This window comes from Sceloporus occidentalis, unplaced genomic scaffold (assembly GCF_023333645.1).
Source record: "Sceloporus occidentalis isolate IW3139 unplaced genomic scaffold, rSceOcc1.0.p SCAF_131, whole genome shotgun sequence".
Taxonomy (NCBI): Eukaryota; Metazoa; Chordata; class Lepidosauria; order Squamata; family Phrynosomatidae; genus Sceloporus; species Sceloporus occidentalis.
In genome coordinates this window covers 2430499-2502587 of record NW_028317111.1, presented here as the reverse complement: position 1 = coordinate 2502587, position 72089 = coordinate 2430499, and the positions used below count along the sequence as shown (strand labels likewise).

Below are 72089 nucleotides of genomic sequence, written 5' to 3'. Positions count from 1 at the left end.
GCAATATGTATGATATTTAACGTGTGGAAGACGCACAGTTAACGGGACAAAAGTCTACTTTACAGAACAGGTAGTAGACACGTGGAATAGACTTCCAGTGAAAATGGTACACGAAAACAAGTAATACAAAGGGGGCAGACGAGGTGGGCCGAAAAAGCTCAGAATGTTTCACCTATACATTTCTCAGCAAATTGGTTATTGCAATGTATAGATCAAATTTCTTGCTCTACAATGAGGAACCAGTTTACACCCCCCCCCATACATTTGCAAGGGGGCAGCTATCGTATGCAGTAAAGTGTATATGATGGCTGGAGTGTCCCTTTAAGTGCGATTGAGTTATGATTCGGGACTGGGTGTGACGGGACGGGACATTCCTGAAAAGCTTTCGTCATACAATAACCGCTAGGACCGTGTAGGCAACAAAGGGTTAAATACCTTTAAGACACCGTTTCCTGCCACAAACCTGCTTTGATGCCGTTTAATAAAATGTATAGAATACATTACTGATAATTTTTAATAATAATACAAAATAGTAATAATAATAAATATTAACAATATTATTTAATAAAAATAAATATTACAATAATATTTAATAATAATACATTATCATAAATAATAAATATTGATTATAATAATAGTACACAAATATTATTAGTAATAAATATTAACAATAATAATAATTTAACATTCTAATTTATTGAAGGGAAGTGGAACAAGAATCATAGATATTATAATAACAATAAATGTTACTAAATATTAATAATACATATTAATAATACAAAAATATTATTAATAATACATTTTAACAATAATACATAATAATAATAATTTAGAGTGCTAATGAATTGAAGGGAAGTGGAACAAGAATCATAGATATTATAATCTTTTCTAGCACTTCCGGACGCCCTGATCCCGTAACGCAGCATCACGCCAACAGATACGCCGTACTCGGCTTAGGGCGAAGCTATTTTATTTCTCATTATTTTGCTATTTTGTTATCGCATATTTCCCAAAAGGCAAATACCGCACCTCGTCATAATAGGTTGCCAGGAGTTGCTTTATTTACATATATTTTCCATAGCGAAGTGTGGTGCCATCTAAAGCTTTTAGGCATGAATGTGGACTACAATTCCTATCATCAGCCTCTGGGTTGTGCCAGACATTAAAGGGACACTCTGCCATCATATGTGTCTTTGTGCTTTAAATGTCTTTGTGCTTCCCCCTTGTAAACGCATGGACCCCCTGTATGCATCTGCCCTCCTCCCCTCCCCCACCTATTACCTGTGCAGATGTTTTCGGCACGTAATATACGAAAGTTGCAGGGTGGGCGAGGCCTCGTCTGGAACATTAAACTGGCCCTTTAAAGGATGGACAGTTTATTATAGTTATTATAATATTATTATTATTATTATAGAACACATGGTAGATCCACTTGGATTTGGGAACAAACTCAAAAGAAGCGTGGGTCAGGCAATGCGGTTACACGATTACCTTAAGGAGAAGCTGCAGTGCCAGAGTGTCATGTTACGTTTAACCCTTTGAGTACCATGATGCTTTTTACATATAAAGCATATAAAACAGAGGGTATCGGCGGCTATATGCTCCCTTTGCTTAAACTTGTACTTTTTTTGTCATTTTTTATATCGTTTTACAAGCCCCTATACTGTTATTAAGGGTCCAGGCAATGGGTTTAACCAGGACTTGGTACATTTGCCATCGCTCAGTCCCTCTGTGCCGTTGCTGTGTGCCGAGCGACAGATCAATGCAGTGAGCCCACGGGATCTGAATTTTTTTAGGACATAGTGAATCAAATGTGAATCTTCTGTAGAGATTCAATGAGAGAAATCTCCTCCCTTTCACAGTATTATTATTTTATTATTTTTATTATTATTTTATTATGTATTGCTTTGTATAGCGCCATCACATTCCGTAGCGCTGAAGATCCTTCTCTTGAGAAAGGCGCGTAGAACCCTGAAATGTTGGGGGTTTCCAAGGTTATCGGCCGTTAGCACCTGACTACTATGTGTTTACGCGCTCCTGTGTATGGATACATATGACAATATGCGTGTTAACTCTTATACTTAGATGTGCCGGCTCTTTCTTTCCTTGCACCTATTGTGGAGAACTGTTTGTTGAGGGTTTCTTGTATTCTAGAAGCATCCGAGCCGTGACGTGCCGCTTGGATACCCTTGGCTATGCATTTACCCAAGAATACCCAAGACCTGCTTTCTCATCATGTGTCATTGGCTACAGAGCGAGAAGAAACGAAAACAAAGTTTTATTTTTGGACAGCTTCTTAACTTTAGAGAAATTCTAAGCAAAATTGAAAAAAAAAAACACTTTTTTTTTTTCAAAATGTTATTTTTTGTCCAGTTTTTTTAGTGTATTAGTAAATAAATCGGGTCAGATAGAGACAGTTTTGGGAATATTTACGCCGGGTTCCATAGTTTCCATCAAAAGGAAGGAAATATATTTTCAGAAGACACAACAAACACACCCTTCCTCTCCGAGCAAATATAAATTGTGTATATTTTAAACACAAACACAAGGGTTTTCTTTTAGCAGACTGTGTGTCTGCCTGTTTCTGTTAATTTAACTTGACATTAGAATTCTATCCGCATTCTGGATTCTAAAGAGCCAATCAGAGCATGGCGGTAAAAACGTAGTTTTGATTGTCTCCAGTGGTGATAAAGGGTTAAAAAAAAGACGATATTCAGCAGATTTAAAGAAAATAAATCGTTTATGTCCCCCTCTCTTCTCCACCGACCGCGTCCGTGTCCCCGTTTCCTCTTTTGCAGCTCCTCTTCTTGTCTTGCCTCTTCTTGTCTCGTTTCTTCATCCGCTTCTCCCTGGTATCAGCCCCGTTAACCGGGCCTCCTGGAGCTCTTCCTCAAAACATTGGAGCCTCCGCGCAAACCCTCTCCCCCGATTGGAAGAGTGAGATGCGGTGCGCCTCACGGGGACAGCCTCTCCCAATCGGGGAGTGGGTGTGCGCAGAGGCTCCGCCCTTTTGCAGAAGCACTCCGGGAGGCCTGGATAACTGAGCTGATACCAGGGAGAACAAGATGATGACAATGGTTTGGGGACTTGTGATTCCTCGTTTCAGGTCTATGATTTCACAGCGAGCGTCTGTGCATCAGGGATGTTATTATTATTATTTGTTTTATATAGCGCCATCATATTCTGTAGCACAGGAGAAACAACTGCATTTCCAGAGAGCCTTGAGACCTCTGTTCATTACAAAATAAGCCCATGAAAAATCCAGTGTTTCAACAGCATGTGCCTTCATCAGAATGCCGTTACCAAGATCCATCCTAAATAAAGGGTTCTTCAGATTAACATAGTTACGTAGTACATACGGTTGAAAAAAGACCTAAGTCCATCAAGTTCAACCCTTCTACCTAACTCCCTAATTAAGGTACTTTGAATTCTGCCATCAGGGGAAAAAATTCCTTGTTGGCAATCTGATTTCTCGTTGGATCAGGAAACTCTAAAATATTAATTCCATTTATAGCCCTGTATGTCATGCTTTTCCAAAAAAATATCCAGACCCCTTTTGAAGGCATCTAACGTTAATGCATATGATAGCTGAGAGACCCCTTCAACTTTCCGTTGTGTTGCTTTTGCCCACTCACATCTCGTGCAGAGTTTGGACAAAAACATCTTGTGTCTATTCCATTTCTGCTGCAGCTTCTACCTCAAGTCATAAAGAGTTTTAATGTACCTTTTTTCTTTAGTGGGAGTATCAGGGGCAGTAAACTGTCTCTTAAAGGGTCCAAAGCTTTTGATTTTTCATGGCTTTATTTTATAATAAAATATTTATTTTCTTTTTTTTAATGTGTTGGATATCGCAGATTATTTGACTTTTTCCACATTCCTCTATACCGGATTATTTTTTTGAACCGTGTCCACAACTCTAGCCACCCTTTTCTGCTAAAGGGTTAAGTCATCTCCACCGGTGGCTGTCTGGGGATGGCAGCCGCTGCGCTTACAGCAGGTGCCCCCGGAGGACGTCTGTCCCCAAAGCTCCTCTAATACAGAATGTTTACTGTGAACTTAAACAGGCTGAGCTGCTCTCTGGTTAACTGGGGGGTTATAACGGTATACAGAGTTGGGGGTTAAGGATCATTTTTTCCCCCACATGACTTCCCCTGTAAAGTTTACATATTTTTAGTTATTTCACGCACATTATTGTATCTGTGACAAAGCTCTCTGCTCTACCTTTAGCGTCTCTTTCACTGTCACTAGGAAGTCTCTTCTACCTCCCTCTGCTCTCACAGGGCTCTGCCCCGGGGCCTCTGCTCTTCTCCATCTATTATTTCTTGATAAAACTAATCTCTTTATTTGGATTCCAGTCCCATCTCTATGCTGATGACATGCTAATCCACCTTTCCTCGCCCGACCTCTTGCCCTCTCTTATAACTAGTCAGTCTCTCTGAAGCTGCATCCCGGCCGTCTTCCTTTTACCTGAAGCTCGGCATCTCAAAGACTAAGCTATCGGACATTTATCTGTCTCCAGTTCTAGATATCCTCCTCACAGATGAGAAATCCACCCAACAGCCCAAGTTTACGCAATTGGAGGAATGAGGGAGAGGGTGCGCAGGGAAGCGCCGCCATTTTGCAGACGTTCTCCAGGAGGTCATGTCCCTGTCCCGTTGTCCACACAAAAGCGGACGAAGAAGAACAAAGACTTTTTGGAACAGCAGAAGAAGACAGAAGAACAAGAAAATGCAAGTTTTGTAGGGACTCCCTTCTCGTTTCCAGGGATTGGTACGAATCGCTGAAATTGCCAAATTCCGTAGGAGTCTGAATGCACAAGTCTACAAGACACGGCTAAAGTACTAATTCATTCTTTTGTGATGTCCATACCTGGGAACTTTTGGGCTCTGGCTACCGGAGTCCACCCTTGCAGGACGCAGCTAGGAATGTTGTTGTCTTTATATATATATTTATGCATAATATTATAACTTACATTATGTCTACCCAAAGGAACCCAACTTTAGAAGAATTTCTGGGTCATGATATGTTCCACCTTGATTCCGCTGTAGAATCTAGACTTAACAGGAAATTGAGAGGAACACAGTGTGATGTCATGCCGCTGCCCTCATATTATGGGCTATGACATCACAACACTGCAGAGGATAACAAGTGGGCCCATGTGACATCTGATGTCCTCAGTAATGGAACCTAAATGTTGGTAGGCATGCATACCTGATGGGACATTCTATGGGTAGGATGTTCTTTGATGTCATACGGACACCCACAGATCTGCATATGACATCATGTTCTGTTAGGTGTCCTGTCCCACAAATCAAAACATTTTGGCATTCGGTGTAAGAAGTTGGGAGTATCAGGAACAATAAAAGTACTCTGATACATACCTATACGGCTGATCAGACATATATCGGAAATAATTATCCATGTGAGTAAATTTTGGCTCCTCGCCCTATCTTATTAAAATTTTCTCCATATAATTAACTCTCCTCTGTAGACAAGGAAACAGAAAATGTCATCTCATTAAGATCTGGACGCTATTGCAGTATCTTGTTGTAATTCATTTTTTTTGCTACAAATTTCATGTGGAGATGCAAGTATAGAAACTCATTGGGAGCAGCCATCTTAACTTCCTTCCTCAGGATCTGCATGGTTACTCCTCCCCATTCATTTTTCCCTCCCCTGTTGTTAGGTTGCTGATCCTCTGATCTCCACCGACCGGCCCAGGGAGGTGAAGAATCAACGGAGGCCTGCGCGGTTGCAAGTGAAACAATGGCGGGTATGCTATCGGCCCATTATTTGTTTGTTAACCCCCACTTTGCTGAGCAATATGAAGAATTTCAGGACGTTGAGTCACCTGAAATGACAAACTTCCCGTTTTTGGGGATTTCGCAAAACAAAAATTAAGATTTCATTTTTCTTTCAACTTCCTGGGCACTGAGGGCAGGAAATCTGCCCCCCCCCGGTAACTATTTCAATTATAATGATTATTACCCTTTATCACAGATTTAATTTAATTCTGGCTCTATATCCCATGAAGTTCTTTGTCAATATAAAGATTTCACAAATAGGTGCTTTCTTCATATGGTGTGGAAAGAGTTTCAAACGGTATTTACATAAAAACAAATGGCTGAGCTCTGTGACCAGAAAAAAAATAAAATAAAAAAACACAATTGTACATATGCTGTGAGACCAAAAGACCTTTCCTAATTATTGAGTTTAGGGGTTTTATCCATCTCCATAGGCAGTAGAGCGGGTCGTACTTAAGAGCTCAGTGACATTAAAGAGGGAACCGTCTTAGGATGCCATTTTTGCCCCAAGTCAGTTTGTGAAATTTCTGCCCTGCTAGATCTGCCCCGGTCCACTGTAAATGCTATTATTGTGAATTGCAAGCATCTAGGAGTGACAACAGCTCAGCCACAAAGTGGTAGACCTCTAGTGGTGGAGGGATAATAGTCCGAGGCTGTTTTTTAGCGTTTGGCCCCCTTAGTTCCAGAGAAGGGTAATGTTAACGCTTCAGCATACCAAGACAGGTTGGACAATGCTCTTCTTCCAACTTTGTGGGAACAGTTTGGGGAAGACCGTTTCCTAATCCAGCATCACTGGGCCCCAGCGCACAAAGCAAGGTCCATAAAGGAACGGTTAGATGAGTTGGGCGCGGAAGAACGCAGAGCCCTGACCTCAACCCCATTGAACACCTCTGGGATGAACTGGAACAGAATTGCGAGCCAAGCCTTCTCGTCCAACATCAGTGCCTGACCTGAGAGGGGGGCCGTATTAAAGCCATGGTTTTGGAATGGGATGTTCATATAGGTGTGATGGTCAGGTGTCCACATATGTTTGGCCATATAGTGTGCTTATATACATATGTATTACATATGTAGTATACACTCAGTGGCCACTTTTTTAGGTACACCTGTTAACACAAATATCTAATCAGCCAATCACATGGCAGCAAGTCAATGCATTTAGGCATGTAGACGCGGTCAAGACAACTTTCTAAAGTTTTAACCGAGCATCAGAATTTGGAAGAAAAAGGATTTCAGTGACTTTGGATGTGGCATGGTGGTTGTTGCTGCCAGACTGCTGGTCTGAGTATTTCAGAAACTGCTGATCTGCTGGGATTTTCACCCAAACCATCTCTAGGGTTTACAGAGAACGGTCCGAAAAAGAGAAAATATCCAGTGAGCGGCAGTTGTGTGGACGGAAATTCCTTGTTGGTGTCAGAGGTCAGAGGAGAATAGGCAGACTGGTTGGAGATGACAGAAAGGTAACTCAAATAACCACTCGTTACAACAAAGGTATGCAGAATAGCATCTCTGATGGGCTACAGCAGCAGAAGACCCCACCGGGGGCCGCTCCTGTCAGCTAAGAACAGGAACCTGAGGCTACTATTCGCACAGACTCACCAAAATTGGACAATGGAAGATGGGAAGAACGTTGCCTGGTCAGATGATTCTCAATTCCAGTTGCGACATTCAGATGGCAGGGTCAGACTTTGGCGTAAAGCATAGATTCACCCTGCCTTGTATTAATGTTTCAGGGTGCTGGTGTAATGATGTGGGGGGACATTTTCTTGGCACACTTTGAGCCCCTTAGTACCAATTGAGCATCGTTTAAACATGACAGCCTACCCGAGTATTGTTGCTGACCATGTCCATCCCTTTCTGACCACAGTGTTTCCATCTTCTGATGGTCTGATGGCTACTTCCACCACGATAATGCACCGTGTCCCAAAGCTGATCTCAAACCGGTTTCTTGAACATGACGATGAGGTCACGGAACTCCAACGGCCTCCACAGTCACCAGATCTCAATCCAATAGAGCACCTTTGGGATGGGGTGGAATTTCACATCATGGACGTGCAGACGACAAATCTGCAGCAACTGCGTGATGCCATCATGTCCATATGGACCGAAATCTCTGAGGAATGTTTCCAGAACCTCGTAGAAAGTCTGCCACAAAGAATGAAGGCAAAAAGGGATCCAACCCGGTACTAGCAAGGTGTACCTAATAAAGTGGGCAGTGAGTGTATATTGTCACAGAATTTTCAGCACTACAAAGGTTTATTTATTGCGTTAAGTTGTAAGTTTGAAAAAGGGTCAGATCCTCTTAATGGTTTTATCCCAGCCAATTGTAATAAGTGCAAACAGAATTATTGGTCTAGTTTGTTCTGGAGCCCCGATTACAGGAAATACATTTAAGAGGGAAATTTACATTTTTCTATTATATATACAAGGGCTTCCGTGACTTTCCTATTAACATTTTCACTGTCTACCCTATGAAGTGAAGTAAGAAGAGAAGTGAGGATAAAGTTAATGTGAGAATGCGGTAGGTAAATTGGACAGGGTGTGGGAGAGGTAAATTAAGGAGAGGAAGTAAAGGGTTGTGGTGCAGGGGGCTGCTAATTGATGTTGGGGTTGAGGTTCGGGGACTGCCGGTCCATGTTGTATGCAGGGTGGGTTGTAGATGCTGCCAAAAAGTAAAAGAAAAGAGAGAAGAAAAAGAAAGATGGAAAGAAAAAAACAGGGGGAATGAAGGAAAGAGAAGAGAAAGAGTTGGGTGGAGAAAAAAGGAGTGAGAGAAGAGAGATGGGGAAGAGAGAGGGCACCCAAAAAGAGTACTGTAGCAAACAGCTGTCTACTATCAGAGACTCTAGAATCTAACGCGCAGGGTTCAGAACATGAGACTGCAGTTACTGTCTAAAATATACGACAGTTATGGTGTTAAGTAAATATTATTTATTGTTTTATATAGCACCATCATATTCTGTAGCGCTGTACAACGGGTAGACAGGACATAACATAACCATTTGACTAACAGAAACAGCAGATGAGGAGGGCCCTGGTCAAATGAGCTTACAATCTAAAGTTAAATTCTCTCTTCTCTCCGAGGTTTATTTCATGTCGAGTGATTTCCGCGACACGGCTGCTTCACTAGAACGTGCGAATGATCGGGTTTCACTATTTCTATGCCATTCGTTCCACCTCCTATAAATCCACCGTCTCTCTAATGCCCCACCCAAAACCCCCATACCCCATACATTGTATACGGGGAGACTGGGACGAGTCAAAGGGCAGCAAGTATGAAATATCAGTTACACAAAAATATTATATCAAATAGTATTATTTCCACTTTTAGACATTTTAAGCTTATTAAAACATCTTGCAGTAAATAATGATCATTTTTTTTCTGGCACTCGCAGGGTTAACCCCCCTCTTTGCCTTTGTAAATCTGCCTCATTTACTGGAATTACCACTTGCAGAATCAGACAATACTTTTTTTGTTCTAGCAAAACAGTATTGTGTTCATTGGATTGAAAAATCCCTATAATTTATGCTGGTCACAAAGGGTCCTGTTCCTGCTCTTTCTGGAGTTTAATTCTTTTCACCCCAAAATGAAGAAGGTTCGATAAATGATGCGGGATTCTAGTGGAACGCTGTGTTCTGGAGCAACATTCTAATCCTAGGGGCCTGACATTATTGGGGGTTTTCTCTGGGTATTGTGCTGACTGATGTCACTTCGCTTTCTATTCCTGGATCTATTTGTATTTCATGAAAACCAAAATTAAAATGTAATAAAAAATATAAAGTGCCAGGACCTCCCCGTTCTCGGCAGCCCGGCCCTGGCCCCGGCTCAGCGTGAGTTACAATGAGTTGCCCTCTAAAACAACAAAGCTTTATGTGATTGCGTTGGTACGTCCTGTCCTCTCAAATTCGAGACTATCTGTGTTTGTGGCCCAAAGACAGATGTTTGCCCGGCGCCTCATTAGAATAAAACACACGCATACACCCGTTAAAAAGTTTGGGGTCACTTAAAAATGATTTTTCATCCATTAAAATACCAGAAATCCAGCGTAGACGGGGTTAATGTTGTAAATGACTATTGTCATTGTGGAAACAGCTGATTTTTACTCCCTTCATAGGCATACAGAGACCCTTTATCACTCCCATCACTCCTGTGTTCCAATGGCCCTTTATCACTCCCATCACTCCTGTGTCCCAATGGCCCTTTATCACTCCTGTGTTCCAATGGCCCTTTATCCCTCCCATCACTGCTGTGTCCCAATGGCCCTTTATCACTCCCATCACTCCTGTGTCCCAATGGCCCTTTATCACTCCCATCACTCCTGTGTCCCAATGGCCCTTTATCACTCCCATCACTCCTGTGTCCCAATGGCCCTTTATCACTCCCATCACTCCTGTGTCCCAATGGCCCTTTATCACTCCCATCACTCCTGTGTTCCAATGGCCCTTTATCACTCCCATCACTCCTGTGTTCCAATGGCCCTTTATCCCTCCCATCACTGCTGTGTTCCAATGGCCCTTAATCACTCCCATTACTCCTGCGTTCCAATGGCCCTTTATCACTCCCATCACTCCTGCGTCCCAATGGCCCTTTATCACTCCCATCACTCCTGTGTCCCAATGGCCCTTTATCACTCCCATCACTCCTGTGTCCCAATGGCCCTTTATCACTCCCATCACTCCTGTGTTCCAACGGGACAGTTGGGAGGCATCGGTGAGTATATTGGCCGGACACTTCTCCTGTAGAACTTGTAGTTGGGGTGGTGGGGAAAGGGGGCAAATACATATGAGGGGTATTCTGTAGAACCCCCCCTTGCATTTTCAAATGGACTTCACCAATATTTAAAGGCACCACAGAGCTGTCAGATGAATTAAAGTGAATCTGATGGCAGGAGTGTCTCGTTAAAGAGACAGTTTCACGCTTTAGAAAACCATTTTTAATAACTTTACTTAGAATTATTTGCAGAATCGTCACTTTAAAGCGGCTTTACTGATCACCCCGCGATCACTTCACTTTCTCTCACCGGCAGCACAGGAAGCCGAGGTAATCAGCTGACAGGAACTCAAGAGTTCATGAAGAACGGCAGAAGAATAAGGACGTTAAAAAAAAATAATTAAATAAACAGCCTGTAATTGCAATTTCCTGCAGCTTTTGCGGTTCACTGATCGCCATGGTAATAAAATAACACGACGCATACAACCCGCGTCTGAAGTCAATGCCTGGCTGACATTCCACATAGAGTGAAACATCTATAAGTGCCCTCACGGGCGTAACTAGGAGCCACAAGGCCCGGTATGATAATTGCCCCTAGGCCCCCAACTTCACCAAGCAATATGTCCCACAATGTCACCTTTGCCCCCCCCCAACAGCTTGCCTGTGCCGTCTTTGCCCCAAACAGCTTATCTGTGCCATCATTGACCCCAAACAGCTTGTCTGTGTCTTTTTTGCCCCTTGTCCCCATCCATCCAACACACACTCTGGCACACATATCTAAAGATACTTACACAAATTTACACATGCTAGCACACATACACTTATTCATACTCAATAACACACATACACACTCATTTTAACACACACTCCCTCTTACACATCTATGCTCACACACGAACACATTCATACTTGTATATGCAAACTCTTTCACATACACATTCTTGTTTACATACACACATTCATGCACACATACATAGAAACATGCACCCTCCCTGGGTGGTAGAGGGTAATACAGTGAGGATATTAAACATGCATGGGATAGACATACGGCTCCTGAATCTAAGACGAGACCAACGACTGATTAAGGTTTGAGTCTTTACAGCAGGAGAAACGGGCGACTAGACGGGGGCCGGATGGGGTCAAGGTTTCTGTGTAACCGGACAATAAATTCAACTTGACAGGACACTCATAATGTCCAACTCAAAACCACTCAAGTCAATTTAACAGCTACTCAAGCTTTTGTGAAAATGTGCTGTTCTAGTTGGCTAATCTCCACCACTTCTGCTGGGAGGCCATTCCACTTATCAACCACCCTCTCAGTAAACATCTTTGTAATTTATCTAAAGATCTATCAACCTACCCAAAACCAGACTAAGCAGCTCTTAATTGCAGGCCGAAGCTTACAGCTAGCAATATGTTGAGTGGTTACTCCAGGAAATGTTTCCCCAGGGATACGAAAAACACTGAAATACATTATATGCTGCTCAGAAAACTCATTAGATCCAAATCCACATTACTCATCGTTAGCGCTCTACAGCGGGGTGTCCACGTGGCCAGGGCAGAAGTCACCCCATTTACTGCCGCCAAGTAAAAGATTCATTATAATGGCAATTATCTCGTAACGGAAATCATTCTCAGCCACAATCTAACAAACGGAACCGTGGGAGAAACGTAGAATCCTAGAATTTGTCGGCAGATCGGCCCCTTAGGCCCGATCTAGTCTGCCCATTTCTCCTGCGGACCTTAATCAATCCTTGGTCTCAGGAGCCAGACACCTATCCCATGCAGGTTTAAATTCCCTCACTTCTGCCGGGAGACTGTTCCACGTATCTACCCTCTCAGGTTGAGTCCCATTAACATTTCAAAGCAGATCTGCCATGAATTACATTTTTACAATTTATAACATATCAATAAGACAATGGTGAACACAGATTGTCTTTAGGTTTAAGAGGGGGGGGCAAGGGGCAATTCCAGGAGTAAAAACTGGAACATCCTGGCAGCCTTTAACGAAACCAGCCTCCCTAGGCCAGAATACGGCACTAATTGAACCCCCCACATACTCTTATTTATGATCACAATGGGAAGAATAGGAACGGAGTCTGCTCCAGACTGTATTAGCCTCTACCACTTCTGCTGGGTGTCTGTTTCACTTATCTACTACCCTCTCAGTGACACATTCTTACGTTATTATATCTAAACTTCTGACCCTCCACTATTAGATGATGTCCTCTTGTGACGCTTTGATTTGGTGGATGGTACTTCTTTTTACTTCCTAAAGCGAGTTCCTGGAAACCTCCCTCCCCCGTTAAACGTTAACTTCTCAGATACACAAACTGAATATCAATGGAAGGAGAATCCGCCGCCTGGCGAGGGCCGTTTTTGGCGTTGCTTGTTCCCCTTTGTGCTTAAATCACCCCCCCCCCAGCTGAAAACTGGAGCGAACCGATTCGTTCCATGATCTGACCACTTTCACTCCGCTTAACTCATTCATCTCTGGAAGAAATTAATCATGCCAACCCCAGGCAGAGCCAAAAGGTTAAGCTACCCAGCTGACCCTGCCACCCTAGCTAATTAGAATAATTCTAATTGTTTCAGGCCTGGACCAATCAACAACAATCAGCAACTTAATAGTGGCAGAAAGATAACATTATGGGGAGGGATAAACATGGAGATATTGAAAACAGGAATTTAGGTATATTTAGTGCACTGGACTGTAAAATGTAGGATTTAGGAGTTTGGATCCTGTATCCACCTTACTTATACTCACCAAGTTTAAAATGTCCCATGCTGGGACCTGTTATGTGGGGGGAGTCATATGACAGGAAGCTCCGTCCATTGAATGCCCCATCTCCATACCTGGGAACTTTCTAAATGACCTTGAGACTATTTGAAATATTAACCCTTTAATAATGCATCGTGAAGATTCATGCTTCGACTCACCAAATCATCATGTCATGTCAAGTCATCATGGAAACCTTGACTTGTCATTATTTAAAGATACACTTGATTAGGTCACCTGCATTCAAGCAGGGATATCGACCATAATGTATTGGGAGCAAAAGCACCAACTGGGAGTCTTATATATGATCACAGCGGGGAGAATAGGAAGGAGTCGGCTCCAGGCTGTGCGACCCCGAGATCTGCCCCTTCACCCTGAGATTTGGGCAAAAACCCTGAAAGTTCCCAGTTATGCCCATCTGCTACCCTTTACCAGCATGCACATCCCCTGATTCAGGTACCGGACATACTAAGCTTTCCAGCAGTCCCAATAAAAAGTCAGTTTGCCAGGACATAAGCCCCATCATCGGGACTATCGGCAGCTATGGTTTTTTCAGGAAGCATAATAATGGCTGTCCTGTACAAAAGCGACTTTGAAAGGGAAGAGCCTCCATCGAGCCCTGGAGGGTTAAAGCAATTAATGAACGTATATATATTTATATCACAGGACTTTAACACTGACTTTCCAATCGGAGGACGCCGGCGCCTATAGTCATCCGAACCGGCCCCTGGAAACAGCATCACGACCTGTCAAAAGTAGTAGTCCAGACAGAACGCACGATACAGCGTCCCCTGTGTGCAGCTCCCCGCGGAGTCACGATTCGCACACATCCTCCCGGGGATACATCACACAACCTCAATTTTACAGCGCTCCGGTCCTTAAATAGTTAAATACGAGGGTCCTGTGTGTGCTTTTACCTTACATCTCGGAAACAGGCAGCGTCACAAGCGGCTCAATCAAAGGCAGTCTCTTGGATATGGGATAAGGCGCTTTAGGATGCAGGTTACCAGTGAAAACGCGGATGCTGGGGAGGAAAAATACAATCTCTGTCCTCATCAGATCCCTATTCTGCCAAAAAATGTCCATCTAGTACAACAAAAAGGTGGGAACAGAGACGACGCGCTCCGACACCTATTTCCCTTTGTTGATAAACGTAAAGATCTCAGCTGCTGCAAAACCTCTTGGGACCAAACGACTCCAAGATGCAGAATAATAACAGATCGGAGCTCTGCTTGGAAGATGTTTAGCAGCCTGGAGCACAATATTAAAGCCAGACAGACACCCTACGCTGCTGAAGACTCCAACTCCTATCATGCTCATCTAGACTCTAATACGATCAGCCTCTGGAAGGGCTACTGGCAGCCACTGGCTTCTGCAAACATCAACTCCCAGTATGCTGAGCCTGCTCAGAGATTGCCACCTGGCACTGAAATAGTTAACAGCCAGACTTTGATGTTAGCCTGAGATCCTTACTCCACTCCTAAGGCATTTCCCAGCCAGCGCCTGCCTCCTGCCCTCCGGCTATGGATACTGTAACAAAGAGATGTAGTCCACAGAGCTGACACTTGGATGTTGATAAACATCGTGGGGAGTTCTGCCTACGGGCAGAGGGGTCTAATGTCCCCTTCCTGGGGCTGCCACACTCCTCACACACTCTCACTCACTCTCACTCAGTCTCACAGGGGTACGGTACCTGCAGAGCGTTCCCTCCAGGGGCTGCTTTCTCTGAGTGCGGAACAGTACAAACAGGGGCCGGAGTCTCTGCCAGAGACAGCACACAAACAGGGTGTGTTTATAAGAGAGAGAGGGAGAGGCGGTGGGAGGAGAGGGCAGGCAGAGTATCACATCACCAGCAACATCCAGTGTCACGGAACAGAAGAGAACAGCTAGAACACACTGCCAGGCACCAGCATCCACACCTAGAACCCAACTGCTTTACTGTACCATATCACCAGCAACATCCAGTGTCACGGAACAGAAGAGAACAGCTAGAACACACTGCCAGGCACCAGCATCCACACCTAGAACCCAACTGCTTTACTGTACCATATCACCAGCAACATCCAGTGTCACGGAACAGAAGAGAACAGCTAGAACACACTGCCAGACACCAGCATCCACGGGTACGCACACACCTAGAACCCAACTGCTTTACTGTACTATATCACCAGCAACATCCAGTGTCACGGAACCGAAGAGAACAGCTAGAACACACTGCCAGACACCAGCATCCACGGGTACGCACACACCTAGAACCCAACTGCTTTACTGTACTATATCACCAGCAACATCCAGTGTCACAGAACCGAAGAGAACAGCTAGAACACACTGCCAGGCACCAGCATCCACACCTAGAACCCAGCTGCTTTACTGTACCATATCACCAGCAACATCCAGTGTCACGGAACAGAAGAGAACAGCTAGAACACACTGCCAGGCACCAGCATCCACACCTAGAACCCAGCTGCTTTACTGTACCATATCACCAGCAACATCCAGTGTCACAGAACAGAAGAGAACAGCTAGAACACACTGCCAGGCACCAGCATCCACACCTAGAACCCAGCTGCTTTACTGTACCATATCACCAGCAACATCCAGTGTCACGGAACAGTACAGAACAGCAAGAACACACTGCCAGGCACCAGCATCCACGGGTATGCACACACCTAGAACCCAACTGCTTTACTGTACTATATCACCAGCAACATCCAGTGCCACGGAACAGAAGAGAACAGTTTGAACACACTGCCAGGCACCAGCATCCACACCTAGAACCCAACTGCTTTACTGTACCATATCACCAGCAACATCAGGCACCAGCATCCACACCTGGAACCCAACTGCTTTACTATATTATATCACCAGCAACATCCAGTGTCACAGAAGAGAACAACTAGAACACACTGCCAGGCACCAGCATCCACACCTAGAACCCAAATGCTTTACTGTACCATATCACCAGCAACATCCAGTGTCACAGAACAGCTAGAACACACTGCCAGGCACCAGCATCCACGGGTACGCACACACCTAGAACCCAACTGCTTTACTGTACTACATTACCAGCAACATCCAGTGTCACAGAACTGCTAGAACACACTGCCAGGCACCAGCTTCCACGGCTGCACACACCTAGAACCCAACTGCTTTACTGTACTATATCACCAGCAACATCCAGTGTCACAGTACAGAACAGCAAGAACACACTGCCAGGCACCAGCATCCATGAGTGCACACATCTAGTACCCAACTGCTTTACTGTACTATATCACCAGCAACATCCAGTGGTACAGTACAGAACAGCTAGAACACACTGCCAGGCACCAGCATCCATGGGTGCAGACACCTAGAACCCAACTGTTTACTGTATCACGCTACTAGCAACATCAGGTGCCTTAATGCAGCAGAACACTGCTAACATCCCGACTGATACTAGCATTGTACACAATACCTAGAACACAACTGGTTTACTTTATGACATCAGTTGCAAAGATCCCATGTCACATTATGGTTCCACACAGCTATACCACACTTCCCAAGACACAATGAGTCTAGAACCCAACGATTTTACTGTACCACATCACCGGCAATATCCAGTTTCACCATACTACAACTGTGAACAGCTAGCACCCTATATTAAACACAAAGAGCGCTGTCTGCCACTAGCATCCTTCTGTACATACAACCCTAGAACCCTATTTTATTGTATCACTTTTTAAGGTACCACATCCAGCATCACAATACAACAGCCCACAGCTAGAACCGTGCCTGGCACTAACATTCACGAGGGCACACTCGCACCTAGAATCCAACTGTTTTACTGTATCACATCAGCCGCACAGATTGTGTCACAATACGTCAGTGAACACTTAACACACGCTTCCTGACACACAGTCCAGAACACTAGTGTAGTATCTGTAAGGACACACCTAGAACCCATCTGTTCTACTGCATCACATTAGCTGCAACATCCAGTGTGACACAAACACCTGGAACACAACAATTTTATTGTATCAGTAGCAAAGACCCAGTGTCGCATCATAACTCCAGTATTGGATGACGGGAGCAGAGAGATTACCCACTGCACAGCGCTGCGAATGAGACGGTTCTGTACTGATCCAGAAACCGATTCTTTAATGTCGTGCCGGGTAGTGCTCGCCCTCCCGGAGAGCAGAGCGGACTGTTGTCTGTTTGCAACATGGGGCCATTTTTCTTTGTAGCCGCACTGGAATTTTTTTTACTTTGGACTAGACTTGTGCACAGCAAGCAAAATTGATTTGCCGCGTTCCTTTTCAGGCAATCTTTTTTTTCCGTTCGGAGTGACATTTGGGAGGTGTTCCCAATGGAGAGGTCCCCGACACCTTCTGGACTCACCTTTCATTATAGAAATGTTTAAAACAAGGTTCCCCCAGAGTAAGGGTGGTCAAAGAGGGGCAGCAACAGCAGGGCACCGGGTCAGGGCGGACAGACACTGGCACATCGTAGGTACATGCAGCCCCGTGGAGCAGGACTGAATTTCCCCAATATTATATTTTATAATGCCTGGTTTTGCCACCAATATTTATCAATGAAGAATAATAGATGATATGATAGAAAGATAATAAAACCATTTGGCTAGTAGCCAAATCAACTAAACTCCTCTCAGGACCAGGGAAAAAATGTCTGCCGCAGTCCCTGTAATCCACTACAGCAATCACTACATCTTCTCCAATCCGCCTCACAACAGGACTGCACGAAAATCAACTATTCATTAACCTGCAGTAATGTATATGAGTAACACTGTCTCACACTCCAACTCCCATCACTCTGTAACAACTGCTACTAAAATGGCGTCAGAACACTTATATATCTAATGCTTGTCCCCGCCCCTCGTAAATGCTGATTGGCCAAAGTGAAGAAGCGTAAGGAAAAACTCCCACAGAATGTTGGACCCGTCAGTCACAGCCACTACAATCAATGAGAGCACCACCTTTTTTTTTTTGGCTCCTTCTACCTGTCAGTCATTGATATGTACCCTCCCACACACAGCCCCTCCCACTTTACCTCATGAACGAGCACCTTGTAATGGCAACTACACGTGGTGACGAATTATGACGAATTTTCAGCACTTTTGCAGTTCTTTTTGTGTCGGTTCCCTCAGTGATCGCCTTGTTGTCGCTGATTTGTACAAACGCACAAAACAGGCAATTTTCATAAAAAAATAAGGTTTGTACGAAAGCGAATCCACAAGTCTAGTTTGGGCCAATATCATTTGTATATATTATTATAAGTGATAACGATCACAGCATGCCTCCCAACTGTCCCACTCTGCGCAGGACAGTCCTGATTTTGCCACTCTATCCATGCCGTGCTTTTTGGGACAGAGGTAGAGCTCGGCAGGACGGCGGATCCCGCGGCCCTACTTTCTCTCTCCGGTGTCATATAAAACGACGGAAAGGCAATAAGAAATTCGTTTACATTTTTTTAAATATGATTTTTAATATGATTTTGCATAAAATTTACCCAAAAATGATCACGTTTTTTTGGGCACAATAAACCCATTTCATGGGGAAGCCGGAGCCCCCCCCAAGTACCCAGGTATGCCCATCATATACTTAACACCAGCCAGCTCCAGCATTGGCACGGTAGGGGAAAAATGAGACACCCCCCCATTGGAAGCACTTTACTGCAACTGATTGGCTGTTTCAAGCAGCCAATCAGTGGCACAAAATGTTGGACCATGGAGAGGGTGTTCCATTGCAGCTGTGGAGCTGCAGCTTCTCCTAAAGTATTTTTTCCCCCTCCCATTATTTGGAGAGACTTCAGCCCGGAGCACTGAAGTGTCCCTTTAATCACACGCTTCCCTTTTCTTTTCATCATCGTGCCACTGACATAACACACAGCATCTCCTTCATGTTTTATGAGAGGCCGGCCGATTTGTATTCTGAATGCAGGTTCTCTCTGAAATCTTTGCTCTCCATTAACATTTCAGTCGGCTGCTTTGTAATGATCGTTCATTTATGTTTCTATGGAAATATTTCGGAGAAAGGGGAACTTTGAACTTCCCTTTTTACTCTGCATTATAATGCAACAGAGTCATGAACCTAACAAAACCTCTCTTCATGTGATTACCCGATAACGTTATGTATGATGTCATGCAACAGTTGTCGTGGGGACAGGAAGTGATACTAATATGCATTCTATAAAGAAGAAGGAAATTGGGGATTTTATGTCCCAAGTGCGTTATTTTACATTTATCAACGTTAAACTGCAGCTGCCTCTTTTCACTCAACCACACCGTCCAAGTGTCCCAATTTTGGAGGAACAGTACCTCTCTGGGACCCGAATCCCTGTGTCCCTTTTTGGCCCCCTCATGCCCCTTTTTGTGTAGGAGGTCAGAATGTTTGCTGGGTATGAGGGTATTGCAGGGTTCTACGGCCCTAAAAGCCCCAATAATGTGTATAGAAACAGCAGTAAATGGGTTTATAAATAAAGCCGTGCATATAGATCATAGGCCTTGGGGCCAGGGAGGGAAGGAAGTGGTCATATATCCCTTCCGGTGTGTGGCCCCTGAAAATGAAGACTTGGGGGGCCCAGTGTACATTGTGGCTCTTGCTTGGGCACTTTGGAACCTCCACCATTTTTCGGTTCACAGTGATATAAACCACGGGACTGCAACAAAAAAAAGATATAACATTACATAAGCTTTTGAGAGCTCAGACGTCTCTTCTTCAGATGGAACTTAAACATTTTTTGGGGGGCCAATAGGTCGACATCCAGGTTGGTTTTCATACACAACTGTATACAGTCGATTACAGTCGGATCGGAGATCCTGGATCGACTCCAAGGGAGAAAATATGTGTTGGCTGGATAAATCTCTCACAAAGGGCTATTGATGAACTATTACGGTGCTTACTACCAGGGTGCTTTTGTTAGGACTACTACAGAAAGCTGGGGGTATTATGTTTTACCGAAGCCCCTTCTCCTCTTCCCACACTTCATTCATTTTTAACAGACTCGGGATCTGTTCCAAGGGGGCTCTGCCGGTCCGCAGGGCAAACGCCGAGACGACCAGACAGGCTTTCATTACACGGGGTACTCGAGTGCAAACTGAGAACAGCCCCCCCACCCCGACCACTTCTTTCTCCTTTCTCATTTCTTCTTAAGCAGTGAAAAGGAGCTTTTCTGAGAAGTGAGATCCGATTTGGCAAGGCGTCAAGGAATTTTCCCGGCTTTCGTTGCCCTGAAGCCCTAAGGTGGTGTGGATAACTACAAAACCCAACACCCTCAGCCAAATCCCTCAAGAGCTATCGGATTGCCTTACAGCACATGCAGAATGCATAGAGACATTCTAGAACTCATACAAAGAACTGTTCAGTCATCTCCATGTTGTTCTTCTACGACCTTAAGTGGTCATCTGGTCACACGCTCACCCGATGTGCCCCTCCAGTGGCAGATGGGGCGCTGCAGCATGCACCCTGCCGCACGCTATGTGAGCATAAAAATGCAGCCTGCGGCCGCTCATTGCCAGTTGCACTTGTGTCAACAGGCGGCCACTGGCCTTAAAGTCTAAACCTGAGATCTACTATCGTCTTCTGAAGGTTCGTCACCTAAAAACAATACAAAAAATCTTTCCATGAAAACAAGCTGTCAGTACCTGCTTTTGTGCCACATGACAATTAAATGTACCCCGAAAAAAAATATGAAAGGGGCAAAATTTTACACAATTAAATAATTAGCTTTGTGAAAAAGTTTGGGGTTACATTAGAAATGTTCTGGTTTTTTTTTAAAGAAAAGCAAATTGTGTCCATTAAAATAACATAAAATGGATTAGAAATCCAGCGCAGACAGGGTTAATGTTGTAAATGACTATTGTAGCTGGAAACGGCTGATTTTTAATGGAATCTCTTCATAGGCGTACAGAGGCCCTTTATCACTCCCATCACTCCTGTGTTCCAACGGCCCTTTATCACTCCCATCACTCCTGTGTTCCAACGGCCCTTTATCACTCCCATCACTCCTGTGTTCCAATGGCCCTTTATCACTCCTGTGTTCCAATTGCCCTTTATCACTCCCATCACTCCTGTGTTCCAACGGCCCTTTTTCACTCCCAGCACTCCTGTGTTCCAATGGCCCTTTATCACTCCCATCACTCCTGTGTTCCAATTGCCCTTTATCACTCCCATCACTCCTGTGTTCCAATGGCCCTTTATCACTCCCATCACTCCTGTGTTCTAATGGCCCTTTATCACTCCCATTACTCCTGTGTTCCAATTGCCCTTTATCACTCCCATCACTCCTGTGTTCCAATTGCCCTTTATCACTCCCATCACTCCTCTGTTCCAACGGCCCTTTTTCACTCCCAGCACTCCTGTGTTCCAATGGCCCTTTATCACTCCCATCACTCCTATGCTAAGTGACCACAAGCTTTATATATATATATATCTATCTTTTGTTTTGTATTCATAGTGAATTCTTTTCCGCAGTGTGCTGTGGGTGTATAAATAAAGGCCAAGTTGGTCACTTATGGAAACAAAGTCAGCGATAAATTAATAGGCAGCAATTTTGTCAGCGAAACAATAATTTCTTTTTGGAATGAATTCTCTGTTGGTAAATTCTGGAACAACACAACCGGTTTGTGATGCAAACATCTTATGGAAAAAGAAAGCCTGGGGGAGACTGCGATGTTCACCGGCAGCAGATACCTGAACGCGCGGCCGTGTTTACCTGCTGGGACACTCTTTTTGTTTGATATATTTTTCCTCGTGAATGGGCATAGCTTCCAACAATCCCAGGTTTGCAGAAACAGTCCCGTCAATTGGGCTAATGCTCCAGATGGTCCACGTGTTCAAGTCTACTGTTAGTAGACTTACTGGAAGCCTGAAGCTGTCAATCAGTGGCAGGAAAGCGATCCTACTGAAACCAATAGGCACAGTTTCAGTGCGTGGGGGTCTAAATAGACGCCAGCCAGCAATTTTATCTGCCTGTTGTACAGCGCTACGGAATTTGATGGCGCTATATAAAACAATAAATAACAATAATAATAAAGGGACCCCTTGGATATGAGTGCACATGATGGCTGGAGCGTCCCTTCAAATGCGGGGAGATATGAGCCAGAACTCGGAGGTCACACTCCAATGCACCAATATTAAAGCATACAGACATACCGACGGGCCCGATCCCCTCCTGATAGGTGGAAACAGCTTGTCCAATTAGCTGAGACAATACACTGCGTATCATTTTACCAGGTCCCTGCACAGATAATCAATAATACATCCCAGAGGAGGACTCATATGACAAATGCCATATTACTATTATTATTATTATTGAAGAGTGTGCACTCTACACCTAGTAATGTACAAAAATGAATGTAGTGAATATTACCCCAATGCAAAAAATGGAAAAAGATAAACCGGTAAAGTTACAGGAGCTTTCGGGACCACGGAGGTCTCTTCTTTAGATGAGATGCATCTTCAAAGAACGTAGTGTAATACGGTACCTACTACTTATGATCTGTCCCATTGTGTGACACTGAATGTGTTGTGATAACGATGACCGCATATTATCGAAGTCTTTGCTGTATTGCTTTAATAATTCAGTGTTCATTGTGCTAAAAGCAGCAGTCTATTGTACTGCGCCGCGGAATATGATGGCGCTATCTAAATCAACGAATAATAATTGCTGTTTTCGGTGATCCAGTGGGAATTGTTTATTTGGCTCTACTGCCATCTAGTGGCAATTTTTCAAAACACTGTTTCATCTAAACCAGTCTGATGGTGGAGGCCCATACCTCCCGATTGCCCTCGTTCAGTTTGCTAGTCCCTCTTTCATCCAATGTCCCCCTTTTGTAGTCACTCAGAATGTTTGTATGAGGGAATCACAGGGTTCTGTGTATAGAAACAGGAAATGGGTTTATACTTTAAATTGTGTTAATTCTTATTGTTCTCTGACAAGTACGTCATGTGCTTTTTTGTATGTTAGTCCCAAAACAACTAATACACAGGTTTTCCTTATCCAGCATAACACATTATGCTATTAAAAAAAGACTATATAATGCGAAAATGGCTAAAAATTTACTTTACAGTAAATTACATCCTTAAATTCTTCTATGCCCCAATCAAAAAATGGCGTCTATTTAACAAGTAAGGCATGACGCAATTTCCGCTTTCACTTTGCCATCGCTTTACTTAATTCCAGGCGTTCCAGCCATTGCACCGCCTGCATTTGCTATGGTCTCTTTCTATTGGTTGGCATGCGTTGGGCGCCGAACTATGGGACCAATCCAATGGCGGCTGAAGTGTTGCCAGCGCATCGGTTTGGCGGGAAAATCTTTCGCGCCACTTGCAAGGGAGAGGGAAGTAAGCGGTCAGGGCCACGCGGATAGCAGGGAATCCGGCGCCGGAAAGTCCACAACCTGAACGGCAGGTTACGGATAGATCTCCGGGTGTTGTACGGATCGTTACCGAGCTTCTTCTCTAACTTCTCCGTGTCTAAGTGACCCAGCTCGCCATGGCCGCTATAATGGAGGTGGATGACCAGGAGCTGAGGGAGGCTCAGCGCGAGTTCCTCGACTTCCTTGACGATGAGGTGAGGCGAACGGAGGCGTCCTGTGCATAAAGAGCGGTATAGCACGGGGTGAGAATACGGCAGGGCGCTGAGCAAGGAGGAGGACTAGCTGCTTTACCCCTGAAGTGCCGGATGTCTGTGAAGCCGCCTCGTAACTTTTTTAAGGCACTAGTAAAACTAAGCTCCTGGTGACTGACATGCAGCCGCTTGGTCCGGGTGCTAATAATCCAGCCCCAAGTTATTGGCTGCATATAAATCCGGTAATACGTGACCCCCCCCTCTCCCGGAACAAAATAAAGCTGTTACCCCCCCCCATCCCATACTGCCAGCCTGGGCTAAACGGAGTATGTCAGGCCTGTGGTGGCGCAAGAAGCATCCTGCAGGCCTAATTCACCGTCTAATATATATAATCCCGCAGGTGTCCATGTATCTTACTATATACACTACAGTCCAAAAGTTTGGGTTCACTTAGAAACGTCCTTGTATTTAAAAGAAAAGCATTTCCCCCCCATTAAAATAACATGAAATCCAGCGCAGACGGGGTTAATGTAAATGACTATTGTAGCTGGAAACGGCTGATTTTTTTTTTAATGGAATCTCTTCATAGGTGTACAGAGGCTCTATCACTCCCATCACTCCTGTGTTCCAATGGCCCTTTATCAATCCCATCACTCCTGTGTTCCATTGGCCCTTTATCACTCCCATCACTCCTGTGTTCCAATGGCCCTTTATCACTCCCATCACTTCTGTGTTCCAATGGCCCTTTATCACTCCCATCACTCCCATCACTCCTGTGTTCCAATGGCCCTTTATCACTCCCATCACTTCTGTGTTCCAATGGCCCTTTATCACTCCCATCACTCCCATCACTCCTGTGTTCCAATGGCCCTTTATCACTCCCATCACTCCTGTGTTCTAATGGCCCTTTATCACTCCCATTACTCCTGTGTTCCAATGGCCCTTTATCACTCCCATCACTCCTGTGTTCCAATGGCCCTTTATCAATCCCATCACTCCTGTGTTCCAATGGCCCTTTATCACTCCCATCACTCCTGTGTTCCAATGGCCCTTTATCAATCCAATCACTCCTGTGTTCCAATGGCCCTTTATCACTCCCATCACTCCTGTGTTCCAATGGCCCTTTATCAATCCAATCACTCCTGTGTTCCAATGGCCCTTTATCACTCCCATCACTCCTGTGTTCCAATGGCCCTTTATCACTCCCATCACTCCTGTGTTCCAGTGGCCCTTTATCACTCCCATCACTCCTGTGTTCCAGTGGCCCTTTATCACTCCCATCACTCCTGTGTTCCAATGGCCCTTTATCACTCCCATCACTCCTGTGTTCCAATGGCCCTTTATCACTCCCATCACGCCTGTGTTCCAATGGCCCTTTATCACTCCCATCACTCCTGTGTTTCAATGGCCCTTTATCACTCCCATCACTCCTGTGTTCCAGTGGCCCTTTATCACTCCCATCACTCCTGTGTTCCAATGGCCCTTTATCACTCCCATCACTCCTGTGTTCCAATGGCCCTTTATCACTCCCATCACTCCTGTGTTCCAATGGCCCTTTATCACTCCCATCACTCCTGTGTTCCAATGGCCCTTTATCACTCCCATCACTCCTGTGTTCCAATGGCCCTTTATCACTCCCATCACTCCTGTGTTCCAATGGCCCTTTATCACTCCCATCACTCCTGTGTTCCAATGGCCCTTTATCACTCCCATCACTCCTGTGTTCCAATGGCCCTTTATCACTCCCATCACTCCTGTGTTTCAATGGCCCTTTATCACTCCCATCACTCCTGTGTTCCAATGGCCCTTTTATCACTCCTGTGTTCCAATGGCCCATTTATCACTCCCATCACTCCTGTGTTCCAATGGCCCTTTTATCACTCCTGTGTTCCAATGGCCCTTTTATCACTCCTGTGTTCCAATGGCCCTTTTATCACTCCTGTGTTCCAATGGCCCTTTATCACTCCTGTGTTCCAATGGCCCATTTATCACTCCCATCACTCCTGTGTTCCAATGGCCCTTTATCACTCCCATCACTCCTGTGTTCCAATGGCCCTTTTATCACTCCCATCACTCCTGTGTTCCAATGGCCCTTTTATCACTCCCATCACTCCTGTGTTCCAATGGCCCTTTATCACTCCTGTGTTCCAATGGCCCTTTTATCACTCCCATCACTCCTGTGTTCCAATGGCCCTTTTATCACTCCTGTGTTCCAATGGCCCTTTTATCACTCCTGTGTTCCAATGGCCCTTTATCACTCCCATCACTCCTGTGTTCCAATGGCCCTTTATCACTCCCATCACTCCTGTGTTCCAATGGCCCTTTATCACTCCCATCACTCCTGTGTTCCAATGGCCCTTTTATCACTCCCATCACTCCTGTGTTCCAATGGCCCTTTTATCACTCCCATCACTCCTGTGTTCCAATGGCCCTTTATCACTCCTGTGTTCCAATGGCCCTTTTATCACTCCCATCACTCCTGTGTTCCAATGGCCCTTTTATCACTCCTGTGTTCCAATGGCCCTTTATCACTCCCATCACTCCTGTGTTCCAATGGCCCTTTTATCACTCCCATCACTCCTGTGTTCCAATGGCCCTTTTATCACTCCTGTGTTCCAATGGCCCTTTATCACTCCCATCACTCCTGTGTTCCAATGGCCCTTTATCACTCCCATCACTCCTGTGTTCCAATGGCCCTTTTATCACTCCCATCACTCCTGTGTTCCAATGGCCCTTTATCACTCCCATCACTCCTGTGTTCCAATTGCCCTTTATCACTCCCATCACTCCTGTGTTCCAATTGCACGTTGTGTTCGCTGATCCAAGTTTGATCGTGTCCTAAACATTGTGGGTTCCGTCTATCTTGCTGGCACCTTTTGGCCCCTGGGGGGGCAAGTAAAGCTGAATGTTAGCAAACTTGTGCACTTATCTGCCTTGTATGCCTGTCCACAGCTCCACAGGGTCACATAATGTTATGTTATTTATTTGCCCCAAAGTCATTCTTTTTACCACCCGATTCTACACTCGGCTGGCAGACTGCTTCTAAAGTCCACGGCAATTCCTCTAACCATGTCCGCCAAGCAATGCTGGGGGGGGGCGGCGGCGGCAGCGTCTATAAAACTATTGCCTGAAAAGGTTTTTCGTTATCGCAGGAAGATCAGGGAATTTACCAGAGCAAAGTCAGGGACATGATCAGCGAGAATCAATACCGCTTGATCGTAAACATCAACGACCTGCGCCGGAAGAATGAAAAGCGGGCAAACCAGTAAGTGCCTTTTACCTTACGGAACAATGTTTTACATTTTTTTTATGTTTCTGTATCTATGCAAAAATCCCGATGGATTTGGAAAACGTTCTCCACTCACTGGCCGCACGCAAACGATTTAATATCGGGGGGGGGGGGGGGTAATATCTCAAGGATTTATAACTAAATCTTTTGGTGGATAAATAATCCATACGTTGCAGGAGTATTTGTTTGGATCTTCACCTAGTGTCTTCCTTAAAACACTGGCTGGATTGTCCCGAAGTGTTTGAGGCTATCGTGTTACGGCTTGTGTGGCTCCGGAGTAAGAGTCCGATGTAACGTTTCCCTCCTTTAACAGGCTTATGAACAATGCCTTCGAGGGGCTTGCTGCTTTCCGGCGGGCGCTGAAGGAATTTGTCGCCTCGATCGACGGCACCTACGCCAAGCAGTACGAAGAGTTCCACGTCGGTCTGGAAGGCAGCTTTGGCTCGAAGCACGTCACCCCGCGCACCCTCACCGCTCAGTTCCTGAGTTGCATGGTCTGCGTGGAGGGCATTGTTACAAAATGTAAGGACGTGCCGTTGATTCCGACGCGCTGCTGTTATACGCTTATGCCGGCGTTTGTGGGTTTACCGGCTACTTCTCTGATTTTACAGGCTCTCTGGTCAGACCCAAGGTTGTCCGCAGCGTCCATTACTGCCCGGCCACAAAGAAAACCATAGAGCGGAAGTATTCAGATATGACGAGTCTGGAAGCCTATCCTTCTAGCGCCGTCTATCCCACTAAGGTGAGCGGCGGGGGGATGGAGTTAAACAGAATACAGAATCTTACAGATCGTTAGCTGTATTTATACTCATTCCTATTATGCTAAATGTCTTAGTTTTCTGTTAGCCCTTGAGGTTAACCACTCCTTGATTTCTGAACAACTTATTGTTTTTATATAGCGCCATCATATTCTATAGCACTCTGTTTAAACACACATTAACCTCTATACTGATGAATGCCTGCTTTTGGGGTTATCCAGAATAATTGCACTAACAATACCCCATGTCATAATTAGTAACGTGCTTTTACTGCCGATCCAGGATGAAGATAACAACCCGCTTGAGACAGAGTATGGTCTTTCCATCTACAAAGATCATCAGACCATCAGCATCCAGGAGATGCCGGAAAAGGCCCCCGCCGGGCAGCTGCCGCGCTCCGTCGATATCATCCTGGACGATGACCTTGTTGACGGTGTGAAGCCGGGGGACCGCGTGCAAGTCATAGGGACGTATCGCTGTCTGCCCTCCAAACAAAACGGCTACACGTCTGCCTCATTCAGGTATATATAATAATTCTTGGCTATTAATACGTCGCCTTAACTCTTCCTACAACTCGGTCAGCTGGCTACTATTTTTTATTTTGTTTTCTAAGATGTTAAAACTAAGTCTCTGAAAAATAAAATTATGTAGCAGCTTTTGATGTTGCGCTGCTTTATTTTTGGCATTTATTATTATTTAACATAACGCTAGAATTCTGTTATTTTTGTAGAACCATTCTGATAGCCTGCAACTTGATACAGATGAGTAAGGAGGTATCGCCCGTCTTCTCGGCAGATGATTTGGCCAAGATAAAGAAGTTCAGCAAAACGCACTCAAAGGTACGGCGTGAATGTATGACGTGCCGCTCCTCGCAGGCGGTACCGAAGGCGTGGCTTATCTGTGTGCCTAGTGGCTTTGTTAAAGGTTATGTGGTATCAGTCTAAGTGATTTGCGAGTAAGGCAACGAGAAGCTCGTAGAGAAGAGACCTGTGTGTTTGGCAGCGCATCGATGTGGTGGGAGTTTAATTATATTCCTCTCCTCTGCAGGATGTCTTTGAACAGCTCGCGAGGTCGCTTGCACCCAGTATACACGGCCACGACTATATCAAGAAGGCTATCCTGTGCATGCTGCTCGGAGGGGTCGAGAAGGTCCTGGAGAACGGGAGTCGCATTAGAGGGGATATCAATGTTCTCCTCATCGGTAAGGCTCTTCTGTCCGAGACGGGTCTCTGCTGCATCTCTTTAAACTGCACAGTTGCCTTGATACATGCAGATTTTGAGCTTCCAATAAATAGTATTTATTCCAGACCTTTGTTTAAACAATTTATTTTATTTCTTTTTTGGGGGGGGGAGGTTCTCAATTCAGTTAAAGTGATGATGTCTTGTATAGCCCACAACAGAGAATTCAATTTCCCACAATTTTTCTATTTGTTTTATTTTAATATATATTTGAATATATGGAGACTTTAATTTTTCTTTCTCTTTTGTAAGTTTTTGTATTCCTCTTTAAACTAGGCTATTACAGAATAGTGGCACAGGATCAATGCAGTAATTAGTCTTTGGAGATTTATTTTTTCCAGTTTCAGTCTTTATAGTTTTGTTTTATCTTCTCACAGGGGATCCTTCTGTTGCAAAGTCCCAGCTTCTCCGGTATGTGCTCTTCACGGCTCCTCGCGCTGTAACTACAACTGGCAGGGGCTCCTCGGGTGTGGGTTTAACGGCCGCAGTGACCACTGACCAAGAGACAGGTAATGAAGATGTTACATCTTCAGTATTAGCTGATATATATATATATATATATATATATATATATATATATATATATATATATATATATAAAATATTTCTTCCCCTCCCCCCCCCCCTTTTTTTTTTTTTTTACACTGAGGTTCTTGGACCATTATTGTCCAACTCTAATACTTTTATTATCCGGTCCAGGGGAGAGAAGGCTGGAAGCCGGTGCCATGGTGTTGGCAGACAGAGGCGTCGTGTGTATCGATGAGTTTGACAAGATGTCCGATATGGACCGCACAGCCATCCATGAAGTCATGGAGCAGGGACGTGTGACGATTGCCAAAGCGGGCATACATGCCAGATTAAACGCCCGCTGTAGTGTACTGGCTGCGGCTAACCCCGTCTATGGAAGGGTGAGTTGAGAGAGGGTTCCTCTATAGCCAGAGTGTCCAACCTGCGGGACTACATCTCCCATACTCCTCAGCCATCCCCTTAGCTGAAAGCATTATGGGAGATGTAGTCCTGCAGCAGCTGGAGGGCCGCAGGTTGGACACCCCTGTCCTTAGTCTTTGTTGTCTCGTAGTCTTGTTTAAAGCATGGTTTTTTTTGTTTTGTTTTTTCTCAGTCTTGTGTAGTAATCATTCAAGCCCCCTTCTCTTATGTCTGTCACCATGCATGATTAATCTGTCTCTTTTCAATTGAACATGCGCTTCCAAGTACTAAATGTTTGTCAGATGTTTTATGCCATCGTTCAAGTGTTCAGACTTTATTTTTTTATTTATTTAAATGTAACCTTTTTGGTGGCAGCTGGTTTGTGAAATTCCTAGGTTTTTGTAGTCCTTGCAGTGCTATAAAGACGGCGCTCTGGTTTCTTTCAGTATGATCAATACAAAACTCCCATGGAAAACATTGGCCTTCAAGACTCCCTGTTGTCCCGTTTTGACCTCCTCTTCATCATGCTGGATCAGATGGATCCCGAGCAGGATCGCGAGATCTCTGACCATGTATTGCGTATGCATCGGTACAGGGCGGCCGGAGAGCAGGACGGAGATGGTGAGTAGATGACCCCCCCCCCCCCCCCCCCGATCTTCAGGTTTAAAGGAGAGACGCACATAAAATTATTATAAAATGTAAAAGCATCTACTGGTTTGCCTGCTCCTGACTCTGTAACCTGTACCCCCAGCCATGCCTCTGGGCAGCACCGTGGATATTCTGGCTACAAACGATCCGAACACCACTCACGAGGAGCAGCAAGAACTGACCGTCTACGAGAAGCACGACAGTCTCCTGCATGGCGTTAAAAAGAAGCGGTAAGGATGGAGCTACTCATCTCTACTACTCCTTTAGCGTCCTTCATGTGCTTCTCGCTGCGTTAAACGGCTTGGTGAATGCATCCAAAACCTTGTGGCCTTTTGACCATCTGGGAAAGGGGTGAGTGTTGTGGATAAGGGGGGTTTAATGGCCCCTGTGTTACCAGAGCTTATAGGGCCGAGTCGTCAGCTCTAGAAGGTAAAGAAGCAAAGCTTGTTAACGTTCTAACCTTAATTGGAAAGCTGGGTGCGAGCTGTTGTGGTTCAGTGTGCCAATGAAGATATTGTCGTAAGCAAATCGCTTGTATTGGATGATGTCGGCCTCAACTACATCTGAAGACGGAACCTCCTGAGGTTTTGGAAAGTTGTTACTCTTGGGTTTTATGTTTGTCACCAAAAGATATCCACTATTTTAGTTCTCGTTAGACTTTTTGGATGTCTTTCTATTTTTTCTTTATAAAACAGGTTAATGATTATATGTAAGAAACGTGCTCTTTTCACTGCAGGGAGAAGATGGTTAGCATGGAGTTCATGCGCAAGTACATCCATGTCGCAAAAATATTTAAGCCGGTCCTGACATCGGAAGCCGCCAACTACATCGCAGAGGAATATTCTCGCCTCCGAAACCAAGATCAGACGAGCTCGGATGTGGCCAGAGTATGTATTGTGAAGAGCTACGGGGAAACTCGCTTGTCTTACTGCTTGTTTAAGTCTAGAGATTTCTGCTACTGGTTTAGTTACAACTACTGCTAGTGGATACGTGCAGCTGCCTTCCAGTAGATGAGGTAGAGGCAGATGCTGTGTGGGAGATTGAAAGCCTGCATGGGACGGTCGAAGACCTGAATGTAAAATGAGATTAAGGACCTAATAAGTTTTTAGAACTTACAGCTGGGAGAAACAGATGAGATTCAAATGCTTTTATCTGTGAATATTGTTTGTTTTTCTGCTGAACTTCTATTAAGAATAATTTTCTTTTCCAGACCTCCCCTGTCACGGCTCGTACTCTGGAGACCATGATCCGTCTGTCCACGGCCCACGCCAAAGTCCGAATGAGCAAAACTGTCCAGCTGCAGGACGCGGAGGCCGCGGTGGAGCTCGTGCAGTTCGCGTACTTCAAGAAGGTGAGGCGATGGCTGCCGTCACGGCTTAAACGGCAATCGGCGGGCAGAGGAATATTCCGTGGGCTTATATCTCTGTGAATGGCTCGTAGCTGTCTCAATAGACTAATAATGAATAGCTTTGAGGGTATGGAAAGGGTTAACTCCTATAAGGGACAGTAAACTCAAGCTTCAGTGATCTCACTCGTTCATCTGCTGTCTGCACGTTCTCCCTGCGCATGTGATTTCTATAAATTGACTCCCCCCACCGCCCCCTCCTGAATCCGGCGTTTGATCGGAGTCTTTGGGTTCGCAGGTACTGGAGAAGGAGAAGAAACGCAAGAAGCGAGACGAGGCGTCCGACGTGGAAGAGGAGGAAGTGCAGACGGCGACGGACGCGGCAGCCCGGAAGAAACGGTCAGTGTGTTACATCGTTACCGGCCGCGGGGCTTTCATTCCGGGCGATGCAAACGCGTGGCTTCTTGTATAACAAGCGGTTAATGTTTAATGTCCCTCTGGTTATTCCTGGAAACGGAGCGTTGTAAGTGGCTGCTGCGGGCAGATCTGTCTGTTCTACAAACCCAATATTTACGTTTACCAAACGTTAAACCAAAGTACTGTGCTGCTGTATGAAATCTGAGCTATTTACTTAAAGCGTCATAAAATAATTGAAAAATGGCTTTCGTTATGTATGTTTTTATTTGGCTTTAATATGGGTCGGTGCCCATTATATCTTAACTGTTTGGGGTTTATGCAGGTTCTCACCAAACCTTTGACTTGAGCCCTCGGTTGCCTCATTAATGGTGTCCAGAGATGGCTTAAATTACTCTTGTCCTTGACAAACCTTGGGGTACTGTGGGGGGGGGTGTAAGCATGTGGTGTGACGAGAGCCCCAATACTTAGGCAGGTTTTTTGGATGATATTGGCTGGGTTTGCGCCGGTTTCTTGCTCTCATTTAATACTTTGCTGCACGTAGAATGTGTTTTTTTTTTTTTGTTTTTTTTTGGGGTTATTTCTAACTTTATGAATGAACGTGTTGTACAGGAGAAGCACTCGGACCCAGGACGGTGAGCAGCCCGACCCGTACGAGTTCAGTGACTCGGAGGAGACCTCCGGTAAGCTCTGGTGTTAGATCTGTGGCCCTTAGGGTTGTACTGGTGCTCGCCGATGAATCTTGCGTGTGTTGCGTGCGTTTGTAAGAATCTCTGATGGATTTATATTTTGTTCTGGATTTGTATCTGTTGATCTAACACTTTTTTTCATAACTTACAGTCCGGGTCCACACGCCAAAGACCCCCGATGCTGGAAGTGAGCCAATGGAAACTGATTCTTCCCAAACGGGATTATCCGGAGAAAGGTGAGGCTAATGCCACGTACCTGGGTTGTCTGAAAGGCTAGATACATTATCTCTGTTGGCTTGGGACACTGTCTGGTGGCCCCAGCCACTCCTTACCCTGGTTAGGCCCTCTTGGGGACACACATACTGGATCCTATGGACTCAAGTTATAGGCACCTTTGTATGGCAATGACCTATCAGAGCCTGTTATTTCCCATGACAACCATTCCAAGAGGCAAAAAGACTGAATTTCCCTGGCTCTGCTTTTGGCATTCAGTGATAGGAATCATGCGTTTATGAAAGGGGCGCTGAGCAGAGTATGTGGGACGGCACCTTTAATAAGTTACTCAGTTGTTGGGAAATGTACAATGCCATAGGTTTATTTGCCTCATTTAAAAGCTTTCTGCCGTCTAATCCCTGCTGCTTTTCCTGTTTTTAAGGCTGAAGAGCTTTAAATCGAGTCTGCTGGACGCCTTTAAATCGGCCCATGCGCAGTCCATCGCCATGCCAACGCTGATGGAATCCATCAACAAGAACAACCCGTCCCCCTTTTCTCAGGGAGAGGTGAAGGCCGCTCTGGAACTGATGGAGGACGCCAACCACGTCATGGTCTCCGATAACATCGTTTTCTTGATCTGATCTTCGCTGTTCTACGGCTGAGACGCGCTTTCAGAACCGGCGTATCTAGCCGCTGCCGGCGGGGGAGGGAGGGGATTTCACAACCTTCCCCCGAGGAACAGACTCGTTTGACCATTTTAACTTTCAGCGGAAAGTTTTATTTTTTTTTATTGCGTTTTATGTGTTTTTATGCATGTTCTGCATAATTAAGTGTTTTTATTAATGTTTTTGTAAATATGTATGTGACAGTTGGGGAACTGAATGTAAAACGGATGCTAATCTACAACCGGTCATCGCAGTGAGCTCTTGGGTCAATTAAGTTTAAAATATATATAATTTTAGAAACGCAGAACGAGGAGAGTTTATTGTATATTCGTCCAGGCCGCCCCGTACCGTTTCAGTTGAAAACCTTTGTACATTTTAAGTGACTTTGTATCCAGGGGTGATTTCTGTATTGAAGCTGTGTGATTTTAACCCCCCCCGAGAGGTAGAAACGGCTTAGTTACATTAAGAACATTACATTCCGGTGTTCACGTCGGTAGCCGCTGCTCGTCATCCCGTTTGGTATATTTTTGCACTTTGCCAAGTTTTGCTTTGTTTATTTACAATCCATAACTCAGCGGCTGGGGGTCATCTTTGCAGTTTATAAACTAAATAGTAAATACCATCTGTTTCTGATCCAGTTTCTCTGACTTGCGTTTCTTTAACCCCTTGATGACAATTGCCGGTCCGGGCACGTCACGGAAAAACAAGTCGTTTACGGCAAATGATGTGCCAGGACCGTCATTTGTTAAAACGGGTGAAAAAAATAGATCCGTGATCGATTACGGCGTTGCTGTAATACCTCGACCTTCCCGGGGCGTCAACATCCGCCATACATTGTATGGCGGCGGATGCCCGTTTTAAAAGCGTTTAGGAGGTGATCAACGATCACCTTCTAAACTTAAATGGTGTCGCTGGAATGCCTCGTTCAGGAGGCATCCAGCGACACCAAACACTTACCTCTGGATGGACTGTGACCGCTCCGGAGAGTGGTCACAGCCGCAGCTGCCGGTGATCTTCGCCATCAGCAAGATGGCGGCGGCCCGGGAAAAAAAATAATAAAGATGAAAAGGTTTGCTAGACGGTCTCCAGACCCTCTAGAGAACTCTGGCTCCACTTGCAGGTTGAATACAGGTACTGCATTCAACCATGCAAGTCAATGGAGCTCAGCTTTCTAATCACAGTGTGATTAGAAAAAATAAATTAAAAATAAAATTAATAATTAGAAAAAAAATAGTAAAAAACCAGTAAAATGTAAAAATTTCCCTCTGATGTCACTATCAGGGGAACCTTCAAGTTGAAGAAAAATGTTTTAAAAAAGGCAAAAAAAATTAAATATATGTATTAAAAATATATTTTTGTGAGTAAGTCCTAAAATTAGCACATTAGCTTAAAACAATTCTCGCATGGAAAGAGTTAAAATACTGGCATATTAAATGCCCATGGGGTGTCTACTTCTAAAAAATGTATGATTTGACGGGGTAAATTGAATTGGCCGGGTTCAACAATGTCCCAATTAACACAGGGGGAAGGATGGCCACACATCTAATTTCCAATTAGAAAAATGCACACATACCAAATGTGGCCTTTTAGTTCCCCCAAAAAATGACAAACCCATGCGTGTGGGGTATCACTGTACTCAGATGTTGCTGAACACATATTGGGGTGTCGTGTGACAGCGGCATATACCAGGAGCTGTAAATTCATACATAACATAGGTGTGTGGGGGGAAAAATACACACACAAAATTACTACTGCAAACTTTGAAAAAATTCTGGTGGTAAAATGTGTGCATGCAAAGAGTTAAAATACCAGCATTTAAAATACCCTGGGGTGTCTAGTTTTCAAAAATATATGGCTTTATTGGGCACACTGAAATGGCCCGGCTGAAAGATGTACCAAATAGGGCATGGGCAGTGGATCCCCAAATGCCAAAGTTCAACATTGAAAAATACGCATGCCCCAAATGTGGCCCTTTTGCCCCAAACAGCCAGGCAAAATCATTCATGTGAGGTATCGCTGTACTCAGGAGATGTTGCTGAACACCTATTGGGGTGTTTTGTGACATTGACATATACCAGAAGGTTTTAATTCATACCTGAATTAAAATGTGTGTGACAAAACAAATGCAAAAAAATGACTACCACAAAGATTGACAAAGACTGGTGGTAGAATTAGTGCATGGAAAGAGTTAAAATACTAGCATTTGAAATACCCTGGGGTGTCTAGTTTTCAAAAATATATGACTTGATGGGGTAAATTGCATTGGCCGGCTTCAAAGATACCCGAAATGGCACATGGGGGAAGAATTACCAGATTTGGAAAAAATGGCTTTGAAATAGCAAAACGCTACCTGTACTTATTGCCCCATAATGGGTAGAAGAAAGCAAAAAAACATAAAAACATTGGGTATTTCTAAACTCAGGACAAATAGTAGAATCTATTTAGCAGGTTTTTTTCATTACCTTTTATGGATGAGTAAAAGATTTTTCAACTAAAAGTTAGAAACAGTCATTTTTTTCAAAATTTTTCACCATATTTTATACTTTTTTTAGTAGTAAATAATATGATACAATCAAAACAATGTCATCTAAAGAAAGCCCTTCTTGTCCTGAAAAAAACAATATCTAATGTGTGTGGGTTCAGTAAACGGGAAAGAAGAAAATTACAGCTAAACACGAGCAGCGCAGAAATGTTAAAACGGCCATTGTCACGAAGGGTACAAAAAGTAAAATCAGCCTTTGTCACGAAGGGGTTAAACTGGATTGGTTGCCTTCCTTGGTACTAAAGGGTGATTGTGAGAAATTCTATTACGGCTCTCCTCCTTTTATTAAGATGTCCGCACCCCATCGCAACTTCACGGCAGGGTTGTTGGGCTTTGGGCCGCTACACCGGGGATTACGAAGATCTAACTCAAGCGAGATCTGCTGGCCCTGCATAAAGTCTGATCGGTGAAATATGTGCTGTCTCGCATTGAGCTATGCATATTACAGGGTCGTCTCAAGCCTTCCTGCCGGTGTTGGCCCTTCATAATGAATAGTGAAGTTACAAAGTTGAAACCGCAACTCTTCTGACATCTCTCCCTTTACACCATAGATCAGCCTGATTGGCGTATGAGTGCCGTATACATGTCTCGGGCCAGGGATGAGGGTTTAGACTGGCAAACCACAATCGGCCAATAAGGAAAAGGTTCCTCTGGCCTCCCATTGGCTGCACCGTACCTTAACTAATGAAGACCAGGTGCGTGTTACATGTCTTTCTAAAGGCCAGACTGAACATAAATGTCATTTTGGCCCACGGTTCATTTCTCTTGAAGTTCACCAAATATCTTATTTATTTTAATTTTTTTGCCCTGAAAACCCTAGTAGTTGATAAGGTTTTATGTAAAAAAAACCAACCAAACAAACAAAAAAAAACCCTGCACCCTATTTACATATTGCACAGTGCTATAGATTATCCTGGCGCTATGTCAATGTAAGATTATCATGCTTAGAAAAAAAAGACAAGACATGCTTAAAAATAATTTATTGTCAAAATTAGGAATAAATAAGTATGAAACAGGATAAAAACAAATTATAACATAATGTGTATAGGCTAGGTTTATAGAGCATCTAGCTCATTATATAACAAAGAAAAAAAAAAGTCATCTTGAAATGTATAGAATTAAATATCCTCAAATATTCTATAGTAACTAGTAGTACAAAACTTAGCAAACTAATGAAATTAAAACATTTCGCAATACCAAAAGAAAATAAACTTTAAATCAGCCAGTGGTGTTTCTTGGAAATGGATTATTTAAACAGTATAAAGACTTTTCACCCCCCCCCCCCCCCCCATGGGGTAACTTACTGAAGCTCGTAGGGCTATTTAAAGCTTGGGAGCCGTCCAGGAAAAAATATGAAATGAGAAATTGCTAGTTAAAATTTTTGGTAACATTTAAAAATCTAAAAGCCAGGGAATTATTTCCTCAATTGGAAGCATTTCTGCAAAAATCGTCGGACAAATATTTTTGCTGAAAATATATAAAAAAATGTTTTTAAAAAGTATCTTTTTTTTTTATTTATTTTTTTATTTTTTATTTTTTATCCCTCTCTCTCCCTCTCCCTCTCCGACTGTCGTTCTGTTCAGATGATTGAGAACGCAGATCACGCAGTCTTTTCGTAGACCTCTGCTTTAACACAGGTGCACCCGACCGTGACGGTCAGGAACTCCATCTTGTAGACCGTGTCTTTTTCTTTCTTGAGCACCAGCATCTTTCTTTGTATTGGGACGGCGTTCAGGTGGTCCTCGTGCCCCACGCATCGCTCCGAACAGGTGATGTTAAAAACCCGCTGGGGGATAAACTGACTGTTGCTCTTGTCGCTGCGGAAACACAATGTATAAAAAACTGATTTTTGGGCAAATTCAGATATTTGCGTTCAGAAATTTGAATTCTTTCTACCTATTCTAATCTTCATTCCTGGTGGTCTTGCAGAAGCCCCGTAACAGCATAGAGCTTTCATTCTGAACAAATGTCTCATTGTTCTTCTGGTCTCCCAACAAAAAAAGGGTTAATTAAAATGTAATTAAATACTAAATAAAGTATTCCCCCCCCCCCTCTTTTTCCCTAAATGTTTTATTTAAATATATAAATATCTCACAGATCTGGTAAAGCCCCGTTCTCCAGCCATTCCTCTAGAGATTAAAGGTCCCTTTTTGGCCAGTTAAAATGTTGGGAGGTACCGTATGTTGTTATTATTTATTTGTTTTCTATAGCGCCATCATATTCTGCAGCTCTGTACAACGTTCCCTTCATACAGCCGAGAAGATACCCCAGGGCAAGTTTTTAGTCCACAGACGTGAATATGGATTATCTAATTTAAGATTCATGGTGGATCTCCTTTGGTGGTCTCTCAGACTTGTCTCCTGGTCTTTTGGGGTCTGGTGGAACATTACCGGGGGTCGGAACGGGTGACTTACTCGTACGTCCATGGGACAATGGAGCGGTTTTCCAGGTTTCTTATACTGGGCACGTTGCCGCTTCCACCCGTCTTCTTTAGCCTTACGAGGATGCAGTCGTCGCAGGCGGTATTGGCGCTTTGGCTTGAGTTTGCCGAAGGGCATCTTCTCTTCTTCTGGGAAGATGGCTTTTTGGCAGCTTGTGTCAGATGAGATATAACAGCTACAAGAACAATGATCTGGGGGGGGGGGGTACACAAGACTCTTAATGGTGCCCACTGGAACACGTTAAACACACATGCCAAATAAATTCAACATGGACCATATCACGACACACTGCGGGTCTAGGGCATACAACATATGAGGTTGCACCAATGGCATTAGCCAAGGGGAAGAATTACCAAGTAGCACCTGCTAGGTCTTTGGGTCTTGGTAGGTGAGGGAAGGACATTTGGGAATTGCATGATGAGCGTTTCTGGGGCAAATTGGTACAAATGGAGGAATCAATGGAATGTTAAGAAAGGAACATAGAATTTGATGGCAGATAGGAACCATTCGGCCCATCTCGTCATCAATCAGTCTCGCGTTGGATTCAGGGTAGCTTTACTCCTGTCCTATGTATTTTTAGGTTCCCTCGATGTATGTATTCATGCTGATTCACTAGCACTGCCCTTTTTGGAGACCGCGTATCTTCTCAGATCTTTGATTGTTCAATTGTGACCATAGTTTTTAGATGAATTAAGGTAAAGGGGTATTTTGCATTTAAATGCCCCTAACCAGGAGCACACGGTTTGTCATATGTTAAAAAACAAAGGTTTCTGCCAAATATGTGTCTATGGAAATGTCTGCAGGCTAGGCCCAGGGGTGGATCAATCCTTGGATGATGGTACCCATCAGTGCATGCGCCTCCTTAAACGGCCCAGCCCAGCCATAATAACTACACAGGGCAAATGTCCAGCTCAGGCACGAGTCCCCTCTATCCTGTAGATACCCCCCCTGGGCAAAAATGACCAGGTCCAGAATACAGAAGGTAATAAAAAGGGGCAGCATAGTGTCACCATCCTGGTGTCATCTCCATATTCTCCATAACGATGGGGTTACAAGATTACTGATTTGATTCATTATTTTAAATATAATTTTCAGTAAAAAAAAAAAATAAAAAAATACTGAGAGGGTGGTAGATAAGTAGAGCAGCCTCCCAGCAGGTTTGGTAGAGGCTAATACATTAAGGGGAATTTAAGCATGCATGGGACAGGCATACGGCTCTTGAATCTAAGATGAGACCAACGACTGATTAAGGTTTGAGTCTTTACGGCAGGAGATGGGGGCCGAATGGGGCCGACCTGCCGGCAGATTCTATGTTTCTGTATATAATTTAGTTTCTTGTCCACTTGAAAAGTTGAAAAATAAATAATTCATGAAATTCAGTGACTAGAATTTTGACATTCTAAAGAAATGCTGTAAATTGTTAAAAACAAACAAAAAAGGTCAAAATTTCATACCTGCCACAGGCGTATCTTAGTCGGCTGTTTCATCCTGGAGCGGAGTACCAGAGGTCACGGCGTGGCAAGTTTGCAATAAAAAAAAAATATTACTTTCTTATAAGACCATCTCCGGCTACTCCTACTTCTTATAGATTACCAAGTGACTTACTGATAACATCTTATGTGCAACGAAAAAAAACAATTCTTGCCTCCCCTTCCACACTTACCTCAAAAACCATCAAAGCAAAAAAAAACTGTTTCATTTTCACTGCTCTTCAGAAAAATTCAGAAAAGACAATTCAGTATTTTCCAATCCCGCGTCGAACTGCCCAATATATGTAATTATAAGGACAGACCTAGATGTGTATTGTTCAGATACAACGAGATTTTTATTAATATTTTGATATTTTCCAGTTTACCGAAAGAGTGGTAGATAAATGTAACAGCCTCCCAGCAGAAGTGGCAGAGGGTAATACAGTGAGGGTATTAAACATGCATGGGATAGGCAGAATAATTCCGGTGCTCAGCATGAAACGCCGGCACTGCGACGGAGTCACGGAGAGTGAGGGGCGCCGAGCGGTTGCTTTTTTGTTTTAACTTTATTTAACATCCTCCGTGTTAAATAAAGTAAAAAAACAACTTTATTTAAAATGGAGGATGTTAAATAAAGTTAAAAAAAAACAACCCCCCCCCGATGTTTTAATTTAAGTCCCGGGCAGGCGCCCCTGTTGCCATGGCGCCCTGTGCAGCCGCACCGGTCCCACACCCCTAAGGCCGGCCCTGAATGGGGGTATGTTTATGGACCGTTACGGCATGTGTGTGTGTGTGGCTGAGTGTGTGGGTGTGTGTGTGTCTGGTTGTGTTAGTGTCTGGGTGAGTGTGTATCTGGGTATGTTAGCGTGTGTATATGTGGTTATATTAGTGTGTGTGTATCTAGGTATGTTAGCGTGTGTATATGTGGTTATGTTAGTGTGTGTGTATCTAGGTATGTTAGCGTGTGTATATGTGGTTATGTTAGTGTGTGTGTATCTAGGTATGTTAGCGTGTGTATCTGGGTATGTTAGCGGGTGTATCTGGGTATGTTAGCGGGTGTATCTAGGTATGTTAGCGTGTGTATATGTGGGTATGTTAGTGTGTGTGTATCTAGGTATGTTAGTGTGTGTGTATCTAGGTATGTTAGCGGGTGTATCTGGGTATGTTAGCGGGTGTATCTAGGTATGTTAGCGTGTGTATCTGGGTATGTTAGCGGGTGTATCTAGGTATGTTAGCGTGTGTATATGTGGGTATGTTAGTGTGTGTGTATCTAGGTATGTTAGTGTGTGTGTATCTAGGTATGTTAGCGGGTGTATCTGGGTATGTTAGCGGGTGTATCTAGGTATGTTAGCGGGTGTATCTGGGTATGTTAGCGGGTGTATCTAGGTATGTTAGCGTGTGTATATGTGGGTATGTTAGTGTGTGTGTATCTAGGTATGTTAGTGTGTGTGTATCTAGGTATGTTAGCGGGTGTATCTGGGTATGTTAGCGGGTGTATCTAGGTATGTTAGCGTGTGTATATGTGGGTATGTTAGTGTGTGTGTATCTAGGTATGTTAGTGTGTGTGTATCTAGGTATGTTAGCGGGTGTATCTGGGTATGTTAGCGGGTGTATCTAGGTATGTTAGCGTGTGTATATGAGGTTATGTTAATGTGTGTGTATCTAGGTATGTTAGCGTGTGTATATGTGGTTATGTTAGTGTGTGTGTATCTGGGTATGTTAGCGTGTGTATCTGGGTATGTTAGCGGGTGTATCTGGGTATGTTAGCGTGTGTATCTAGGTATGTTAGCGTGTGTATATGTGGGTATGTTAGTGTGTGTGTATCTAGGTATGTTAGTGTGAGTCCACTAATATATAAACATAATATAAATGAGAGGTTTTGGTTATATGAATTGGCCAAAGCATAATTAAGCTCACCCGCCACGTAAAGGCACACTCTCAATAGGGTGAGAACCTACGCTCACCTCCTACATAGTGGGCACACAAAGCAGTTTATACGGCTACCAAAAACGTATTAATGTGTGTGGGGGGGACAGCAAGACTGATGAAGAGCCAACAACCTCATCTATGTGCAAGCAGGGAAAAGAAAAAATGTTGGTGCGCTGAGTTAGTCCCAGGCTGAAATGTTAGTGTGAGTGTCTGGGTGAGTCTGTGAGGATCTGGTTGTGTTATTGTAAGTGTCTGGGCATGTGTAGATCTGGGTATGTTAGTGTGAGTTTTTGGGGGGTATGTTAGTGTGAGTTTTTAGTGAATGTTAGTGTGTGCATGTGTGTGTCTGGGTATGTTTGTGTCTAAGTATAAACGGTGTGGCAGGGAGGGGTATGTATAGATGTATTTATATATACGTGAACATGGATGTGCAATTTGTGAGTGTGTCAGCATAGATGTGTGTGAGTATGGATCTCTAATTGTGTATGTGAACATGGATGTGTAATTGTGTGTGCATGTGTGTGTGTTTGAGCATGCATGTGTAATTGTGTGTGTGACCGATCATGTATTTATAATTTTGTGTGAGCATGTATGTGTAGGTGGGGTAAGATGGAGTGCATGTTAGAATGAATATGTATGTGTGTGTTAGGGAGTATGAGTAAGTGTGTGTAATTTGTGTAAATGTGTTTACATATGTGTGCCAGAGTGAATGTTGGAAGGGGGCGCATGGAGCAAAGTTGTTTGCGGACAATGATGGCACAGATAAGCTGTTTGGGGGCACTGACAAGCTGAGGGCAAAGATAGTGCAAACAGGCTTTTTGAGGGTTAGGATGACACTGATAAGCTGCTTGGGGCCAAGGTGGCACTCTGGATCTGGATCTGCCACTATCATATAAAGTGCACGTGATGGCTGGAGACAGTCTGCAAGCTCTCGGTGTAACTTGTGCTCATTACTAGGTACGTTATCGTTGAGATTGTCTGCTTCCACTCTAGTTTTGTCTGTAATTCCTCCTACGGATTCTCGGAATTAATATTCCTCTTTAGTGTTTATGCCACCAATAGATCATATCATTCTGCGGTTTTCAACGATACACAGTATTTCATTTGGATTAGACAATGATCTAACATAGAAACAAAAAAGGAAATAATTCAGTTATATAGTTGTGGTTAAGATTAAATTCTGTCAATGTAATGACTAAAAATGTTAAATTCCTTCGTGAAAATCCTTTTATTATTATTGTTATTATTATGTCAGAGTTATAATTGTCTGTGTGACATCATAGTTGATGACCAAGACATTTTATAAAAATCTTCCCCAAAAGGATACTCCATCCATTATATGTACAACATAACTGAGAAGTCTCAGTCCACACTTCGCTGTGCCTCGCTCATTTGTCATAACTCTTTCCCCCCATATTAAATCTGCCCCTCCCCCACATCCCACACTGTTTTCCTGCCGTAACACCCCTTATTTTTTAGCCCCTGGAACTGTTTACTGTCTTTCCTGTTGTCAGAATTACTATTACTTCTTTGTTTCACATCAATCTATGACCATATCTGGGAACTTTGAGGCTCTGGCTGCATGGAGCCCACCCTTGCGTGATGCGGCATATAGAATGCGGCATATAGAATGAGAGAGATAATGACATAATGGAATGGAAAGGATAATGATCATGGGCGGAGTCATAGAATGTGAGAGATAATGACGTAATGGAATGGAAAGGATAATGACCAGAGGCGGGGTCATAGAATGTGAAAGATAATGACGTAATGGAATGGAAAGGATAATGACCAAGGGCGGAGTCATAGAATGAGAGAGATAATGACGTAATGGAATGGAAAGGATAATGACCAAAGGGCGGAGTCATAGAATGAGAGAGATAATGACGTAATGGAATGGAAAGGATAATGACCACAGGCAGAGTCATAGAATGAGAGAGATAATGATGTAATGAAATGGAAAGGATAATGACCAGAGGCGGAGTCATAGAATGAGAGAGATAATGACGTAATGGAATGGAAAGGATAATGACCAGAAGCGGAGTCATAGAATGAGAGAGATAATGACGTAATGGAATGGAAAGGATAATGACCAGAGGCGGAGTCATAGAATGAGAGAGATAATGACGTAATGGAATGGAAAGGATAATGACCAGAGGCGGAGTCATAGAATGAGAGAGATAATGATGGAATGGAAAGGCTAATGACCAGAGGCGGAGTCATAGAATGAAAGGGTTAATGACGTGATGAAATGGAATGGATAATGACCGGTGGCGGACTCATAGATTGAGAGGGAGAATGACCAATGATGTAAGAAGATAATGAATGAACAAGAAAATTGTGATGAATATTAATGGAAATTCAATATAATTGGAGGCGCGTTCAAGTAATAGAACAAATACGTTTTCATTTCAAGGCCTGTTTAAATCTCCGAAGTTTTAGTGTGTCAGCATTGTGGTTTTGGACTGAAACCAAACCAATTTGTTGCGGATTTTGATAACCTCGACCTCTCGAGCATTAATCACACTGAAATGTCACAATGCAGAGTGGCTGACACATGAGTGGGCTGTGACATCAATAGAGGGTTCAAGTACGGGGGGGGGCAAACCATCAGGTTAACACTTTCCAGTAAAATAGGTATAAATTAATGGCGGAAGGAATAAGTCTAAAGTTTAACCTCTTATGACATTTTTTTAGTAAGAAACAAGAAAAATTACATCCGGTTTAAAATCCAGAACGGCCATCATCTAGAGGTATAAGCTGTGGTGTATACTGGCCTAGACTAATTAGACCTAGGACGGCAGGTCAGGGGGCACTATGGTCTCCCTTGTAACCTTACCAAGTTGTACTTGCCCGTCGTAAGTCTTAAGGATGACACCCAAGGAGGGAAGTCATGGTGGGATGGCTCACCCTCTGTTCCGGAGGCAGAAGTGTAGTAGGGTCAAGTACCGCAATATTATGTGGCTCCATTTAATGTAAGAATGTAAGGTGGGAGGTGGGAAGTGTGAGAGAGCGATGTGTTATAGTATGAGATGTGATGGGAGTGAGGTGTGATGGGAGTGAGGTGTGATGGGTGTGAGCTGTGATGTGTGATAAGTCTGATGGTAGTTAATTGTTATGTGCGATAGATGTGATGTGCGAATGGAGTGATGGGAATGATAAGTGATAAGTGTGATGAGAGAAGGACGCATGCGCAGATTTCCATGTAGTAAAAAGCATTGTGTGGAGCTTCAGCGGTCCTGTAAATGCATCACTTGGATTAAAGCCCTTTTCCATGAGGTCATTTATCACCTAGAACCTGTCCTCTTGAATAGATGAATTATAGTGAATAAGTGGCTGTATGGAGAAAACATTTCAAGGTTAAAAAAAAGGTCACGATGTATGTGTCTGTGTGGGAGAACCATTAGTGTCATTGGGGTCATTAGACGTCCTTCTGCCAAGGACCAACCAATATTTACAAAATATGAATGTTTTTTGGGCCATTGGATGTTGTTTGATTCCTTGTTTCTTCTTCTTTATTTATTTCTGGAATCAGTCTTTTGACTTTACCAAAAACCCTTACTTTAGATAAGATCTGAGACAACAGAAAAAATGCAAAAACAAAAAATGCACCAAGATGTGGTTAAGTAATTTGGCTATTTCCAGTTTCTATACCTCGGGGCGTCCCCATCAAAAACCTTTCTAAAGAAGCAAGTTTCAGAAGTAAGTTGTAAAAACCTTGTGATTATCAGGTAAATATGTTTTAACTATTTAGGTGAGATGACCCTATAAACAACGTTACTGGAAGCCTTATTTTACTGCTAGGTTTTGCAAAAAGTGACTATTTTTGAACAAAAGCAAAGTTTTATGGACTTCCCCCCCTTAGTTACACTGACTAATCTCTAAAACTGTGGTAGAGACAAATGTAGGTTACTGAGCGCATCACATAATAAATAAGACAAACGTCAACGTGATGGAAATTGTGTGGAATATTGAAAATATCATTTTTTTTGCGTATTATTACCTTTAAGGTAAATATGAATCAGTAACAAATCAACAAAACCTAAAGAGTTAAAAAAAGGTCTCTTTAAATTCCCGATTTATATTTCTTTGTTTCTAAAAAAAAATTGCCAAGTTTGCCTATTTCTTTATCTCGACTCTATAAGAAACTGCCCATGTTTATTATTATTTACATTCAACTCATGCCAACCTTCTACCACCATGATAAATACCCTCGTATATGAGTCTACTTTGTGTATCTTGAACGGGACTAATGTGGTGTGCGTCACAAATGAGGTGTTGCCGTATAAGACGTTGTCCACTAATCGACCTCCCTTCCGTAGAACTGCCACCATCCTTCCCCTCTTGCCCTCTTTAAGAACGCTCGTTTCTCCATGCTGCGGTTGGGAATAGACATTCTCTGGTTGTCCTCAATGTAGCCGGCTGAGCTGAAGACCTCCTCTGAAAAGATCCTTGTTGGCGAGCTGCTCTAGATAACCACAGCAGTATGTACTGTGACCTAAATGCCGTTATCGGTGGCATGGTGCGCTCTTAGTGTCCTTGGGTTCCATGGCTCTTGTTTTGGTGTTCTCCTCTTACTAATGCTGTGGTGGGCTGCTCAGTGAACGCATGCTTTGGTCATGGTTTTGGAACGGGATGTCCAAGAAACTCATGTACTGTAGGTGTGATGGTCAGGTGTCCACATACTTTTGGTCATATAGTGTATTTGCCAAAGTTTTCATCTGGCTCTAAACAACAGCATGAAAGCTTGAGTATAAGATCGGCTTAAATACCAGCATTAGGATAAAAGAAGATACAGTAGAACACATACATTCTATTTGGTCTTATTTTGCCCTGGAAATATTGAAAAAAACAATAATCACATCTGACTTTTTTCAATAAAAATGTTTTATTGTTCCTTGAACCCACGTGATGACATATAATTCTACCCGCAAAGAGCTCCAATTCTTGGCCGCGTCTACTCTTGCCAAAAATCCAGAAATGTCTTAAATTCATATCTCTGGATGACTCATCATTGTATAACATGGTTTTTAAACATAAACTTTAGACCATCAAGTTAGAGAAAGGCAACAAAAACAAGACAATATATAATACAAATCCATTAACAGATACATTTTATTTGATTCAATCAAACATTATATTTGGCCAAAAAGTGCCTGAAAATAAATACATAAATAAAATATAAAGTAATCTGTGCTCAGTATATATTGTGTAGAAGAATAAATATGAATGTATGTAGGTTACAGAAGAAATACAGGGTTCATTATTTAAATTTACCACAAGTAAAATCTGCTAAGCTCGATGCTCATTGGCTATTGGGTTCGGACACATGTACACCCCACAGCGACCGTCTGGGTCTCCATTCTGTACGTATAATCGCAGTCTCTCTCGTCTCTGCGGAGAACCAGTATATCCCGGTGGATAGGATGGGCTCCCAGATCCGGGTTCTCCTTCCCATCAGAGTCGACGCAGACTAAAGTGAGGCAGTTGGCTTCAGAGATGACTGAAGGGTATCTGTTGGGGTCCACGTTGAGGCTGTAAAAATACCCATAGAAGGATTAATTCAATATAATTACTTTCGTTGCCTCTGTTTGTCATACTTTGATGTATGGTTTGGCCTAGGCACGTAAATATATTCACACAAAGACCTGAACGGGTATCCTGCATGTATGGCTCACACTTTAGTTTATGTACTGAATGCTCTCTGCGTATTGGACTCCATCTCGACACCAGACCCCCCATACGCATATCAGGGTACAAAACCTTGGTTACCTTGGTTAGATGGAGCCATAAGAGGCAAAGTACACATGGCATTGTAATACATCCAAGTTTTCTCCGCCCTTATGGACATCGCGACCAGGTTTTATTAATTTTAAGTATGTTCCATCCATGAGGATTTTTTTTTTACACCATTTAGTTTAGCGCATAGGGCACTAAGCTCTGTTAGTATCTTGGTGTATTTGTTTGTGCAAGTGTCTGGGTGTGTTTGGGTGTGTGTATTAGTCTCTTGATGTTTGTGTTAGTGTGATTGGGTGTGTGATCATGTGATACGTGTTAGTGTGAGTCTCTGTATTAATGTGATTGACAGTATGTCTTATTATGTGTGTCTGTGTTAGTGTCTTGGTGTATGTGTTAGTGTGAGTGTCTGGATGTGTTAGAGGTGTGTCTATGTGTGTTAGTATTTGAGTGTGTATATGTTAGTGTCCATATTTCTTAATATGACTTTCTGTGTGTGTTCATTTGATTGGCTGTGTGTGTTAGATGTTGATGGTTCTTCATTTCTTTGATTTGCTTCTTCTGAAGCTGAAACCTGAAGACTTACCTGTAGTCCCAAGGTGCGAGGAAGCTGCTCTGAACGTCCTCCTGCAGGAAGCTCAGATAATCGTTGTCGATATCGCTGATATTAACGCTCATCCTACGAGGGAAGCGTCTGATCCTTTTCATCGTGCATTTTGTCTCCTCATTCTCTCTTTTCTCTGAAGAATATTCTTCTGGGAAGAAGTCCTCTGTAGACAGCCCCACAAGCAAAGCCACCTGAGACATGAGCCAATATCACAGACTATTCAGGTGATGATCGATTAGAACCCCCAGTACTCATAGATCTCATGCTTTGCTTAATGGGGAATTTTATTATTATTATTGCATTACTACATTTAAATCAGTTTTCAATTATACTAAAAATTCTAGATCACTTTATTTTAAAGTTATTTTAATCTAATCTGCTAAAAAACCCGCTGACTCCTTCTCGTATGCTATGAATTTAACAGACCGTCTGTTACAGTCCAAATGTTAAAGTCATGAACCTAACCCCATACCTGTCGCTTTACATAAAAATAAGAAATGTCGGGTTTGTTGACTTACGAGCAGTAAGAACGAGCTGCTTGTTAGATCCATTCTTCGTGTTTGTCCTCTGTCCTCGATTCTGTGTCAGGAGAATGAAGTTCAGCCCCACAAACAGCCTTTTTATATTAGAAATCTTGATTGAAGGGGTTTCCATTCTGTGCGAATGTCTTTTCCAGCGGATTTTCCTCGTCTCGGTGTTTGTTCTGGGGCAGCGATCTGTATTCGGAGGTATGGAGTATATACGGTCAGCGTGAATTCCAGGGCAATATATAAGAGCGAGTAACAATGTGACGCTGACAGGCCGGGTATATTGTGCTGATCAAATGGGGAAGTGACAGGAACTCCTAGCAGGGATTATCCTGCATATGGCGTTTAGAAAACTTGCGTGTAACACACCCAGTGCAATTATAAGGAAATAACCACAAAATAATGTTTTTGTTAATACATTGAAAGTGCATTAAAAGCATAATATGCAATCATAATTAAAGACAGATGGTCCAAAATAATTTTGGATTAATTTTTTATTTAGTTTTTACTAATTTCTTTTCAGGGTAACAATTCTGGTTTCCTGCCCTTTCGTTTCAGATGAAATTCAGGGTCTTTTCTTAATCTGGAAATTAAATACATTTGTTCAGGGATTGCCCTCCTTTTTGGAGATTGGTACAAATCCAAATGCACACGTCTGGAAAGAACTGATCTAATGATATTGGGTTTTATGAACATATCTTGGAATTTAATCTGGCTCATCTCGATGATCTTTACCTATCTGCTCCTTATGAGTGTCCAGAGTCATTATAGGGTTATGCTGTACACAGTCAACGTCTGGCCCAGTATAAAGTAATGGGAGTTATGCTTTACAACTGTCCCTGCCTCTCTCTATAGGCAGTCACCATATATTAATAGGAGTTATGGTGTACCAGTGTATGTGTCTGGCTCAGTATATAGTGATGGGAGTTATGCTGTACTGGCTCTGCATATAGTGATGGGAAATATGCTGTACCACTGTCAATATCTTGCTCAGTACATAGTTATAAAAGTTATGCTGTAAACTGACAGTATCTTGTTCAGTATGTAGTGATTGAAGTTGTGATGTACCACCGTCAATGTCTGGATCTATATATAGTAATCGGAGTTATCTGGCTCAGTATATATTGTCTGGCTCAGTATATATTGATGGGAGTTATACTGCACACATTCAATGTCTGGCTCAGTATAAGGTGATGGGAGTTATGCTGTACCACAATCAATGTCTGGATTTGTATAGAGTAATACGAGTAATGCTCTTCCACTGTCTGTGTGTTACTCAGCATATAGTCATGGGAGTTATTCTGTACCATGGTCTTTGTCTGGTTCAGTATATAGTGATGGAAGTTATTCTGTACCATTGTCTGTGTCTGGCTCAGTATATAGTGTTAGGAATTATATTGTACCACTGTCAATGTCTGGCTCAGTATGTCTTATTGGGAGGTATGCCAATGCCTGGCTTTGTATATGGTAATAGAAGTTACACTGTACCACTGTCTATTTCTCATTCTGTATATAGTGATGAGAGTTATGCTGTACCACCATTAATAACTGGCTCAGTATATACCATAGTAATGTGAGTTGCACTGTACCACAGTCTGTGTCTGGCTTAGTATACGGGTCATATGGGTCATCTTGTTACACTTTTGAGACACTGACAGCTTGTCACAATTTGGATATTGAGTGCCCACTCTGTTAGTGATTTGCAAGAAGCTACCCCGAAAGCCACCTGGTTGATTAAACCCCGCCATACAGCAGAGCAGAACATTGCTCTATTTTTGTACGTGGGATACCATCTACTTGTAATTCTTCTTTCGGACATTTTTTTTATCAGAGAACACTAATAGTTATTCTTTTGATTGATTTTTTCGGTCCTGTCTATTGAGTCTGAGTCTTCAAGGAATATTTATCTACAGTTTGGTCATATAATTTCTGTTATTTTAATGTAATAAATGTCACTTTTTCTGTTTTTCTTAACTTAATCACAGTAATCAGTTAATTAACACTTGATACAATTGTTTTGTCAAATACTTGTTAGGCCCCTTACTATTTCTATGCTTTTTTTCAATTGTTAATAATTTTCACATTGTCAGGAACCAATTTTTCGCTGCCTGAACCATGGCTTTTTCATACCTGTGGCATTTAAATCTGCTACCACTAGTGGCTGCCCTCTGGAGCACTCAGAACTCAGGTGTGCCTTGTTACCTGGGTTGAGCCCTAGTCTACATCCAGCTGGGCCTTGTTACCTGGATTACCCTGCCTTTATGAACCTGCCCTGCCCTTCAGTCAGGGCCTTTGTATTGAAGTCTATGGACCTTCCTGCTGTGGCTCTGCACCTGTACTGTTCCTGGTTCCCTGCTTTGTGTCCTGATCAAGTGGACTCCCTGCTTTGTGTCCTTCCAAGTGGACTCCCTGCTATTGTGTCCTTCCAAGTGGACTCCCTGCTATTGTGTCCTTCCAAGTGGACTCCCTGCTTTTGTGTCCTTCCAAGTGGACTCCCTGCTTTTGTGTCCTTCCAAGTGGACTCCCTGCTTTTGTGTCCTTCCAAGTGGACTCCCTGCTATTGTGTCCTTCCAAGTGGACTCCCTGCTATTGTGTCCTTCCAAGTGGACTCCCTGCTATTGTGTCCTTCCAAGTGGACTCCCTGCTATTGTGTCCTTCCAAGTGGACTCCCTGCTATTGTGTCCTTCCAAGTGGACTCCCTGCTATTGTGTCCTTCCAAGTGGACTCCCTGCTTTTGTGTCCTTCCAAGTGGACTCCCTGCTATTGTGTCCTTCCAAGTGGACTCCCTGCTTTTGTGTCCTTCCAAGTGGACTCCCTGCTATTGTGTCCTTCCAAGTGGACTCCCTGCTATTGTGTCCTTCCAAGTGGACTCCCTGCTATTGTGTCCTTCCAAGTGGACTCCCTGCTATTGTGTCCTTCCAAGTGGACTCCCTGCTATTGTGTCCTTCCAAGTGGACTCCCTGCTATTGTGTCCTTCCAAGTGGACTCCCTGCTATTGTGTCCTTCCAAGTGGACTCCCTGCTATTGTGTCCTTCCAAGTGGACGCCCTGCTATTGTGTCCTTCCAAGTGGACTCCCTGCTTTGTGTCCTTCCAAGTGGGCTGTGTGCCTTTCCAATCGGGCTCCCTGTCAAAAGACTACCGGTATTTATTTTGCCATACGTCCGGTTTCTTGCTTTGACTGTATTACCCTTATTTGCTGGTCCTGTTATACATAAAATTCACTACATTACCTGGAATTCTGCTTGTGGTGTCTTTGTTTGCATAATCATGCACCGTGGGTTATATACTGAACCCCAAGTATCCCCTGCGCATGGGCTCCTACCCAACCTGATCACCCGAGTCCTGACACACATCTTGAGTGAGCAGCACCAATTATTTACAGGACTAATTTGTTACAGCGACTAAGACCTTTCTTCGATTGCTCTACCCCCTCTGCCGGGACTTAACTACTTTATACAAAGATGGAATATTGGTCAGATTTTATAGATGAAATATATGGTCAGCGTAAAATTTTTTGGCCAAAACAATTGAAGAATTTAAAATGACATAAATTAATGTTGATTTGTTTTAAAAAATATCCTGTTCTGGGGTCCTTGTTAACTATTGGGGGCTGCAGCTAGATCAAGGGCAAATAACCTTAGAATATATTTAATAGAGCAACATGTAAACAGTTTGTGTAAGAGCTCAAAGATGACTTCGACAGAGACCCGTGTTAGACGGCTGCAGGACAAGCGTCCGAAGCCCCCGGGGTGAAATGCCTCCAATTACCTACTTTCCAGAAATATATAGTTTATGGGTTATCGCTGGCTGCCCATTATTGCCGTTACAAACCCAAAAAACTACATAGAAAAAACTCCCACCTTTAATAAGCGATAATCGCATTTTAATATTTGCCATAAAACTGCCAGAATTATATAGATGTTCTTTAAAACGTGAGATTCCCCAGAATCAGGGTGTTTAAAAAGAACCCATCTGGGGTATTCTAGTTAAGAGGCGATTGTCATAAAAAAAATATGAAAACCACGAAGAGCAATGTGTTGAGTTCTTCCGTTTATAATATATTATTCATACTGAATTGTCAGGCTGCGCATGCTGATGGAATAGCGACTAGTGAAAAGTACTTGTCAGTTTAAAAAGAAGACGCTAAACAATATAAATAAACAGAATATTCGATTCCTCAAACACATAATAAATTTTATTCGATTCAATCAAATATCATATTTTGGCCAAAAAGTTCCTGAAAATAAATACATAAATAAAATATAAAGTAATCTGTAATCTATATATTGTGTAGAAGAATAAATATGAATGTATGTAGGTTACAGAAGAAATACAGGGTTCATTATTTAAATTTACCACAAGTAAAATCTGCTAAGCTCGATGCTCATTGGCTATTGGGTTCGGACACATGTACACCCCACAGCGACCGTCTGGGTCTCCAGTCTGTACGTATAATCGCAGTCTCTCTCGTCTCTGCGGAGAACCAGTATATCCCGGTGGATAGGATGGGCTCCCAGATCCGGGTTCTCCTTCCCATCAGAGTCGACGCAGACTAAAGTGAGGCAGTTGGCTTCAGAGATGGCTAAAGGGTATCTGTTGGGGTCCATGTTGAGGCTGTAAAAACATTACACATGGAAGGATTAATTCAACATAATTACTTTTGTTACTTCTGTTTGCCATACTTTACCATCTGGATCGGTCTATGCACATATATATTATCACACCAGACCCGAACGGGGATCCTGCGGGTATGGCTTACACTTTAGATTATGTACTTGATGCTCTCTGCGTATTGGACTCCATCTCGACACCAGACCCCCCCATGGGTTGTGATGTACATAGACTTGTTGGATATAGAAGCAGTTGGCCAGACACCCAAACCTAACCAATACAGGTCTCAGGGTACAAAACCTTGGTTAGATGGAGCCATAAGAGGCAAAGTAGACATGGAATTGCAATACATTCAAGTTTTCTCTGTCCTGTTCATTATGGATATTGTGACCAAGTTTTATTAATTTCAAGTATGTTCCATCCATGAGGAATTTTTTTTTAGACCATTTAGTTGAGCGCATGGGGCACTAAGCTCTGTTAGTATCTTGGTGTATTTGTGCAAGTGTCTGGGTGTGTTAGTATAAGTGTCTGGGTGTGTGTGTTAGTACAGTATCTTGGTGTATGTGTTACTATGAGTGTCTGGGTGTGTGTATTAGTGTCTTGATGTTTGTGTTAGCGTGATTGGATGTGTGATAGTGTGATGTGTGATAGTGTGTGCATCTGGGTGTGTTAGTGTGAGCCTCTGTATTAATGTGATTGACTATGTCTTATGTGTGTCTGTGTTAGTGTAAGTGTCTGGATGTGTTAGAGGTGTGTCTATGTGTGTTAGTATTTGAGTGTGTTAGTGTCCATATTTGTTAATATGACTTTCTGTGTGTGTTCATTTGATTGGCTGTGTGTGTTAGATGTTGATGGTTCTTCATTTCTTTGATTTGCTTCTTCTGAAGCTGAAACCTGAAGACTTACCTGTAGTCCCAAGGTGCGAGGAAGCTGCTCTGAACGTCCTCCTGCAGGAAGCTCAGATAATCGTTGTCGGTATCGCTGATATTAACGCTCATCCTACGAGGGAAGCGTCTGATCCTTTTCATCGTGCATTTTGTCTCCTCATTCTCTCCTTTCTCTGAAGAATATTCTTCTGGGAAGAAGTCCTCTGTAGACAGCCCCACAAGCAAAGCCACCTGAGACATGAGCCAATATCACAGACTATTCAGATGATGATCGATTAGAACCCCCAGTACTCATAGATCTCATGCTTTGCTTAATGGGGAATTTTATTATCATTATTACATTAAAATCAGTTTTCAATTATAAAAATGTATATTTGTCGTGTATATGTGTTCTAGATCACTTTATGAACGTCATGAACCTAACCCCATACCTGTCGCTTTACATAAAAATAAGGAATGTCGGGTTTGTTGACTTACGAGCAGTAAGAACGAGCTGCTTGTTAGATCCATTCTTCGTGTTTGTCCTCTGTCCTCGATTCTGTGTCAGGAGAATGAAGTTCAGCCCCACAAACAACCTTTTTATATTAGAAATCTTGATTGAAGGGGTTTCCATTCTGTGCGAATGTCTTTTCCAGCGGATTTTCCTCGTCTCGGTGTTTGTTCTGGGGCAGCGATCTGTATTCGGAGGTATGGAGTATATACGGTCAGCGTGAATTCCAGGGCAATATATAAGAGCGAGTAACAATGTGACGCTGACAGGCCGGGTATATTGTGCTGATCAAATGGGGAAGTGACAGGAACTCCTAGCAGGGATTATCCTGTGAATGGCGTGTAGAGAGCTTGCGTGTAACACACCTAGCGACATTATAGAAAAATAATCACAAAAAGCAGAAAATGTGATAAAGATAAAAGTAATCCAGTGTTCGGTCGTGATGTCTTCCTTGTATCATTAAGTGTAGTCCAAAGAAGATCCTGTTCGGGTCTTTGGGCTGCCCTTCCTTGGTTGACGTCAGAGGAGGCCCCTGCCGGCAACCAATAGAGCGGCTCTTTCGGACCTTTTAAATCCTGGCGCCAAAGCTGCTGCTAACTGTTACAGTGTTAACCCCCTTTAACCCCCAAACGAACACGAATATTTGTGGAATACGAAAAGTTTTTTTGTTCACCAAGACAAACACGAACACTTGGCCGGGGGCCCAAGTCTAGTTATTATATATGTGTCTGGATATTAGACTTGTGCATTCGGATTCGTACGAATTGCAACTTAAGCAAATTTTGGTAAATTCAGCGATTCGTTCAAGACTCAGAAAACGAGGCCAGACCCCAACGAATTGGGCGAAACCAAAGTGAAAAGCTCCATAGTTTCATGAGAAATTTGGGGGCCCCCATTCACTCACACTCTCTCACACTCTTACTCACTCTCTCACACTATCATTCTCATTTATTCTCTCTCTCTCACACTCTTTTAATATTTTACTACATTCTCCGCCAACCACTTCCATTTTTACATCTTCTGCATCTTTTTCTTCTTTATTATCCTCTGTCTTCTATCGGCTCTTTTCTATTCCTTTTCTAGTCTATACAGCACTGGGGGGTTATTATTACTGTATGCAGCGCTGGAGGGTTATTACTGCATACAGTGCTGGGGGGTTATTACTGTATACAACGCTGGGGGGTTATTACTGTAGATAATATGACATGGATTGTACTGTGTACAATATACAATACATTGGTTAATTAGGTTAATATGTTTTGCGTTTCTGTAATCTGTATACAATTTTATTTATGTATAATAATGGTTCCACAATCAACTCAAAACTTTTATTCATTATAGATTTTTAGATAAACAGTAATTATGTGCCAATATTTCTGTATTCTAAACAATTATGTCTTATGGTTGTATTCTTTATCTGTAAGACAAACAAATAAAATATATTTTGGATAAAAAAAATCCAACAGTTTTTAAACCAAAAAGATGCAAAGGAAACCAAAGAGATATTTCTCTTTTTGAAATATGTTTGTAAATTGTAATACATAAATTTTTGACATTCTTCTCCATGATTTTTTTTATAAGTACAAGAAAACAAGGGATCTTTGCATACCCAGCAGGTATAGTATGTATTAAAATGCTATTAATACTAAATTTATGGCCATATATTGCTTAGCCCGCCACTACCTTAAAGTTCTTGGCTAGTCCTATCTAACCCTAACATGGTTTAATCACATAAGGTCAATAGGGACACTGGTGCACTAGTACTCTTAGGCTGTGTTCCTTTTTCATACCTCCCAATCTTCCCTCTTTAGGAGGAACATTCCCTCTTTCCTCCTGTGATCTCCCACTTTTTTCTAGGAGCTCACAATGTTTTCTGGGTATGAAGTTATCAAAGGGTTCTACAGTCCTTAAAGCCCCGATAATAGCTGCAGAATTGCTAATGAAAATAAAGATTGTAAATAATATTTTAAAGTCTGTACTCATTTACTTAAATATCATAAAGATACATAAAAAGCTTTGATAAAGTCCCGCCCCTAGCCACACAGTTTTCTTTTCAGTTTTGGATTTGGCAAACTTAGTAGTCATGCCGTGGTTTAGAAAGAAATGTGAAGGTAATTCCCTCTGTCACCTGTAGGTGGAGACAGATTGATATTTTACAAAAAACCTTAGTTTCTTAACTCCTGTGGTGCCAAGGACATCCCAAAAATTAAACCAATTTATTCCAAACAAGAGCAAATATTAAAAATACGATAAACATAAATCTGTATTTCTTTTTCACATTTTGGAGACCATCCGTTTATTTTTATTTAGTATATCCTTTTATGTTTGCGTTTTTATAGTGCGTTAAAGATGTGCGCATTAAAGATGTCTGCAAATTGTGCCGTATTTTTTGGTGAATAAAATCTTATATCATACCCAAAAAACAAGCAACATAAAAATCTGCAAAAATTTCTATTTTTATTCATGGTTTTACTAATCAGATGTAAAATAACTAATAAGAAATGTTGTAAGGGACAAATAATTTAATTATTTTAGCACATGAAGGTTTTTACGTTATTATGCATTCTCTCTCACTAAAGCTGTAGCAAATTTTAATCAAAGCAAATTAAAGAAAAGAACCAAGGTGTTGCAAGTTATTGCTGCTAAAGGTGGTTCTACAAGCTATTGAATCATAAGGTGTACGTGGTTTTTCACACATGGCTTCTCCATTTTGGCTTTATTTTTGTTGAATAAATCAGTGTAATATGCCATGTGTTGTTGTTCATCTAAGGTTGCATTTACCTAATCTTTAAACCTGCTAAGAAACAGATGATTGTTATTATGATATGTAAAACCATAGAATTCAAAGAGGGTGTCCTTTCTTTTTCACACAACTGTACATATATATATAATTTATATAAAATGTCCTTTTTACTTTTTAAAGCACATATTGTCCAATAAAATAACATGAAATGGATCGGAAATCAAGCGCAGACATTGTTAATGTTGTAAATGACTGTTGTAACTGCTAAAGGCCGGTTATTAATGGAATCTCTACATAGGTGGCATGTTGTGTTCGCTAATTCAAGTTTAAGTTTAAAAGGCTATCATTAGAAAACTCTTTTGCAATTATGTTACAGCTAGAAATGTCCTTGTTTTGAACGGTAGAGTAACCTTATACGTACACACATTCACTCTCTCTGATAATCCACGCGGCTCACACACGTCCGCCTCCCTCAGCCTCCCTCTTATATTTTTAGCGTTACATTTTTTTTAAGGGAACTACAAGTTTATTTGGAAGTGTTTATTACCTACTGTGAAAATCATTTCTCTGTTTTAAATTACTTTCTTTCAGTAATTTATTTAAACGCATTTGAAAACAGTTCATTTTTTTATACTTAAGATGTTTTTTCGCATTAGAGGAAAATGGTCCCAGCCCTTTTAAAATGCAGGGTTTTTCCCTAACATATTGGGGCCAGGACCTGACATGTGCAGTGTGCCCAAAAATCTGTATGTGTAAGTGTCTATGTGTTAGCATTAGAGTGCCAAGTAGAATGTGTAAGTATGCATTAGTGCAAGTATGTGTGTGTGTTAGCGTGGGTGTGAATGGATGTGTACGTTAGCATGAGCTTCTACGTTTTTGTAAGTGTGAGAATGTGTGTAAATATGTTGGGCAGTTTGTGTGTGTGTGTGTGGGGGGTCATCTTGGCTTCTCTTGCCCCTTGGCCAGAACATGGCAACCCCCCCCCCCCCCCGCCTGGCTTTGTTGCTGACTTTAAGGCTTGGAGAAATATGACGGGGGCAAAATTTAATGTGAGCAGTGAACTATTTTGCATTGGTGTCGTCGTTTATGAATAATACAGATAATGCTACGATGGCTATATTTAGTTTTAAAAGTGTTCTATCCAGCAATGTAGGTGGATCAGCGTACAACACGTAATTAACCCCTTGATGACAATTGCCGGTCCGGGCACGTCACGGAAATTCAAGTCGATAACGACAAATGACGTGCCAGGACTGGCACGTCATTAAACGGGTGCAGAAAGCGATCTAGAGCGGTCACAGCCGCAGCTGCCGGTGATCTTCGCCATCAGCAAGATGGCGGCGGTCCGGGAAAATTCAATAAAGAAAAACAATAAAGTCTAAAAAGTTCGCTAGACAGTCTCCAGACCCTCTAGAGAACTCTGGCTCCACTTGCAGGTTGAATATAGGTACTGCATTCCACCATGCAAGTCAATGAAGCTCAGCTTTCTAATCACAGTGTGATTAGAAAAAATAAATTAAAAATAAAATAAAATTAATAATAATTAGAAAAAAAATAGTAAAAAACCAGTAAAATGTAAAAATAATTTCCCACTGATGTCACTATCAGGGGAACCTTCAAGTTGAAAAAAAATGTTAAAAAAATTAAAAAGAAAGGCAAAAAAAAAATATATATATATAAAAAATATATTTTTGTGAGCAAGTCCTAAAATTAGCATATTAGCTTAAAACAATTCTCGCATGGAAAGAGTTAAAATACTGGCATATTAAATGCCCATGGGGTGTCTACTTTTAAAAAATGTATGATTTGATGGGGTAAATTGAATTGGCCGGGTTCAACAAGGTCCCAATTAACACGGGGGGAAGGATTAGAAAAATGCACACGTACCAAATGTGGCCTTTTAGTTCCCCCCAAAAATGACAAACCCATGCATGTGGGGTATCACTGTACTCAGGAGATGTTGCTGAACACATATTAGGGTGTCGTGTGACAGCGGCATATAGCAGGAGCTGTAAATTCATACATAAAGTAGGTGTGTGTGGGAAAAATACACACACAAAAATACTACTGCAAACTTTAAAAAAATGCTGGTGGTAAAATGTGTGCATGCAAAGAGTTAAAATACCAGCATTTAAAATACCCTGGGGTGTCTTGTTTTCAAAAATATATGGTTTTGTTGGGCACACTGAAATGGCCCGGCTCAAAGATGTACCAAATAGGGCATGGGCAGTGGATCCCCAAATGCCAAAGTTCAACATTGAAAAATGCGCATGCCCCAAATGTGGCCCTTTTGCCCCCGAACAGCCAGGCAAAATCATTTATGTGGGGTATCACTGCGCTCAGGAGATGTTGCTGAACACATATTGGGGTGTTTTGTGATAGTGACATATACGAAAACTTTTTAATTCATACCTGAAGTAAAATGTGTGTGACAAAACAAATGCAAAAAAATGACTATCACAAAGTTTGACAAAGACTGGTGGTAGATATGGTGCATGGAAAGAGTTAAAATACTAGCATTTGAAATACCCTGGGGTGTCTAGTTTTCAAAAATATATGGTTTTGTTGGGCACACTGAAATGGCCCGGCTCAAAGATGTACCAAATAGGGCATGGGCAGTGGATCCCCAAATGCCAAAGTTCAACATTGAAAAATGCGCATGCCCCAAATGTGGCCCTTTTGCCCCCAAACAGCCAGGCAAAATCATTCATGTGAGGTATCGCTGTACTCAGGAGATGTTGCTAAACACATATTGGGGTGTTTTTTGATAGTGACATATACCAGAACCTGTTTATTCATACCTAAAGTAAAATGTGTGTGAAAAAACAAATGCAAAAAAATTACTACCATAAAGTTTGACAAAGGCTGATGGTAGAATAAGTGCTTGGAAAGGGTTAAAATACCAGCATTTGGAATACCCTGGGCTGTCTAGTTTTCAAAAATATATGACTTGATGGGGTAAATTGCATTGGCCGGCTTCAAAGATACCCGAAATGGCACATGGGGGGAAGAATTACCAGATTTGGAAAAAATGGCTTTGAAATAGCAAAACGCTACCTGTACTTATTGCTCCATAACGTGCAGAAAAAAGCAAAAAAACATAAAACCATTGGGTATTTCTAAACTCAGGACAAATAGTAGAATCTATTTAGCAGGTTTTTTTATTACCTTTTATAGATGAGTAAAAGATTTTTCAACTAAAAGTTAGAAACAGTAATTTTTTTCTAAATTTTTCACCATATTTTATACTTTTTTTTTATAGTAAATAATATGATACAATCAAAACAATGTCATCTAAAGAAAGCCCTTCTTGTCCTGAAAAAAACAATATCTAATGTGTGTGGGTTCAGTAAACGGGAAAGAAGAAAATTACAACTAAACACGAGCAGCGCAGAAATGTTAAAACGGCCATTGTCACGAAGGGTACAAAAAGTAAAATCAGCCTTTGTCACGAAGGGGTTAAAAGTAATCTCCATATTGTCAGCAGCAACATTTTTAATTTTCCGTTTTTGGCATCATACAAAATATTTCCACGACGCGCTGAGATTTACGAACACGTATCAATTATTTGTAACTATCTCTAAATTCGTTTTTTGTGACCAGATTTAGGATGAGTAATTATTTTAGGTCGCAGTTTGAGGAAAATTCTCTGTAGGTGACCTGATTTCACTGTAGGTCGCATTAGAATGAAATAGGCATTTAAGATTAAGATCCAGAACGTCGGGTGTGTAAAGCGTTAACTTGTGTAATTATTACCTTATCGGCAAATTAAATGAATTACCGGTACCTACTTTCTAGAGAATAAAGGTATCTCTTAAGATTTAGATTTATATGATTTGCTATAAATCTATACATACAAAATATACCATAACAAGCTATAACATATTATTCACAGTATCCAAGCATAAATATTACATGGCCATGGACCCCAAGGATTCATATCTAATCCTAACATGGCTTTCTTACATGCAGCTGAATAAACTGTACTGCACTTCTTTTAATTTAACCCTCTCTGGACACATCTCTCCCGTGCCGGTTCTCTCCGGCAAGTGTCAGGAGTACTGATGTGAGAATATTTTGGGCATGCAGGAGTTAAGGGTGCTCATTTGCTTAAGATGGTCTTACCATACTGAGCCCTCTACTATTTCCCACATGCCCTATTGTCCTGTTCTGTTGACATTGGCTTAACCTGACCCTTATCCGTATTCTGGATTCATATCTGTGACTTGGACCCTTACAAATTACTTCAAGATTGTGGTTAGTCTTGTTTTCAACTGTATTTCTGGTTTTGAGGTTTGGACCCTGGCTTGGCTAAACCTGCTTTCTGCTTGCTTACTGAGTGAGCATCTTTGCCCCTGGCTACCCTTTTTGCCCCTTGAGCATCATTAGCCTCGACTACCTTTTGCCTCCTTGGAAATCTATTTTGGTTACCAGCCCTCCTCTCTTTTTTGGGTCACCCCAGCCTGAAACTCAGCTCCCATACCACAGGCTTCTTAACTCGGTTTGAGCTCCAATCTGAGTCTGGCTCCAGTACTGTCATTTTGAATCTCTCAACATCTTAAGCACACCACCTCTCTGAAGGTCTATACTGGTGGTGTCCATCTGCCACCACATTAAAAAATATACTGTTCTCGCTCATTCATAGGGTATAATGCCCTTGGTAACTAAATACCTCATTCACAGTATTGTGCCGTCATTCAGTCACTTGGTATAATGTCCTCACCCACTGAGTATATTTTCCTCACTCACTAAGTTCCCACATTTACTGAGTGTACTGTCTTTATCTAGAGATACACTCTCCTCATTGACTCAAGCAGACAGCCCCTGAAATGCCTGTGAAACAGAGATGCACAGTGTCACAGGAATCACTCCCTGCTCATACTCCAGACAGGAAGTGCACATGGAGCACACCACTAGAGAAAGGGGGGATCCACTCTCAGTTTTATCTAAATTTTCTACAGTTTCTCTGTCTCAGATTACACCTTAAAATAATGAGGTCTTCCACTGAATTGCTAGGTAATATGACAGCTGTGCATGGCCCCATGTGGTTGTTTGGGCCTAGGTAACTGGCCCTGCGGTAAAGTTCCCCTGGATCCTGCCAAATGAAAAGTTTCAGTGTAACGGGTGGAAGAAAATATTTGTTTGTAAAAAGATTATATTTTTTGCATAACACTATTACCCCATACACTAAAATATATATATAATACAAAGAAAATACACTAAACATATAATGGGCTTAAGACTCATAAAAGTTTAAAAGAAAAACCTCAAATATTATTTGAGGTTTATATATATATATAATATATATATATTATATATACAGTAGATATAGCATGTAGCAATATATCACCTACTTTATCTGGATGCGTACCAATTGTTTGATATTTATCATTCTTATTTTGTTTAATTTGTGAATTGTGTCCTTATAAAATGGATCATTTTACTACATACCAATTATGTTTGTGACCTGGCACGACCTATACAGATTTGGCAAGCATTTGCAAGCAAATATATTATAGAATCCCAAGTTCCAGAATGCTGTTTTCTTTGTGTATTTCTTAATACTTGTGATTAAGAAAACCAACTGAGATTCTATTTCACTGCATTAATGTAACCAATGGAGTGTATGAGTCTGTCCTCCTATTTATCCTGTGGTGGATCAGAATGCCTGTGTCTTAGTAGCCTCTTAGAAGAGTTAGGACTCTATTATGTGCAGTAGTTTTATAAAACAAATTTATTTTTTTAACCCATATAAGCCAGCGGTATGATAACAAACAACTTCACATGTCTGGTAGTAAATAATCACAAAACTCATTAGCAGAAGATATCATAAGTGCTAGCATCAAAGGATCCACTTGTACCCCAATAAGCTTCTAGGGTCCCTAGGACCCCAAATCCCTGGGTGTTTTCAGAATAATAAGGTGGGAGGCTGAGAATCCTTTTAGTGCCACCACCTGGCACAGACGTAAGCTTCGTAGTCCTGTCCAATATACACTGAAACTAGTTAACAGACCTAAGTATTACCCCCAAGTCTCGGGGTAAAGTGCTGCTTTCCTGGGACTCTGGGTCACTTTCTGTGGGAAGGGAAGCGGTGTTATATAATTCAATGTATGAGGCAAAATGTAATATGATTTCAGAATTATTTCTGGGAATGGTACAAGCATTCAACATTAGCAGGAAATATATTTCAAATTCTGAGTGTGTGACATCACACACTTCTATGAACTCATTAAAACACATGAAAATTTGAATGTAAATTTCGAACATGCTTGAGGTAAGGCTATGGACAGATATTTTCCGGAAAATCCACAAGAACAAACATTTAGCTGAAAATCCAGAACGAGCCTATAGGAAGTTTGTGGTCTGAATTCTTTCCTGTGTTGTCTGACAAAGGTAAGTTTTTCTGTGAATTTTCGAAAAGAGGAAGGAGTCACGTATGAGATAATGATGATTATTATAATATGACTGGATATGTTGCTTTAGAAGATATAAATATTTAAATAAAATGTAAAAATGTACTATGCGCACATCAGGGGTGTAACCAGAAACTACAGGGCCCTGGTGCGAAAATTGCCCCGGGGCCCCCCAACTTCACAACTTGTCTGTGACTTCTTTGCCCCCCTTCTAACATACACCCTGGCACACATATGTAAACACACTTACACAAATTACACACACTCATACTGACTAACACACATGTACACATTCATTCTAACACACACACTCCATGTCACCCATTTACACATACATGCTCACACACACACACACAATTACACATACATGCTCACACACAAACACATACACATACATGCTCACAAACACAAACCCCTACACATACATGCTCACACACAAACACCTAAACATTCATGCTCAGGCACACACACAAGTACACATCCATGCTCGTGTATCTATATATATGAGACCACTGCAAGCCCTCTAGTTACTCCAGTGGTGCACATCACTTTCTTCCCGAACTTTTACTGCGATACTGAAATAAACACCGGAATACATATAAAGTCTTTGGGCCTGAAGGTTTTATCTCTTAGGCCTCGGGGTAAATGGGCAGATCCAAGGCAGAGGGGTGAATTCTAAAAGTTATTTTTTTTATCAGGGTCACATTGTTACAAGCGATGTTAGCTTTGGCTCCAATCCGATTCTTTTTCAAGCAACAGCAATAACTAATATATTACTTGAAGATAAGCACAGTTTGTTGGCTTGTAAAATGGTAATTATAAGATAAGAGCCCTCAAGGGCCAAGCCAGAAACTATTGTAAATTACTGTATTGGTATCGTAATACTAATCTTAATTCATCTACAGATTTGAACCGCACCATTGATGGTTATCATGCTGGATCTCCATGTTGCCTATGACTCTGAAACTTCACCATGAAGTATATATATATACTGCTTAATCCTGTAAATTCCAATTGTTTTGTAAAATGACTACGATACGTTGCTCATATTTCGATCAGAGGTTACTTGGCATAATTCACAGGCGATCTCCAAATCTCTCTAGCCGGCCATAACCTACTCTAAGACGAGCACTGCTTTTCCGAAGCAAATTTACCAGACGGATGTCACCTTTCATCTCAAATGAGGTGACTTTGGTTTGTTAACCGCAAGGCTTCCTTTTCTTTCCCGTAAGCTTCAAGGCAGAAAAAAAGATGTGGTTGTTGAGGTCCGTGCATTCATTTAGTGGGGCGAAAATAACTACAATTATCATACTTTTTTTTTTTCTTAGAAATTTGCACATGGAGCACAACTCATATTATTTTATCTAATTTACCTGGGCTTGGAGGCTTTATGCTACATAGGTGACATATATATATATATATATATATATATATATATACTTTTTATGGAAAATTAAGGGGAAAGGGTATTTTTTCTGTAACGTCTACCCACCAAATCATATAAGTTGGAGAAAACAAGACGGGAAAGACACTTTTCTTTGGGGTTCCTCTGGGGAGGGACTTATATAGCCCACCATGGAATATGCACCTCTTATTTGTGACCTCATACATTTTAAAGCTTGATTGGCCATTTTTCTCACAATAAGCCCATTTTCTGCTTGGAATGACGAATGACCAATTTCTATTTGAAATACAGTCAAGGACATGGGGGGGCCACATGGACATTTAAAGGGACCACACAGCTTACATGACAACGGAGTTGAGGTATCAAGAAGCAAGTCCTACTGTTTATTGAGGTTACTTTATATATCTTTTGGATAAACGATATAGGACAGACTATTAATATATAATTTTTTAAGCTTTAAACAGAGATGTGTTGATTTAGAGATATCCATGGTGGGTCTAAGATAAGTTGTCTTCACATCTCTTCCCACTTAAAGACGGTATTTTAAAAAAAGTATACCTGGTTGGACACGGATGACTAAATCCATAACTCATACCTCATACTTAGTGCACTAAGGCTAAGGATCCTTTTTCTCTTTTTTTCATGGACCGGAATGGTCAGAATGTTGGAAAATGTTAGGTAGATCTCTACACTTTTGCGCCACGTAAACTTGGTGTAATGGTAGAAATTCTTGGGTAGACTTTTACACTTAAGACTATTAAAAATAAATGTATATTTATTTCCCCACATTAAAAAAATGTTGCTGTTTTATTATGTTTTCCATAGTTTTTATTTCAGAATTTTTATTATATTTCCCAAAATATATATATATTTTTCTTCTTTAAATCCTCACCTTGTTTATTGTGCGGTAATACGTAATCCCTCAAACAATGAAAATTTTTTTATTTTCCAAGTGTTTTTTTAAAACTGAGACAGGGCTGGAATTATTTATTATGACTTTAATATAATTTTTTTAGATTGTTCCTGCTGTGAAGACGCAAACTTGAATCAATACTTGGTCTTGTCTTAGATTCAGGAGCCATATGCCTATCCCATGCATGTTTAATACCCTCACTGTATTACCCTCTACCACTTCTGCTGGGAGGCTTATCCGCTTACTTACCACTCTCTCATTAAAGTAAAACTTTCTTATTTCACATTAAAATTTTATAGTAAGAAAAGGAACATATTTATAACTTGTCATAATAGATTTTTTTTCCCTCTATGGTTTCCAGAAAAATAATGTATAATTTCTGTATGGTTGTATTGTGAGAGGTTGTTCTGCTTGACTTATCTAGTTAATGATTGATCTGCAGATTCAGCGGAGACACAATGATTTGTTATCTCAGACTTTCCTTTGATTTGTGGAATGGCTATGACATAATAATAGTTTTTTTCGAAAGCACAGAGGAAAACCACTCTTTGAAGTAAAACCACATTCACTTTTTTTACAGCGGAAACCCCGGTGCCAGCACCGCTCTATAAAATGTTGGGTTCTGGACATGTACAGCTCAGAGCTCACACCTGTAGCACATCTATCCACATAGAGAAGCAGAAGAAGCAGTAGAGCAATGGACCTCCTGGGCAGCCCATCATTGGTGAGTGTCCTTTTCCTTTACTGACTGGGTGGTAGATAAGTGGAACAGCGTCCCAGCAGAAGTGGTAGAGGCTAATACAGTGAGGGGATTTAAACATACATGGGGTAGACATATGACTCCTGAATCTAAAACGAGACCAACGACTGATTAAGGTTTTTGAGTCTTTACAGCAGGAGAAAAGGGTAGACTAGACAGGGGGCCGATCTGTTGGCAGATTCTATATACAGTTAGTCCAGATAGCTGACTCTGGAATAGAAATATCTAGTACTGAACAGGTAATATGTTTAGAGAAAAATATCTCTTAAAGCTACATTTAAATGCTAGTGCTATAATCTCTCATTTTCTAGAAAATTTTCTGTAATTTGACCCAAATTTTCTATTAACCAATTTAATTGTATTGATATGACATATACACAATATGACCAGTAAGGATTTTAATGTTCATGGTATATTGGGCAGTGTGTTCTAAAATAACCAAAAACACACCCCAAACATTGCTTAATATTATTTTTACTAATTATTATAATTGTTCCCAAATTGGGCCAGAGCTATTAGTCTTTATTGGGACAGTTTTCTCGGGTGCCGTAAAGCAGGACTTTGCAGAAGAGTTGGTGCTTTTCACTATTTATTACGAACGGTCAACTCCTTTGAGCTTCTCGGCTCGCCCTGTATAATGCATAGTTAAACCAGCGAGACTTAAATCTCCCGAGAAGCTCGCTGGGCTTGGGTCTTTGTAAGGAACACTGAAGTCATTGTCTTCATAACTGCAACTCTAACGGTTGTCTTCTTCCCCCTATTACCCTCTCAGTGGGTACCGTTAAAGCGTGGAGCATTTTGAAGTCACAAACAAACGAACCCCAAAAAGTCACTCAATATGTCTTTCTCCTGTAGTTCCAGCTCACGTTCCTGGCACTTATCCTGGGAAGCAGCGTGTTGGACTCTACCCAGGGTATGGACTTGCATCGACTCAATAAAAGATGTCACTTCCAAAGAGACATCAAGTTTCCATCAGTGATCTCCGTTACCTTGAACGTCACTGGACAATCCCAGCCCCATGGACCCAACGTGGCGAAGCGTTCCCTCTCTCCTTGGGACTACAGGTAACGAGATTTCCCCCCCTACTATAAAACTTGACCAACATTGCCGGCAGATCAGACCCCTTTGGTCCATTAAGTCCGCCCGTTTATCCCGCTGTAAAGACTCAGACCGTAATCAGTGAGTAAAAAAAGAAAACAATTGAGATAAATAATTATTTATAAAAAGAAACTAATGTATTGGGTTCACGCTAAAAGAGGAGCGAAGAACTAAGCTAATTGGAATCACATTAGCTACATTTGCACAGACAATAAAATAAGAACCCTATGACATCACAAATTCACACACCTACCTAAGTAGCAACAACGTTAAGGGGTTAAAAAAAATAAATCATCAAATGTAAGAATTTACCGCTGTCCCTCTCTTAATGCTTCCCCCATGATAATTAATTCCAGTTACTCGATTGTATTATTTTTTTCTTTTTTCTCTTTTTCCTTCTCCTTTTTGAGCCGAGTTAATTAACATGATTATTGAAGAGTGTGATGATTGAATGAAATTTTAACTTCATTTTTTTAATGATATTAAAAAATTGAGGTCTTAGATTGAATGTTCTCAATGTATTTTTACAATGTAAGATATTTTATTTTTAATAAAGCAAAAAAAAAAAAAATGTGAAAAAAATTGAAAAAAAAAACAAAAAACCATACGCTACTACGAAAGATGAAATAAATACTCTTCTTCCGACTTGGGACGTATTTTGTAAGGAAGAATTTGGGTAAAAAACTTTAATATTGAATCAATATGAATCACTCATTTTATCGACAATGTTTTATCTAAGTGGAACAGCACCTTTAAACCCTTTTTCCTGTCCACTTTCCCATTCACATGGACCTTCCTCTAGACCTTTCTTCCAACTCAAATTATTAATGTTATCCAATTACCAAGTTTATTTTTATCAGTTTTTATCTTTTATAATAAATCCGGTGCATTCCACTTTTTATATATTTTCTATTCTATATAGTTTTTCTTTGATTAATCTCTAAATATTTCTCTCCTTTTTTTTGGCCCACAGCTATGATGTCGATTACAACAGATACCCTCCGGTCATTCCGGTGGCAAAATGTCGCCACAGCAGTTGTGTGAACTCAGATGGTGACTTAGACAACAGCGGGAATTCCGTCCCAATCAAGCAGGAGATGCTGGTCCTTCACCGCGAGATGAAGGACTGCAAAGCGATCTTCAGGATGGAGAAGAAGATGATCACCGTGGGCTGCACCTGCGTCCGTCCCATCACCCAACATCTAGTATAACCCGTCCGATTTTTACTTTGAACAGAAGATATAGCAGTAATGGGAATATTTCCTGGTATAATTAGATGCATTTCACAAATGTATCAGAAGAGTAACACTTATAAAGTGTGAAACTATATGTACAAATGCATGTTGCATTTTAGAAAGTATTCGTTTTTCTTACCGTGTATTTATAAAACGAACGCATCTTCCGGATATTTATTCTTATTTGTTTTAATTGTAATTTGAACATTTCAATAAAGATACAAAAAAAAAAAAGTACTTTAAGAGTCCATGAAACTTTTATCGGGATCCAAAAAGGAGTTTATTGCGTCTGGGACTGTAAATATTTATGGGAAATGTGTATTAATAAACACTACAAGCCATTTTATGGGGGTTATGTAGAAATATGAGTTTGGAGGTAGGCAATCAATAGAAACATAAATGTTGTCAAAACCTAGTTGGTTTGGGTAAAAGAACGCAGAAGATGAATTGATTTAGGTGGTAAATCAATATTTATTGAAGGTTTTCAACATTTTCAAGTAAATCTGAACAAGGGAAGAAGGGTACAGAAAAAAGAAAAAGGGGGGGAGGGGGAATAGGTACATGCCACAGGATGCGATAAAACGGGTAGTACAGCATCGATACATATCCCCAGAGCCGCGTGAACATGGAACCCGGAAGGTTCAAGAGGTGACACAGCTAGTACCTAGAGCAATATGACGACGTGACACGCGAAAATAAACAATCCCTGTCTACTTGGACATGGTAAGGATTAAGTAGGGAAAACCAGCAACAAGGGCCAGCCCGAGCAGTGGACACCAAGCACCAGCAGAGAGAAGGGGAAAACAGAGGGAAGGAAACAGAGAGAGGGAAAAAAAAAATAAAAAAAAAATAGAGGGGGGGATCACAAAAGGGAGGGGGGGAAGCACTTAACTTAGTATCCGAGAAGGAACTAAGCGGCCGCATCGGACAAAAGGGGGAGAACCTGTGGACCAGACGCGTATGCAAGCCAATGGAACCATGTCTTTAGGTACCTGGCCGCTGCATCATCCGCTGACAGAGCTAATTCCTCAAACACGCGGATGCGCTCGACACGAAGGAACCACTCCCGGAACGTAGGGGGGGAGGGATCACCCCAATGAAGGGGTATCAGAGCCTTGGCCGCCGTCAGCAAACGGAGGAGGACCAGGAGATAGAGAACGAACCATGATGGAGGAGGAAAAAGTCAGGAGTAAAAGGGATAGGGACGTCAGAGAGAGATTGCATGCACTTATGGATTGCGGACCAGTAAGGGACTATGCGGGGGCACAGCCACCACAAGTGTAGAAGGGAGCCAGGAGAATCTTTACATCTCCAGCATTCATTAGGCAAGTCAGGTCTATAACGAACTAGTGCCGCAGGGGGTCTGTACCACTGAGCCAAGAGCTTGTAAGCCATTTCTTGATACCCGTTGCTCAGAGAACAACGATGGGTCAGAATGCAAACCTTTTCCCATTGCTCCTCCGAGAGAACGACCTGCAGCGAAGCCTCCCACCTCCCCATAAACACCGGGGGCACAGGGGTTAGGGCAGCCAGCAGCAGACTATAAAGGTGGGACACCCCGTGAGTCAGCCGATCAGACGACACACAGAGAGTCTCAAAAGTGGTGAGGGTGCGAAATGTGTTGTGTCCCTGCGCCAGGGAACGATAAAAGTTGGTTAACTGCGCATAGCGAAACCGATCGAGGAAGGTAGGCGAAGCCGGTGCGATCAGATGTTCCAGTGGTCTAAGCCCTGCAGAAGTGACAAAGGAGCGAAGTCTAGAATCAGTGCCAGAGGCGACAGCGGGGAACAAATCGACCCCCACGCCTGGAGGGAAGTTAGGGTTGTCCCTAAGGGGGGTAAGCGGGGAGGGAAAAGTGGTTAGCCGCGCGCTACGAGTTAGAGAGTGCCAGACGCGCAGGGTGGCCCGGACAAAAGGGTGAGGAGCAGCCAAGCATCTCGCGGAGGGCATCGACAACCAGGGGAGGAAGCGGACAGGGACACCAAGAAGAGCGTCTTCCAGATCGACCCACTGCTTAATGCGGGAGGTCTGGGACCACTCCACAACACGGAGCAAATGACACGCCCTATAATAAGTACGTGGGCAAGGCAAAGCCAGGCCACCCCTCGACTTGGGGCGAATCAGCGTGCTAAATTTGATGCGCGGAGCACGAGTTCCCCAGACAAAACGGAGAAAAGCAGAGCGAACGGAGGCAAAGAAAGAAGGCGGTATCAGAAGCGGGAGGGTTTGAAATAG

The 72089-nt window shown here is 42.2% G+C and overlaps 5 protein-coding genes across 5 annotated transcripts; 2 read left to right on the top strand and 3 right to left on the bottom strand.

Moving 5' to 3' along the window:
- The first annotated feature begins 23785 nt into the window (after positions 1-23785).
- Positions 23786-34023, top strand: LOC149281518 (zygotic DNA replication licensing factor mcm3). The gene is made up of 17 exons (XM_089499196.1): positions 23786-23863; positions 27013-27125; positions 27463-27671; positions 27761-27891; positions 28190-28428; positions 28638-28746; positions 28955-29108; positions 29524-29655; positions 29846-30054; positions 30520-30694; positions 30825-30951; positions 31458-31608; positions 31932-32072; positions 32365-32465; positions 33093-33163; positions 33321-33405; positions 33825-34023. The coding sequence occupies exons 1-17, from the start codon at positions 23786-23788 to the stop codon at positions 34021-34023; spliced, it is 2424 nt and encodes an 807-aa protein (XP_089355322.1).
- A 4166-nt stretch (positions 34024-38189) lies between these two features.
- LOC149281517 (interleukin-17F-like) lies at positions 38190-40705 on the bottom strand. The gene is made up of 3 exons (XM_089499234.1): positions 40694-40705; positions 39004-39221; positions 38190-38406 (listed from the first exon to the last, which is right to left on the bottom strand). The coding sequence occupies exons 1-3, from the start codon at positions 40703-40705 to the stop codon at positions 38190-38192; spliced, it is 447 nt and encodes a 148-aa protein (XP_089355360.1).
- A 7035-nt stretch (positions 40706-47740) lies between these two features.
- LOC149281516 (interleukin-17A-like) lies at positions 47741-48971 on the bottom strand. Its single transcript, XM_089499233.1, has 2 exons — positions 48751-48971; positions 47741-47963 (listed from the first exon to the last, which is right to left on the bottom strand). Exons 1-2 carry the CDS (start codon positions 48969-48971, stop codon positions 47741-47743), a joined length of 444 nt encoding a protein of 147 aa, XP_089355359.1.
- Positions 48972-53690: 4719 nt separating this feature from the next.
- LOC149281515 (interleukin-17A-like) lies at positions 53691-55037 on the bottom strand. Its single transcript, XM_089499232.1, has 2 exons — positions 54817-55037; positions 53691-53913 (listed from the first exon to the last, which is right to left on the bottom strand). Exons 1-2 carry the CDS (start codon positions 55035-55037, stop codon positions 53691-53693), a joined length of 444 nt encoding a protein of 147 aa, XP_089355358.1.
- Positions 55038-67458: 12421 nt separating this feature from the next.
- On the top strand, positions 67459-69830 carry LOC149281514 (interleukin-17A-like). The gene is made up of 3 exons (XM_089499231.1): positions 67459-67485; positions 68377-68585; positions 69593-69830. The coding sequence occupies exons 1-3, from the start codon at positions 67459-67461 to the stop codon at positions 69828-69830; spliced, it is 474 nt and encodes a 157-aa protein (XP_089355357.1).
- The last annotated feature ends 2259 nt before the right edge of the window (positions 69831-72089 follow it).

Coding starts and splice junctions, on each gene's coding strand:
- LOC149281518 (XM_089499196.1), top strand. CDS start 23,786: ATGGCCGCTATAATGGAGGTGGATGACCAGGAGCTGAGGGAGGCTCAG. Junction 28,429..28,637: donor TACACGTCTGCCTCATTCAG/GTATATATAATA, acceptor TTATTTTTGTAG/AACCATTCTGATAGCCTGCA. Junction 30,055..30,519: donor CTAACCCCGTCTATGGAAGG/GTGAGTTGAGAG, acceptor GGTTTCTTTCAG/TATGATCAATACAAAACTCC.
- LOC149281517 (XM_089499234.1), bottom strand. Junction 38,407..39,003: donor ATTGTCCCATGGACGTACGA/GTAAGTCACCCG, acceptor GTGTTTCCGCAG/CGACAAGAGCAACAGTCAGT.
- LOC149281516 (XM_089499233.1), bottom strand. CDS start 48,971: ATGTCTCAGGTGGCTTTGCTTGTGGGGCTGTCTACAGAGGACTTCTTC. Junction 47,964..48,750: donor CTCGCACCTTGGGACTACAG/GTAAGTCTTCAG, acceptor GTATTTTTACAG/CCTCAACGTGGACCCCAACA.
- LOC149281515 (XM_089499232.1), bottom strand. CDS start 55,037: ATGTCTCAGGTGGCTTTGCTTGTGGGGCTGTCTACAGAGGACTTCTTC. Junction 53,914..54,816: donor CTCGCACCTTGGGACTACAG/GTAAGTCTTCAG, acceptor ATGTTTTTACAG/CCTCAACATGGACCCCAACA.
- LOC149281514 (XM_089499231.1), top strand. CDS start 67,459: ATGGACCTCCTGGGCAGCCCATCATTG. Junction 67,486..68,376: donor TCCTGGGCAGCCCATCATTG/GTGAGTGTCCTT, acceptor TTTCTCCTGTAG/TTCCAGCTCACGTTCCTGGC. Junction 68,586..69,592: donor CTCTCTCCTTGGGACTACAG/GTAACGAGATTT, acceptor TTTGGCCCACAG/CTATGATGTCGATTACAACA.